General features: G+C 38.9%; 2 protein-coding genes across 2 annotated transcripts; both read right to left on the bottom strand.

The window, feature by feature from the left end:
- Positions 1–12364: 12364 nt before the first annotated feature.
- On the bottom strand, positions 12365–12983 carry LOC149181431 (uncharacterized). The gene is made up of 2 exons (XM_089416614.1): positions 12854–12983; positions 12365–12729 (listed from the first exon to the last, which is right to left on the bottom strand). The coding sequence occupies exons 1-2, from the start codon at positions 12969–12971 to the stop codon at positions 12365–12367; spliced, it is 483 nt and encodes a 160-aa protein (XP_089272740.1). The 5' UTR covers positions 12972–12983.
- A 10482-nt stretch (positions 12984–23465) lies between these two features.
- LOC149181430 (uncharacterized) lies at positions 23466–25220 on the bottom strand. Its single transcript, XM_089416613.1, has 2 exons — positions 24739–25220; positions 23466–24564 (listed from the first exon to the last, which is right to left on the bottom strand). The coding sequence occupies exon 2, from the start codon at positions 24165–24167 to the stop codon at positions 23469–23471; it is 699 nt and encodes a 232-aa protein (XP_089272739.1). The 5' UTR covers positions 24168–24564; positions 24739–25220; the 3' UTR covers positions 23466–23468.
- Between the last annotated feature and the right edge of the window lie 35728 nt (positions 25221–60948).

Here is a 60948-nt window from a genome sequence, read left to right as displayed (position 1 = left end):
AAATCAACACATGAAAAGTAAATTACACAAAAGAAAGCCTCACATAAAAATGATATATCTCCAATCTTCCATTGGGCTCCTAGTATGTGAAGTACAAATGATGTCCAAAGGGAGGGCCCCTCAATCCCCAAAAACCCAACAACATTTACAATAGAGAGAAAGCCTCTTTTTATAGAGTGAGTATCTTCTCTCATACAATTAAATATTATTATTTGCTATCTAACTTCATGACAATTCAAACAAATATTATGATAATGGAGTAATTAGATCTCTCATCAATCCATTGTTGACCAAATCAAACACATGGACATAAGCGTCTCCAAGCCATCTCGTCCCATCTAAAAATAGAGAGGCATGCACAAAATAATGCTCATGAAGGGAGTGTACCACCAAAATAGACATAAAACTAAGTTGAATGCCAATTGTCCACATGGAATGCACCCTCCAAGAATCAATGCATGCAAAATATAATTAAAAAAATCTCCACATAAGAGGATGTGCTTCAAGGTCCACCTAAGAGAACTTACTAAATGCAACCTCCAATATGCATGAGAGAGTAAACAATATAATACTCCTCGAAGAATTCCCCACAACAACCTCCTCCAAAAATAGCAAGAGGTCCACAAGATGTCTGCAACCAATCCACGTGTGAACCCAAGACAACCAACTCCATGGATGAATGTACAAGATGTATATATGGAGCACTCCACAAGAAATGAAGTAGTCAAAACCCCAAAATAGAAAATGCACTAACTCCAATAATACAAATCCAAGGAGCTAGGGCGAATTAAAGTTTTGACCATGCCAAAACTCCCTGAAATAATAAAATGTATATCTCCAAGAATAGCAAAAAGTGTCTCCACAAGTGCGCCCTGCAAGGATATGCTCAAAAATAGTAACAAGGCCAAGTAAGTGCACGCAAAAGCCATACATGGGGCCCTTCAAATATGCCACAAACCTCCCAATAAAATAATATGTGTCAAGTCAAAGAGGTAAGGGTCCTCTCCAATGAAGGTCAAAAGATGACAAGTGTAGATAAAATAACCATGCAATAATGATGAGTGAGCACCTAGGAGAGGTGCACCATAGAAAAGTGTGTCATGTAGCTCCACCACCCAACAAATAATAAAATACTCTCCAATAAAGTGCACCTTAGGAGAATGTGCCAAGGGTGGTTAGACCTCACCAATGAACCAATAAAACACTCCATATTCCATGTCATAAAGATGTCCAACCAACCCAAGAGAGTTTTCCCTAGAGAAGTGTACCAACCTCTCCAAGAAACTATAAAATAACACATGCCCTGAAATTGATGAAGGGGGCACTCCACACGAAAGTCGTTGTTGAGTATGTTGTCATTGATGTTAAAGCGCGTGCAGGATATCACCGTTGATGTCCTCGGTATGCCAGTATGCATGGATGAGATAATGCAATGATGAAACCCTAGCTCTAAGGTTTGGATCTCCTAGAAGATGATCATAACCTGCATTTGTTGATCATGTTCATCATGATTTTGGGCATGAGACCCCTCCAAATTGATTGCCCTCGTCTAGCTATTTCTGGTGGTATGTGAAGCATCTTGTGGGTCCTCCTAGATCGAGGGATATGTCCAGTCAAAGATTATGCATCCCATCTTGTGGTCAAAGGTCCCAAAGGGAGATGATGTGGCAATTTAATATTGACAAGTCTATGGCACTCCTCATTAAGAGAGGGAAGATATTTCTATGATAAAGTAAATTCAATTAATAAAAGTCTCAAAATTTATCATGGTCCAAAAATGAGAGAAGAAAAAATTTAATTAATAAAATTTCAAAATGAGAAGGGAAGTTTTTGGCTCCAAACAATTTCAAAATTCAAATTTTAAAATATTTTTTTTCCCTCCTAAAAATTATCAAGTTGGCTTCATATGGAATCCCTTTTGACCTTTATAAATTTAAGAGAATTTGTCCTCCAAAAAATATGAATTGGCATATCTACTCTGAAATCAATTCGACCTTCTGGGGCAAAGCCATATATGAGGATGATCTGAATATGGTCAATGTCTGATCCATTCTTCTTCATAGGAAGGTTTCACTTTTGGGAATCTAGTTGGGTTTATGGTTTGTGTTCATTGTTTATGGGATTCGTTGGGTTTGTTCTTCTCCAGATGGAGTTCGCATTGCATTGATTTGACTCCCCTCAAAGGATATATTTCAGGGTTTCGTTTTGCAGGCAGAAAGGGTTCTCTTCTAATCTTAAGTGTGAATTTGTTCATAACTCCTAAAGCACATGTGGCCTTGAGTTCTTAAACTCATCAACCAACAGTTTTGAGCAAGAGAATTCCTATTCTCTGTGGCCTATACTTCTAGAAACTCAAAATTTTTGAAGCAGCTCAGTAATACATTTGCGGCCTAGTAAAATCTTACAAATATTTTGGTGAGGACAAGCTTTTGGAAAGGTTTTTTGGGGATTCGTTGGGCTTCAAATTTTTATTGCAAGCTTTTTGGAGGATTATCTCAGTGTGACCTTCGTTGATCCACAGACATCCCTTTCACCTTAATTTGAAGCAATGAAGCAACATCCTAAGAGTCTCAGTGACTATGTTCTATCCTCTACGTACTAGATCTGAAAGGGTTTCATTGTTCTTCCAAATGTTTGTTGGTAGATTGATTTCGCTCAAAAATCTCTGAATATGTTTGTAACAATGTGATCATTTTTATACATGTGGTCTATAAGCATTCTTGATCTGTACTGCTCACAGTGAACTGTGACAATTTAAGTTGAAGACCAAAACAAAGCCACAAGCCTATGAACCGATCTCAGTCTACTCCAAGAGCAAACAATTAAAATTCTCCTCTTTGTGGCATAACATAGCTCCATATCCTTTGCTGAGGGTGATACGTATTCAACTTGAAGACTAATATAACACTTCAGAAAATTCATTTTGTGTCCTAGTAAATGTATAACTACAGTAAGACAGTGTTGCAAATAAAAGCCCTAAGTCTGTAATGAACACTTGAAGTGGGTGTGTATATGCATAAGTCCAAGTCTGTATCATGACATTGTAACATGAAAGGACAACATCTAAAGGAATCGTTTTGAAAGCCCAATTGTATGTCTCACAAGGTCTCTGTGATTTTAGCCTATGTTTAAGCCCTAAACAGAGGGTGATTTGAGTGCCATTGTAACTGTATCATGAAGTCGTCTTGAAGGGTGTTTTTGCATCATTGATCTGCTTCCTATCGTGTTGAAGAATCTAGGGCATTAAGAAATTATAATGATTCTTCTAATGCATGATAACAATTTGTGAAGCATTTATACAATTTATCTTAGCTTGATCATTCATTCATTATTAGTCTGTGTTTTCACTTCATCAAACTACTACCAAAAACAAAAGAGACAAGAACACAAACATTTGGCTTTCTGCCAGGGCCAAAACCTCTCCCTCTTGGAGAGGAAAACCCAAGCAAAATTCTTCTTATGGAGATTCCATTGATGAATACCAAGACCATGACCCTTGACACAATCTGCCTCTCCAAGACCAAGACATCAATCCTCTTCTTCATCGTTGCTGGAATCATCATCCTTGTTGCACCTCTGAGATCATCACTACTGCATCTCCAATAATTCCATTATCGTTGTAAGGTTATTGACAACATCATTGCTACACCATGATTGCTCCTTGAGATTGAGATGATCTTGAGATCATGACTTCTCTTCCTTATAGATTGGGATCATTGTGATATCATGATCTTTATCTTTGTCGATACTAATCCTCCTTAACATGATGATCATTGCTTCTTTCATTACTAGTTATTGTGACTGTGTCATATTGAGATCACTAGGATGCAGATCCGAATGTTGACATTGTATGTCTCTTCTCACAGATATGCCAAGACTCATTTCATCATGATATTATGCCGACAGAGTAGATCTGAGTCAGTGTTGTTCATTGTGTCTAGTCTGCTACAGGGATACCACCGAGATCTATATGCCAAGACTGCTCTTTGTCATACGAGATTAATCTATCTGAGATGTATTTCACTGTGATACCGAGACTGTCATTATAAAGATTAGGTCCATGCCGAGAATGTATCTAGCCCAGACCTTGTGCCAATATGTATCCTTATCAGAGACCTTCTCTGCCTCATCCATCTGAGGTCTGTGCCTTCAATTCATAGGTATGCCGAGGTGAGATCTCTGCTCCAAAACTTAGATCAATATTGCGTCCTCATTCATGCATCCGAGATCTGGTCATGACTGCACCTAATACCCAACCGAGGTGCAGTCAAGCCCTAATGCAGATCTACTCCTTCATGCGAGGTTTTAGAGAGAGGAATGCGAGATCTTCTTCTTGTTTGCGGATACCTTATGCGAGATATGTCCCTCCTTGAATACGTACACCTGCAACCTCATATCCACACGAAATTACAGAGAGAAATGCGAAGTTGTGATATGCCTTTTGGTGGATATCTTGACGGGGTATTTATAGTGGTTGATGCTCCTATTTGAGCCGACTTGTAGCATGAACCGATGTGTCTATTCCCTTGAGCTAACATGACTTCCATTTATCCATTTAATTCTATTTTTGAGCTAACTTGGTGATCTCTTCGTTGTTTTTGCTTGTAGACTTCAGTGTGCTTGCTTTTGGAGGATTGTTCTTGGTCTTGGAGGGTTGTTACACACTATTGAAGACTTGTATACATTTACACAAGCTCAAGAAGAGCTTCTCAATACATGACATGACTCTTTGACATATAAATAAAATCCTAAAGACATCAAGAAGAAGTCTTTGACCTAATTACACTTCTTGCTCATGAAACCCATGAAGCAGGATATACAAAAATCATTTACAAAGATCATGTCATTATGAAAACCGAACCTAGTTACACTTTCTTTAACATATCGCACAAAACTATATAGCATGCTCTTGTAGAAAACTTGAGAAGTAAAGCAATCACAGAAAAAGAGAACCTAATGAAGATCATGTCATTATGAAAACCGAACCTAGTTGCACTTTCTTTAACATATCGCACAAAACTATATAGCATGCTCTTGTAGAAAACTTGAGAAGTAAAGCAATCACAGAAAAAGAGAACCTAACGAAGATCATGTCATTATGAAAACCGAACCTAGTTACACTTTCTTTAACATATCGCACAAAACTATATAGCATGCTCTTGTAGAAAACTTGAGAAGTAAAGCAATCACAGAAAAAGAGAACCTAACGACCAATTCTCAATTGTTGAAGTCTGAAGTGCAGTAACCTCAAGAAGTACTAAAGACATTTTAACCACATCCAAGCTCATTCCATGTCTGTGTAAAAATTGTAATAAGGGCATTAATATCTTGTGAAATGCATATCTAAGATGGCTATAATCCTGACAGTCCTAAATTTTGAAGCAGCTGGGAGACTGAGAACCTGTGAGTATATAAGCTTTTGCAGAAGTCCTTATTACTGAAACTTGATTGCAAGATAAAGTCCAGTTGTAGTGCATCCTTGTGATATCAAAATTTGTTCCAACCTTGCAACATTGTTTCATTGTGTCTGAACCATCTCTTTTCAAAGTATTAGATTTATTAAGGAAGGTCTAATTTACAGCAAGGGCAGAAGCATCAATAGAAAAGACATCTTCAATCATGACCTTGATAGTTGAGTGCCTGGGATGTTGTTAGGTTTTAGCACGGTTATTAATTTAGAATTTGGATTGGCTAGCTCGCAGAGGAGTTCTGAGTGATGGTTCTACAGTGCAGTCACTATATGGCTATGGTTGTGAGAAAGAGCAGGCTGACTTACTCCTGGAACCAGTGATGATGACTTGATATGATTGACAATGAAAGCTAGGGTTTAATAGAGAGTTATCATAGAGAGAATTTTGTATATAGTTGTGCAAAAGTCAGATTGGTTATCAGATTGAGCAAGAATTAAGCAGAGATGAGCAGCAAAGTGCAAGTAAACAGTGGTAGCAGTGAAGTGCAGTAGCAACAGCAGGAGTGGACAGAGGTAGCAGTGAGGTGTAGTAGCAGTGGTAGCAAGAGTAGTGCTAGTGGACAAGTGGTGAAGTGCAGCAGCGATGGCAGCAGGACAGTAGCAGCAGTGGCAGCAAGTGTAGTAGTGACAGTGGCAGCAGTGAAGAGCAGCAGCAGTAGCAGCAGGAGTGGCAGTGGGCAGAGGTAGCAAAAGTTGAAGTGTGCAGCAGAGAAGTTGAGTTGTAGAAGGGAACTGACGACCCCTTCAGATTGGGTCTACAAATATCTTTAGGCCTTAGGGAGCATTTGCTTCCTTCCAGCCCCGTTGGCAAAACCCCTGGGGAGCTTTGTACTTCATTTCATTTTATCTGGTAAATTGTATGTAACCATACATAACGAAGCATTTGTTGAGAGATATCTTTTGTGTATTATTATTGATGTGATGAATGCTTGTTAAATGACTGATGCTTAATGTGAATTTCGGTTAATAAATGCTAAGGAACTAACCAATTGTGTAAACAGAAGGGAATATTGATTCACCACCCTCTCAGTATTTCCAACAGCCTCAACCAACTCCAACTAACTCCTTAGAGTGTGAAAAGGAAGCCAAAAAAATAAGGCACCCTCGCTATTAACCTTGATCTAGATAAAAAGATCAATTAAACCATTGAATAGTTATTGTGCACAAAGGTTAATGCTAAAATAAGACCACAGTCACCCTCCAAATAGTCACCCACAGATTAAATCACCATTAACATGTGTGCCAATGAGGGGCGCACTCTAATAAATTGTTGTATCATGTAAATAAAACATATTCTCCCTGAGAAACCCCACCATGATAACAACAAACATAATGGCCAACCTAAGGTATACCACCACCAAGGGATTATTACATCAAAATCATCATCCAACATTAGGAAAAGGTTGGATCGCCATCAAATGACATGTAGTACCCCATCAAATCACATATAGTACCTCTAAGAACAAATGTTCATTGATGTGATGAAAATAACAATGTGGAACATCATACAACATGAGGTGTAACACCCTCCCAGATTCAAATCACCCCAGAAACATGTCCATCTCTTGTGGATCATCTCATTGGCGTAACCAGGCAGTTTCATGCGGTTGGGGCCATGTGCAATTCCAGGGTGAATTTGGTGGAATAGATACCGCACAGTCACAGCTCCTTAGCCAATGGGTAGTTTCCATGAATTGAGAAGTATCTGCTTCCACATAATATTCCACATAGGGGTTGCATGTGTTGACCAGAAGTACATATCATAGAAAGGCATTATAAAAATTGTTGAAAGCTAAAGAAGGTCTATTCTGATGGGAAGACCACTGTATGCAAAATACAAGGGCAATGAATGATTCCCCGGTTCCTTCATTGTGTTGTTCTTTGGATATGTGTATACATGTAGGACCCAGTGCTAGAATACTTTATCAGATTATCCATTTGATCTGTTTAACTTTGCATATAAGGCTAGTACCTGTGTTTTATGAATAATGGAAGTTTATATAAAATATGCAAAATAACAGGTTACTATGTAGACCTATGGATAAAACATCCTGAAATTTTAGGGGAACTTAGACTCGTTGGCATCATCCAATTTTAGATCAAACTGGACTTATATGGCCCTCAAAGGGTTACACTATACAGGATTAACCTGATCTCAGTAGAACTTTTTCATGGATCCTATCAGACTATAAAAAATAAACAAATTGGACTATATATCAGAGGAAACATCTGGGAACGTCCTCTTGTTCCAAGGACGGTAACCAGGGCATACTGGATTCCTTAGGACTAAAGGGCATATCAATATGTCACTAGCGGGAATAGAACCCAGGTGGGACCCAACTGACATATCATATTAGACCTTGTAATATATACACATACCTCTCTATTTGTTTGCAGATTGTAAAGTTTTGTAGGTCCCCATCCCATGAAACAAGAATCTTGCAAGATGCATTATATCAAAGTGGCTCATAACAGGACCTGCTGGCAGTGCTAGAAGGAAAAATCTCAATTTCCCAATACAGAGAAACAAAAATAAGAAATAGCATATTACTAAGAAGGGCTCTCAATTGATTTCCTATTAAATCCTCTGAAATCCTTCAGTTCCCCTTTTTTCTGTCTGCTCCAAACACTGTAAATTCTGAATGATTGCAGATGAAGGAGTGAAACCCACTTTCTTCATACGCTCTACAACTGCTTGCAACTTCTCATACTGTCCAGATTTTGCATACTCTGTCAACAAAAGATCATAGGTAATGTAAGCAAGCTTGTACACTTCCTTTATTCGATTCAGAAATAATTGAAGCCTGTTGTAGGCCTTATGACAAAAATAGCAGCTTATAATAGCTTCCACAACTTTGGGGCATGAGAAAATCACCACATTTGTAACAGTCTTCCCACAGAAAATTCTACATCATCCAATTTGCCAGACAAGGCATAAGCTTTTACTATTTTATTGTGTATTTCTGATATAAGCTGTGAATTCTCCAATGTTTTCACCATACCCAAAACTTCTTCCGTATCTGCCACTCTCTGGAGCTTAGCATACACCTGAAACATATTGCGTACAATATTTTCATTCACGGTCCAGCCTTCCTCCATCATGAATTTAAAAGTTTCTTTCAATCTGTCTATAAGACCCTTCTTGCAAAACCCCTCCATTATAGCATCCAACGTGGCCATGCTCGGTGTCACACCACAGAATATCATTTCTTTGAAAGATAAATCCATCAGATCATACCTATCAGCTCTCATGAAACCCACAATCAGGTACTTGAAAGTATCCGCATTCGGTGAAAATCCAGCTCATTTACAAGCTTCATCCCATGTCTGCAAATTGTGGGGATCACCCAAGTGAGAATTCTCTCCATGACCTCAAACAGACTAAGAGCCCTAGCAATCTGATTGGAAAATCCATATGCATAAATGAGGGAGTTAAACACTGTGGCATTGGGTTTGATCTGTTGAGCTCCATTAAACTGAAAGCCTTAACAGCTAATTGGATATTGTTTACCCTTCCTGCTAAACAAATCTGTCTGGCCCACTCTCTTGGATCTCAGTTTGACTTTCAAAAGCTTCTCCATTTTCCACTCTAAAACTTGTCAAGGTCCTAACCATCAGTTAAATCAGTTCCAATATTTATCCGAAAAATTGTGACTGTGTCTGTGTGCTTAAATAAACATGCACAAATGGATTTGTATGTATGTTCTGTATTGAAAATATCAGCAGACATTTCAAAGGAAAGACAGAGTGGACATGGGGCAAACCCGTACCTGTTGAACTCTGTTGGATGAGGTGGAAGGTGATGATTTGAGAGCCCTGAGCAGCGGTTCCCAGAACAAAGTGTCACTCCTGAGCTATTAACCTTGATCTAGATATATAGATCAATTAAACCATTGAATAGTTATTGTGCACAAAGGTTAATGCTAAAATAAGACCACAGTCGCCCTCCAAATAGTCACCCACAGATTAAATCACCATGAACATGTGTGCAAATGAGGGGCGCACTCTAATAAATTGTTGTATCATGTAAATAAAATATATTCTCCCTAAGAAACCCCACCATGATAACAACAAACATAATGGCCAACTGTTAAAATTGGCAACTAGGGCCAAACTCCATGTGGGTCATCTTATTTATGGCAGCTGGATATTTTTCTTGGATTCCTCTCTCCGAGAGGTGTAGGATTGATCTAAAGATCATCCGATTCTGACATGTATTTATAGAGATATGAATTTATTTGTATTATTGACAATTTGTCAAGGTGGGCCAGCAACCAAATAACCCCCAGCTCAACCTCAACGTTGCATTATAAATAGAGACCTCAAGTCATTTGATACACTCATCACTCTTGATCTCTCCTCTCCACTCGTTTGGGTTTGTTCTCTCACAAGGAGGACACAGTGGAAAAGGTCATCCAAGAGTATGCCCTAGCCGCAGTCATGAAGAAAGCCATAGCCACAATTAATGGAGACATCTAGCCGCAGCCTAGAGAGACCTAATCTAAGGTCATCTATCCGCAGTCAAGAGACCCTAATTCGCTGTCAAAAAGGAGGCCCTAATTCCGCAGCAAGGAGAGGCCATATCTGCAGCAAGAGGAAAGGAAGAAGAAGCCCTTAACTGCAGCAAAAGGAAGCCCTAGCCGCAGCAAGGAGAAGGCTGGACAGCGAGGACATTTGAAGGCTATTTCAGGGGTCCGTTTAGAGGACAGAGTGACTGGTTGGAGGGCCAAGGCCCTGTTCTTGGAGGCCGGAGCAAGGAGGGTTTGCTGGAGCGTGCAGTAACTGCTTCAGGGTGACAAGTCCATGCATTGGGCTTGAAACTGCCCTAAAGGAGCAGTGTGGAGGGCAGCATCCTATTGAAGGACAACCGCAGCAAGAGGAAGCAATTCTGAGTTAGTTTGAGGGTTATTAGGGGCTGTGGTTGGGTGCCCTAACCAGTCCAGAATTGCAGCAGCCTAATTACCCTACAACAGTGAGCTAGTGCACACATTTTGGAGTGTATCTTGTATGCATTGAGACAGTTTGATGGGCAACTTGTAGGAGTCCTTATGACAGCTAGTTTTCTGTCAGCGTGGAAGGTTAAGGGCTGCCTATTGTGCCCTAACCGAAATTGCAGGAGCAGCAAGTAATCAGAGGAATGTTGCAGCTGTATTATGTTGAAGGCTTCAAGATTGATGATCTCCTAAAAGGGTACGCTTCAACATTCTTAGTGATTGGTTGCAGACTGTCATGAGAATTCAGAGCTGCATCTTTGAACAGTCATCATTAGCATAATGATGGACTTTCTACCGCTGTCATAAATATCAGTTTTGTATATTTGTACTATCTCCCTATCTGCTGAACTATTGAAGAATACAAGAAGAATTGATCAGGGGTTTCCCCACATTGGGGTTTGTCCCTGGCTGTTGCCACATCTTGTGTTCTCTTCTTGGCTTGTCTTCTATTGTTTGTGTTTTTGTTCTATCTGCATTTTACTATCATGCTAATGTGATTGCTAAACTGAATATTGATATTGAGCTAACTAAGAAATTGTAGTAAACTGCTCTTAAGCATAGAACTTACCAAAAATTAACATGGTATCAAAGGTGAGGTGAAGACAAAGCCCAAGCAAGAGTGAAAGAGCAATCACAGAAGACAGTTGGACAAGGTCAAAGGCTCAATGGGTTCCTCATCCCACTTCCTGGCTGAAAACAAGCTCCGTGAAAAGTCAGACTATCACGGATGGAAGATGTCTCTTGATCTGACATTGGAAGAACAAGAAGTGTTGGATTATGTGAAGGGTAAAATCCCTGAGCCTCCAATCAAATGCACCGGCTGCACAAAGAACAAGTACACCAAGGGTGAAGTCAAAGCGAAGAAGATTATCAGAAATTCCATTGACATGCGTCTGGTGGCCTTCATCTCTGATCTAAACACCTCCAAGGAGATCTATGATAAATTGGTAAGCATGTTCAAGGTTAGTGATGCAAATCAAATTTTGTTTTTCAAAAATAAGTTGAAGGATATTAAGAAAGGCAAGGACGAGGATATTTAATGCTACTTCTTAAGGATCACTGAGATAAAGAATATCTTCTATCAATTGGAGAAGTCATCCCTGACAGGGAACTTACTAACACTACCCTTGGAGGGCTCCCACCTGAGTGGTATATATTTGGAACCACTATTCTCAATAATGATCGAATTCCGAGATTTGAAGAATTAATGTCGAGATGCATTCAAGAAGAAACAAGAATGGTGGAGCAAAAAATGCCTTCTAATAGAGGCAACCCCATTGCTTTCTCCGCTCATGTCAAAAGGAGAAATAATGCAGGGTCTAAAGGTCATTTCAATCAATGTTTTAAAACTCTGACTCCGACTCGGTATCGACTCGGCCAGCTTGATTTCGACTCGGTCATTGTAAAAAATACATTAAATATTTATTTTTTTATAACAAAAAAAAAAACATAATTTTATAAATTTTCATTATGATCAAAGTAGGCTCATGAATATATCCATTATATCAAAATGGCACCCAGTGCACTGTCCAATACATACATGATGATGGTATAGAGATCAAAACAAAAACACATAACCAAGGAGGCTAAAAATGGCCTCTACAACAAAAGTAAACTGTGAAACATCACTAGTCACCATTGACCAATACTATTGGCTACTGCTAGAGGAGCCAACATCATCTGGCTCAACCTTTGAATCAAAGTCAAACAAGGAAGCCCATGGCTCCTCAGCATCATCTCCAACTGTAATTGTAGAAGTGGTAGCACTAGCAGGCTGTGCAGCTAGTGGCTACTGAGACAGACGAGATATGTGCTTCCGTCGTGGCTGAGCAGAGGAAGTGCTTGCAAATGGAGGACTTGGGGTTGGCCCTGAGGTTGGTACAAGTGGATCTGCATTCAACTAAACATTATGTTCGAGTGATACCACCGTCTGTAAATCCAAATCAAGTTCCTCATCAGAATCAAACTCTGCTAGATGACTCTCCACTACCCAATCTGATGTTGGATCAATCTCTTCCAACACAATGGGATCTGAATCAGGTCTTTTGTTCAGCAATTGGTTGCGTCTGAGCCGGAGGTTGTATTGTACATCGAATAGATAATTTAACCGTTTTTTATCCAAACAATTTCTCTTCTTCATGTGAATCCTCTCAAAGACAGACCAATTGCGCTCACACCCAGTGGCATTGCAAGTTTGACTCAAAATACGAATTGCAAACTTTTGCAATTGAGGACAATGGCTACCAAAAGCCTCCCACCATTGTGCTGCAAAAAACATAGTAGTGTAATGAGTTAGCTCAACAAAATTACAAATTATATCCAACTTTCAAATTATAAACGATTTAACAAAATAAGTATTAAGAATTTGAAAATTGAAATTTGTGTTTACCTGGCTCATCTGCTTCCCTTGCAATCTTTGCTAGGTTCTTCCCAAAGGTACCTGTGGCTTTGCTGAAGGTTGTGACCTGTCGATGTATCTCCAGTTGATCACACTCCAATGGGATCATGCGATCAATACAGTCAATCAATCCATCTCTAACCTCCCCACTCAAAGCTCCTACCGCCAGAGCTTTATAATGATACCGTGGGTTCAAAAAATACCCAACTGCATGTATAGGGCGATGGAGTTGATTGTTTCATCTTTCATCAATGATTGCCCAAATGGGCCCATACTTAGCCACTTTATCCGTGTATGTCCTCTTTATTTGCTCCTTTGCTTGATCCATAGCCTCATAAATGAAGCGCATAGCCAATCTTTCCCCATCCACCAACCACAACACTTTAACTATTGGCTCAGCAACCTTCACAAACTCTGTTGCCTTTCTCCAAAATATTCCTTCATTAACTTTCTTTTTCAATTATTTGCCTTCTTATTTGAGAGACCACTGGCTTTGATTCCATTCATCACTGGAAAATATCTTTTGCAAGTTTCTATGTTGTGAAAGCATAGATTGCAATGTCAAAAAATGAGTAGCAAATCTAGTGATGGCGGGCCTAATAATATCCTTGCCCCTTGTGTGTCTCCTCATAAGGCTCAAAATCCATGAATGATTGTAGATAAATTTTGTTATGCTTTTGACATGATCAACAATGTTTTTGACCCAATCTAATTTGCCAATATTCTGAAACATGAGGTCTATGCAATGTGCAGGACATGGGGTCCAAAATATGCTTTTGTGTTTTTCCTCTAACACTTTACCAGCAAGAACATAGTTAGAGCAATTATCTGTGATGATTTGAACAACATTAGCCAACCCCACCACATCAACAACCTCATCCAATAGCTGAAACAACAATTGTCCATCTTTCACCCTATCAGATGCATCAACTGATTTTAGAAACACGGTTCCCTATGAGCAAAAGATAAGAAAGCTTATGATGGTACGGTTCTTTTGATCAGTCCATCCATCTGACATGATGGTACATCATGTTCTTGCCCATGAGTCTTTGAAATCTTTCAAATACTCATTAATGGAGGAAATTTCTTTCTGCAAACGATACCCCCTTATCTCATGCATAGTAGAGCCTTTGAAGCCTTTTCCAACAGCAAATATGGCATCAAACATAGGCTCATAATATGGTGAACGGGAAGCATTGAAGGGGATATCAGCGTCATACCATCATCTACATATGTAATCACGAGCAATCTCCCTCAATTCTTTCTTCCAATGGTCATCTAAAGTGGGCTGCAAAGTTCTATTAGCTTCGGGACCATGTGCATCTGATGGAGAGGAGGGTGTGACGGTGAAATACCTTTTGATATTCATATCACCCTTCTTTTTCATTTTACCCTTACCCTTTTCTTGAATAAACTCCAAAGAGGGAGAAACATATCGGAAGGGTTGGATGCATCAGTACAAGGGATAGAAAAAAAACCCTCAAAATCAAAATGGGGGTTGGTAGCCATCATTTTTTGTACACTCCTCTTCCTCCCAATTTCAACCTCTATTTCTTTTTACCTAGCCTTTTCTTCTTTAAACTTCTCAAAGCTATTTAACAACTCCTTCCTAATCTCCCCAATTTCTGGTGATTCAAATGGAGTAATTTGGCCTCTAATCCCTGCTAAGTGTTGTTTCAACCTATTAATGCCCCCAGGACCATCCTTAATTTTTCTATGGTAAAATTTGCAATGCATTTGACTATCAACCATTTCAACATATGCCCAAGCAGCATCTTTCACTCTAGGTGCCATTTTTTGACTTGGAAATGAAAGGAAAAAATCTGAAAATGGAAACAAAAAAAATCGCATTGCTTCAATGTTCATTTCTTTCACAAAAAACACTATTTTCAATTTCCAGATTTGCACAAAAAAAATAAATAAGTAAAACCAGATTTTTAGAAGTGAAAAAAAATACCTTTAGGCACAAACTGCCTCCTCAATGTTGCTCCAACAAACCAACTCCTCAATGTTGCTCCAATGGCTACTGCTCGAATGGTTGCCCAAGAAGCTCCTCACTCCTGCTACAATGCTTGCCCAAGACTCTTCACTGCTGCTCTAAAAACAAACTCCACAACTCTTCACAAACTCCTCACTAGTTCTCACTCAAATGCAATGAGATTGCTGTGAGGAAATGAGAGGGGTTGGGTAGGTTTTATAAGGTTTGGGAGAGGGAAATGGATCCCAAAAAACCCAAAGGCATATTAGAATGGCCTTTGGGGTCCCCAAAAACCCAAGATGGGTAAAGAAAATCTGCTTTACAGCCGCTCTTACCAAGTCAGCCGAGCCGGTCGAGTTGTTATCGAGTCCGTCGAGCCAGTCGGGTTGTTACCGAGTCCGCCAAGTCGGTATCCAACTCAGCCGACTCAGTAACAACCCAGCCGGCCGAACCGAGTCGCCCGCCATGTCAACCCGGTCAGCCTTCAACTTGGATTGACTCAGCCATTTCGGAATTGATTCGATCAGGTCCTAAAACAATGATTTCAATGGAAAGCCCGGATCTAAGGGTGGAAGGAAGGGCAGATGTTTTGCTTGCAATAAGTTTGGCCCAGAGTTGCGGGGGAGTCCACCCCCCTTCGAACCCGCTCCCAATCCGCACTCCGGGCAGGAGCGGGTGGGGAGCACGCTCCCGAGGCAATGGATATGGAGGCACAGGGTCATCAGGTTTAAGGCGTAGAACCATATCAGATTTCCTTGATGAGGGGTGTAGGAATGATGTGGATTCAAAGGTTTACAGGTTTCTCTATGCATGTGGGATACCATTCAATGTTCTTCACTCACCTTATTGGCACGAAATGGTTTCTACCATAAATGATGCCCCTAAAGGATACAAGAGCCCTGGGTATGACAAGGCAAGAACCGTTGGACTTGATCATGAAAAAGCAAAAATATCACATTCTTTGAATAGAATGACAAGTTCTTGGACTGACCATGGGGTGTCCATTGTATCTGATGGATGGACAAATGTAAAAGGCAAGCCATTGATAAGTGTTCTTGTTGTGTCTGTTAGTGGTGCCATCTTTCTAACTGCACATGATTACTCAAACAAGTTCAGGACCGCCATCAACATTACAGAAGCATTACTTGAAACAATTGACCGTATTGGGCCATACAATGTCATCCAAGTCATCACTGATAATGCTCCTAATTGTAAGGCAGCGGGAGCAATTATTGAGGATAAATACCCCAACATATTTTGGTTTGGATGTTTGGTTCACACATTGAACCTTCTAATGCATGATGTTGTCAAGAACAAAAATGCACAATACAAATGGATTGGTGATTTGTACAAGAAAGGCAAACAAATGATAAAATTTATTACAAATCATAGCAATACCCATGGTCTTTTCCGCAGTCACTCGAGATTGGAGTTGTTGAAGATTGCAAAGACCAAATTTGGTAGCTATTACCTCACCTTCAGGCACCTTTTGAAGGTAAGAGAGTCATTGGCTAGCATGGTATCAAGTCCACATTAGCAGGTATTAAAGGAAAGGGCTACAAATGCAGCTGACAGGCGAGGTTTTGAACTGGTGGAGAAGGCCGCCCTTGATGGTCAATTTTGGACAAGTGTGAGGCAAGTATTGGATTTCACCAAGCCCATTTATCACATGATTCGGTTTGCAGATACAGACAAACCAGTGATTAGCGAGGTGTATGAGCAAATGGATACCATGTTGGGGCAAATAAAAGATATTGTTCATAACAGAGATCTCGACTTGTACAAACTGATTCATGATTGTGCGTGTGAACGGTGGAATAGACTTAATCTTCCACTACATTGCTTGGCGTATATCCTTACGCCAAAATACTACTCTACATCTTGGTTGGGCCAACCTGCACCAGGGGGTGGGATTAGGACCAAACCCCATTTAGATGCAGAGGTAACTAGTGGATAGTTGCAAGCATTAGAAAAGTTGATACCTAACAGGGAGGATGTGCAGCTGTGCGCCTTGAAATAGGCAAATACTTCAGTGGCACTGGTTTGTTTGGTACCTTCCATGCAATGGAAGACAGAGACAGATTTGATTCTCTCACATGGTGGGAAACATATGGTGGCCATGGACTTTTGCCAAAATTGGCAAAAAAAGTTCTATCACAGGTTGTGAATACTTCTTCTGCAGAGAGGTGTTGGAGCACCTACAACTTCATACACAATGTGAAAAGAAACAGACTCAATGAAAACTGAGCAGAAAGCTTGGCTTATGTGCACTACAACTTGAGGTTGTTGAGTCATTACTGTGATTGGGCTTATGAGGATCCCACATATAAAATTTGGGACAATCACCCAGAGGATGACAATTTGGAGGATGGTATAGTGCATCTTGAAGAACTGGAAGAGGAACTTATAAGGGATGAAGATGAAGCAGCTGCAGCTGCAGCAGCCATGCCACCTCCACCTCCACCATCCAATAGCAGTGCTCGAGGTCCAAGTCTTGTTCCTTTGTTGTCGCCACCTCCATCTACACCCTCACGTGGAGGGCATGTGCCTTCTAGTTCTGGTCGTCGGTCTGTGCGGGAAACTCCTAGAAGACCACCATGACCTGCTTATACTCCTGGAGACTCTTGTGGCAAGGGCCACATGTAGATTTACAGTTTACTTGTCTTTTCTAGTTTCTATTAGTTTTCATAACTGTTGAGTCTTGAGTCCTTGACTCTTGACTCTTTCATATCATAATGATATTTTTTGTAAACAATATATGACTGTGACAATAAAAATTTGAAGTTTGAAGTTGGCAATTATAACTCATTGGTAATGATTGTGAATTATAAATATGATGCTTCGTGAAAGACTAAAGTTGTTTCATTTCATTTTATTATTCATGTTTCATTTTATAACATTTAATTTCATGTTAACAGTTAGAAGTTAGGACTTAGAAATATCTAAGATATTACTTCTTGTAATGGTTAAACTTAGCTTACAAGTACAACTTTGGTGATCAATGATGATAAATGTTATATATTGAATTTTCAATTTTGAAAGCTTGAAGTTGAAACTTTAAGATTGAATTTGATGAATCATGATTCACGAAACTCAATATGTTGCAGTTGTAATATGTATTTTACTAACTTGTGGACATGGTTGATGAAGATTATAATTTCTAGATGATTGATGTGATATGGTTCAATGATCACTCTATGTTTTTTATATCTAATTCATTATTCTACATGTTTTTGTTGACATATATGTATCAAAAATTAAAAAACATAAAAAATATATATATTTTTAAAAAATCGCTCCCGTATTCGCTCCCAAACCGGGAGCTTCTGAAAATGGTCACTCCCGCTCCCGTTTTCGCTCCCGCTCCCGCTCCCAAGTAACATTGGTTTGGCCACTATGCGAGGGAGTGTCCAAATAGAAGGGACACATCACATGATGATGATCACAATCATTCCAGGGGCAACTTCAACAACAACGATCGAAGGAATGACAGCCTACAGGTACAATGGCAAAGGAAAAAGGAATGCGGGACATCAAGGAAATGGTCGACCCTCCAAGTATGAAGAATCAAATGTTGTTTCTGATAAGCAAAAGGAGTATTATCTTATATCGGCCCTCTCTACTACCTCTCCTCCGGACACTTTGGGAAATTGGCTTATTGATAGTGGTGCTTCAAGGAACTTCACCGGATTCAAGGAAGCTCTCTCTAATTTGATAGAGTAGGAGACAAACTTGAAGATTATTCTTGGGGACGATGCCACCTATCCCGTAAAGGGTGTAGGGAATGTTACTCTTCAATTGGATAAGGGTAACTCGATTCATTTATAAGAAGTTCTTTATATACGTGATCTCAAGAAGAACCTAGTGTCCATTTCGACAATGGAAAACAAAGGTTACAAGGTTGCATTCATCGACGGAAAGATACGTGTTTGGAAAAGGAATTTTAAAGATGCTTCTACTCTTGGGTTCAAGGTTGGCACTTTGTATCAAGATGCAGGAAGTCCAATGGGGACCATGTCCTGCGATACATCTCTTCAATCTGAACTAAGGCACCGGAGGTTTGCCCATCTTCATTGTAAGGCCCTACCCAATGTGAGACATATGGTGACAGGGATGCCCGAGTTCAAAGAAGAGCATGAAGGTATCTGTCCAGGATGTACCGAGGGCAATCTTTCAAGTAATAGCAAGACCATAGATGTGGAACAACCCGAGGGGCATGAAGTTCATGATCAGGAATATAAGCAGGATGAGGAAAGCTCTCTATAGTTTGAAGCAAGCACCCCGGGCTTCGTATGAGAGGATCGATAGCTATCTAATGAAGTTGGGATTCACTAGGAGTGAAGCCGATCCAAACCTTTTCTTTAAGGTTGTGGATGATAGACCTCTCATACTGGTACCTTATGAGAATGACCTCTCTCTGACAGGTGCAGACCCTCTCATTTACAAACATAAGAGGGAGTTGGATTCCAAATTTGGAATGGTGAACTGCAAGCCTGTGACTACCCCAATGAAGCTTAACTTTAAGAAGTTATGCGGTAGTGTTATCGGACTTGAATTGGGCAATGCTTCTGAGTATCGTCAACTCATTGGAGCACTGATGTTCTTGGTGAACTCCTATCCGGATATATGTTTTGCAGTTAACACGTTGAGCCAATATATGGTTGAGCCTCATCACACACATTGGATTGGTGCCAAGAATCTTCTGAGATATTTTAAGGGCACAATCACTCATGGACTGAGATACACTACCAGAGATGTGAGGTTGCATGGTTATTCTGATTCTGATTGGGCAGGCAGTGTGATGGATCGCAAGAACAATTCTAGGTGTTGTTTCTCTTTGGATTCTGCTTCGATATCCTGGAAGAGCAGGAAACAGAAGTCGGTTGTTTTGAGCACTACTAAGGTCGGATACATAGCTGCGAGTATAACCTCATGTGAAGCTGTCTGGTTGTGGAAGCTCTTCAGTGAGTTGTTTGGACATGTGTTGGATACCACCGTGATCCTCTGCGACAACCAGAGTGGGATCCGATTGTCGGAGAATCCCGTGTTTTATGATCGCTCCGAGTATATAGACATCAGGTACCACTTTATACAGGATATGGTACAACGAGGAGCAATAAGGGTCCATCACATTGGGACTGATGAGCAGGTCACCGACCTTCTGACAAAACCCCTGGGAAAGGTCAAATTCTTGACTTTTCGAGAACGACTAGAAGTTGTGGAGAGAACCTCTCCTAAGGATCTTGTATGATATGGATATTGAGCTCTGGGAGCTCCGAGGAGCATGGGTTACTTCTTGGAGCGATGAGCAACCATAGGGTGAGTGGTTCAGCCTTCCCCTAGTGGTTTGCTATGTAGGCAAGATGAGTGGTTCATCCTTCTCCTACTGAGACACAATCATAGGGTGAGTGGTCCAGCCTTCCCCTGGTGATTTGTTGTGTACAAGGTGAGTGGTTCAGCCTTCCCTTGGGATAACCCATGGCGACATGTAGGCAGGATGAGTGGTTCATCCTTCTCCTGCTGAAACATCCTACCCATGCGGTCTAGGACTCATGGGAAGTACCTCTCATCTGGCCAATGAGCAGGGAAATGAGGATAGGAACCATAGTACTACCGATGGATGCATCGTGTACTACTATACTCCGTATGCTAGGATGACCTATATTGATCTGGAATCAATTGGAACTGACTTTGGATCAGTAACAGTGGTATGAGACACACTCTTTATTTGGAACTGATTTCAGATCAATAAGAGTGGTATGAGACACTCTCTTTATATGGGACTGACTTCGGGTCAATAGAGAATTGTATGATACATTCTTGATCACTTCTTCTTCTTCATAGTTCAGCAGAGCAGTGCAAGGCACTGCATTGATGGCAGAGATAGTACAGACTGGAAGATGGATTAGCAAGATTGAGTTCTCCCTAGTTGAGAGGGAGTGTTAAAATTGGCAACTAGGGCCAAACATCATGTGGGTCATCTTATTTATGACAGCTGATATTTTTCTTGGATTCCTCTCTCCGAGAGGTGTAAGATTGATCCAAAGATCATCCAATTCCGACATGTATTTATGGAGATATGAATTTATTTGTATTATTGACACTTTGTCAAGGTCGGCCAGCAACGAAATAACCCCCAGCTCAACCTCAACGTTGCATTATAAATAGTCATTTGATACACTCATCACTCTTGATCTCTCCTCTCCACTCGTTTGGGTTTATCCTCTCACAAGGAGGACGAAGTGGAAAGGGTTATCCAAGAGTATGCCCTAGCCGCAGTCATGAAGAAAGCCTTAGCCACAGTTAATGGAGACATCTAGCCGCAGTCATGAAGAAAGCCTTAGCCACAGTTAATGGAGACATCTAGCCGCAGCCTAGAGAGACCTAATCTAAGGTCATCTATCCACAGTCAAGAGGCCCTAATTCTGCAGCAAGGAGAGGCCATATCCACGGCAAGAGGAAAGGAAGAAGAAGCCAAAAGGAAGCCCTAGCCACAGCAAGGAGAAGACTGGACAGCAAGGAAATTTGAGGGCTATTTCAGGGGTCCGTTTAGAGGACAGAGTGACTGGTTGGAGGGCCGAGGCCCTGTTCTTGGAGGTCGAGGCAAGGAGGGTTTGTTGGAGGGTGCAGCAACTGTTTTAGGGTGACAAGTCCATGCATTGGGCTTGAAACTGCCCTAAAGGAGCAGCGTGGAGGGCAGCATCCTATTGAAGGACAACCGCAGCAAGAGGAAGCAATTCTGGGTTAGTTTGAGGGTTGTTAGGGACTGTGGTTGGGTGCCCTAACCAGTCCAGAATTGCAGCAGCCTAATTACCCTAGAACAGTGAGCTAGTGCACACATTTTGAAGTGTATCTTGTATGTGTTGAGACAGTTTGATGGGCAACTTGTAGGAGTCCTTAGGACAGCTAGTTTGCTGACAGCATGGAAGGTTAAGGGCTGCCTATTGTGCCCTAACCGAAATTGCAGGAGCAGCAAGTAATCAGAGGAATGTTGCAGCTGTATTATGTTGAAGGCTTCTAGATTGATGATCTCCTAAAAGGGTATGCTTCAACATTCTTAGTGATTGGTTGCAGACTGTCATGAGAATTCAGGGCTGCATCTTTGAACAGTCATCATTAGCATAATGATGGACTTTCTACTGCTGTCATAAATATCAGTTTTGTATATTTGTACTATCTCTCTATCTGCTGAACTATTGAAGAATATAAGAAGGATCAAGGGTTTCCCAACATTGGGGTTTGTGCCTGGTTGGTGCCACATCTTGTGTTCTCTTCTTGGCTTGTCTTCTATTGTTTATGTTTATGTTCTATCTGTATTTTACTATCATGCTAATGTGATTGCTAAACTGAACATTGATATTGGGTTAACTAAGAAATTGAAGTAAACTGCTCTTAAGCATAAAAACATTACCAAAAATTAACACCAATCTAAGGTATACCACCACCAAGGGATTACTACATCTAAATCATCATCCAACCTTAGGAAAAGGTTAGATCGCCATCAAATGACATGTAGTACCCCATCAAATCACATATAGTACCTCTAAGAACAAATGTCCATCGATGTGATGAAAATAACAATGTGGAACATCATACAACATGAGGTGTAACACCCTCCTAGATTCAAATCAACCCAGAAACATGTCCATCTCTTGTGGATCATCTCATTGGCGTAACCAGGCAGTTTCATGCGGTTGGGGCCATGTGCAATTCCAGGGTGAATTTGGTGGAATAGATACCGCACAGTCACAGCTTCTTAGCCAATGGGTAGTTTCCATGAATTGAGAAGTATCTGCTTCCACATAATATTCCACATAGGGTTTGCATGTGTTGACCAGAAGTACATATCATAGAAAGGCATTATAAAAATTGTTGAAAGCTAAAGAAGATATATTCTGATGGGAAGACCACTGTATGCAAAATACAAGAAGGGCAATGAATGAATAACACAATTCCCCGGTTCCTTCATTGTGTTGTTCTTTCGATATGTGCATACATGTAGGACCCTGTGCCAGAATACTCTATCCATTTGATCTGTTTAACTTTGCATATAAGGCTAGTGCCTGTGTTTTATGAATGATGGAAGTTTATATAAAATATGCAAAATAACAGGTTACTATATAGACCTATGGATAAAACATCCTGAAATTTTAGGAGAACTTAGACTCGTTGGCATCATCCAATTTTAGATCAAACTGGACTTATATGGCCCTCAAAGGGTTACACTATACAGGATTAACCTAATCTCAGTAGAACTTTTTCATGTATCCTATCAGACTATAAAAAAATTAAAAAAAAAATAAAAAAATGGACTATATATCAGAGGAAACCTCTGGGAACTTCCTCTTGTTCCAAGGACAGTACCCAGGGCATACTGGATTCCTTAATTCCTTAGGACTAAAGGGCATATCAATATGTCACTAGCGGGAATAGACCTTATAATATATACACGTACCTCTCTATTTGTTTGCAGATTGTAAAGTTTTGTAGGTTCCCATCCCATGAAACAAGAATCTTGCAAGATGCATTATATCAAAGTGGCTCATAACAGGACATGCTGGCAATGCTAGAAGGAAAAATTTCAATTTCCCAATACAGAGAAACAAAAATGAAAGAAATAGCATATTACTAAGAAGAGCTCTCAATTGATTTCCTATTAAATCCTCTGAAATCCTGTTCCCCTTTTTCTGTTTGCTCCAAATACTGTAAATTCCGAATGATTGCAAATGAAGGAGTGAAACCCACTTCCTTCATACGCTCTACAACTGCTTGCAACTTCTCATACTGTCCAGCTTTTGCATACTCCTTCAGCAAAAGATCATAGGTAGTGTAAGCAAGCTTGTACACTTCCTTTATTCGATTCAGAAATAATTCAAGCCTGTTGTAGGCCTTATGACGAAAATAGCAGCTTATAATAGCTTCCACAACTTTGGGGCATGAGAAAATCACCCCATTTTGTAACATTCTTCCCACAGAAAATTCTACATCATCCAATTCGCCAGACAAAGCATAAGCTTTTACTATTTTATTGTGTATTTCTGATATAAGCTGTGAATTCTCAAATGTTTTCACCATACCCAAAACTTCTTCCATGTCTGCCACTCTCTGGAGCTTAGCATACACCTGAAACATATTGCGTACAATATTTTCATTCACGGTCCAGCCTTCTTCCATCATGAATTTAAAAGTTTCTTTCATTCTGTCTATAAGACCCTTCTTGCAAAACCCTTCCATTGTAGCCTCCAACGTGGCCATGCTCGGTGTCACACCACAGGATATCATTTCTTTGAAAGATAAATCCATCAGATCATACCTATCAGCTTTCATGAAACCCACAATCAGGTACTTGAAAGTATCCGCATTCGGCGAAAATCCAGCTCGTATACAAGCTTCGTGATGTCTGCAAATTGTGGGGATCACCCAAGTGAGAGTAAATGGATATAACTGTATTGTATGTCACCAAGGTGGGTCGGCAGTCCTCTGTTCTCTCCATGACCTCAAACAGACTAAGAGCCCTAGCAATCTGATTGGAAAATCCATATGCATAAATGAGGGAGTTAAGTACTGTGGCATTGGGTTTGATCTGTTGCAGCTCCATTAAACTGAAAGCCTTAACAGCTAATTGGATATTGTTTACCCTTCCTGCTAAACAAATCTGTCTGGCCCACTCTCTTGGATCTCGGTTTGATTCTTTCAAAAGCTTCTCCATTTTCCACTCTAAAACCTGTCAAGGTCCTAACCATCAGTTAAACCAGTTCCAACATTTATCCGAAAAATTGTGACTGTGTCTGTGTGCTTACATAAACATGCACACATGGATTTGTATGTATGTTCTGTAGTGAAAATATCAGCAGACATTTCCAAGGAAAGACAGAGTGGAAATGGGGCAAATCCGTACCTGTTGAACTCTGTTGGATGAGGTGGAAGCTGATGATTTGAGAGCCTTGAGCAGCGGTTCCCAGAACAAAGTGTCACTCCTGAGCATGAGATTTCCTTGCTGATCCAACACCGATTTGATATCTCTGTCGTCACTATCCACGAGTTTGGCGAAGAGGGTATTGACGAGCGAGCTTCCATTGGCGTTCAGAGGGCGAGGAGGAACATGGAGCGTCGATCGCCAAATATGAAGGAACCCATCTGGTGCTGAGAAGATAGTAATAGGTTTCAGAAAAAGGTGGGAAGCCCCTATGAGTGTACTTGCCATGGATTAAAGGGAACGTTGTCTCTCAGGTATCCATCTGGTGCTGAGAAGATAGAAATAGGTTTCAGAAAAAGGTTGGAAGCACCTATGAGTGTTCTTGAGAAAATAGAAATAGGTTTCAGAAAAAGGTGGGAAGCACCTAAAGGGAATGTTGTCTCTCGTGACGGGTGCTTTTTCCCCATCTTATTATTGTACCTTAGGGGTTTAAATGTGATGTAGTGTGTCCCACCTTCATGGATGGAAACTTCCACTTGTTTTGTTTTTTATTTATCATAGGTGAATATCTGGTGAATACTCGTTTTAGTAGGGGAGAGCCTTCTATTGTTATGCAGGGACCAATACTAGTTGTAGTATTGGTCTCACAGATCTATCAAAAAATCATCATAAATCATCTAAAAGATGCACATACATAGTTTATATTAAGTTATATAAGTTATATAATTATGTTCAAAATGGGCTCATATATTGATTGGGCAAACAAGTGTCAAACACCAAACCTCAACATCACAAGTTGACAAGACATAATGTCTCAAGTGCCTCTACTTTGAATTACCAAATAAGTCAAAATGCAGTACAAAACACTCCATTGAATTCTATTGAGGAGTACACCTATCCCATCAAATAGTCAGTGATTGATTTCCACTAGAGCAACACACCCCATTGCTCAGTAGTGTCTGCACAAGAATAGGTGAAATGTGTGTCAGCTATATGTACATGTGTGTTTAACCATTCAACCTATTGAAGACAATAAATGACAACATTCAATTCAGGAATTAGTTCAGAGGATGCAATAAATGACACCAACCCTTTCAATTCAAGTATTAAACACACCAACATTTTGAATTCAGGAATTAAACACAAGAAAGCACAAGGATCATCCATGAAAGATTATTAGCAATTTGATCATGTACAAATCAATCCAGACCACACATTTGAATTTGGGAGATGGCAATTCATGCCAATCTTCCCTACCAATTAAATTATATATCAAAAAACTATAAAACATCAACTCTTACTGGTTTTCATTTCAAACATTCATTGTACTCATCAGTTGTTGGAGACATACAATCAGAGTGTTCAGACACTGTTACATTCATTCTATTCATCAGTTGTTGGAGACATACAAACAGAGTGTGTGCACAATGTTACATTCATTTTATTCATCAACTGCTGGAGACATACAAACATTCATCAGTTGTTGGAGAAATACAAATAGAGTGTGTGCACAGTGTTACATTCATTCTATCCATCCGTTGTTGGAGACATACAGGGTTGTTTTTGTTGAATAATGTTATCATTTTTGTTGAATAATGTTATTTTTGTTGATAAACAAGGGTAAATTAAAGCCATTATAGCCAATATCACTTGTTAAACAGATCACAAGATATGATTAGAGAAGCATTTCTATATGAATAACATACCCACTGATTTAGAAACCAAATTCAATGTCATTGTAACCTCAAATCTGACCCCTATAATTCAATATCAAACTACTATAATAGCAAAGAATATCATTTCACAGTCATGTAGTGAAAGGATGATGAAGCAAAGAAGGAAACATATGATCCTTGGGATGGGTAATAAATATTATAGAAAAGAAGGAAACGTCTGATCCTTGAGATGGGTAATAAATAGTACAGAAAAGAATGAAACATAAGATCCTAAAGATGGTGCTTCTAGGGAGTGCAAGAATGTGTTTATTCTTACAAGGAAATGAGGGACCTGGTTTCTGACATCATGATGGTTCTGAAATTAGGGAGATTTACTAAAGAAGGAAACATATAAATTTATAATCCTGAAGATGATGCATCCCAGAGTGCAAGATCATGTTTATTCTTTGAAGGAAATGAAGCAACTTGGAGGAGATTTGTGACCTCCTGAAGGGAATGGCCTAGGAACTTTATGAATTCAAAGAGAAAATTTTGATGTGAGGTAGATTCACTGTCTGGTTAGAGAAGCATTTCTAAATGAATAACAGACCCACTGATTTAGAAATTCTCTTTTAATTATTAGAATATCAAATTAAGATGAGATAACTACAAGATTGCAGGAGCAGAACTACAAGGAATTAGACAATTGAGATGCAACAGATAATCATTTATTTCGTTATGAGGAATATTATGAGCAAGGTGTTTAAGATCCTATAGACTGGCCCATAGACATTAAAATGCTATTTAATCATGATGATAATGTAGAGGTAGCAGATGACTTTATTTCCCTTGATTCCACTGGTTTGCTCATGATGGGGGAGGAAGAAGAAGTGTAGGAGGAGGAAGTGTACTTAAATGATGACCATCCCTTTAACCTGTCCCCTACCCAGCTTAGAATGGTGTCTGATAATATCATGGCAGATGTGAGAAATAAATATGAGCTACGACAAAGATTGAATGCACCAAATTTGAGAAGGGAGAAGGCAGCAAGGGGGCCTGGAAATGCAAGAAGGGATGCACCTAAGGAGGTAGAACAAACTTATAGAGGAGAGGCAACACTAAAGGCCTATGATTTGAAAAGACTAGCTATTCCAATTAGAGAAGAACTGAAACTGGATAAGTTGGATAATTTGGACCAGAAACTGACAGATCACAGTTCTATTCAATTGATTTATGGACTATGTTGAGCTTTTGCATATAAGGGGGCAACATTGAAGGCATATAGTGCACCATTAGGTGTGGAAAACCCAAATTGTAATAGTTGTGAGAACATGTTATATTATCTCCATTAAGGTCTGTCAAGGTCCTACATAAACTTGTCTTTACAATGTCTGGAAATCATATACCATGTGAATTAAATGTAACAAGTAGTATGGGTTATGAGTTGAGAAAGAAAGTGTTGATTATGAAGAGATATATATAGACAAATATATAAGGTTAAAGGTGTTTATGTTGAAAGTTGTGACCTACACTAATTTTATCATTGTATCATCAGAGGGGAGTTACCAGTGATCCCTATGAGATTGTGAAAGCCAGTCATGGTTTAAAGCTGAAAAGAAAAGTCAAATATAACAGACACCAATTTGTTACTTCCTCTTTATATAAACTCTAGGAGCTTTTTAGTTTATAGGGTATGTATTTGTAAGGAAATATCTTATCCTGAATAGAAAGGAGATACCTTCTTGTATTTATGTTAGTATTTAGAGGAACTATAATTAGATAGTATGATTTTTATAAGATAAGTGAAAGAAGGAATTAGATGTCAAGATATATTTTATATAGTTTAGTTATAATAATTAGGATAGAGTAGGACTTAGCCTTTGACTTAGGCTTTGACTTGCAAGAACAAAAAGAACTAGAACTAAACCCTTAGACTTTTAGAATTTGAAAGGGAATAACTACATAAAGAGACTACAACTAAGAACCCTTACTCTATATAGCTCTTCTTGATAACTCATATTTTTACCAACTAGGAATAAAATGAATGCCAAGAACAAAATGAATGCCAATAACAATGATTTGAGGACACGGAAAGCTAGTTGTGTTGAAGAAATTATGTTATGTCAAAGTTGTTACAAAAAGAAAAAAGGAATAGCTCTTCTTGATAACTCATATTTTCACCAACTAGGAATAAAATTAATGCCAATAACAATGATTTGAAGACTCGGAAAGGTAGTTGGCTTGAAGAAACTATGTTATGTCAAAGTTGTTACAAAAAGAAAAAGGAATAGCTCTTCCTGATAACTCATATTTTTACCAACTAGGAATAAAATGAATGCCAAGAACAATGATTTGAGGACATAGAAAGCTAGTTATGTTGAAGAAACTGTGTTATGTCAAAGTTGTTACAAAAATAAAAAGGAATAGCTCTTCCTGATAACTCATATTTTTACCAACTAGGAATAAAATGAATGCCAACAACAATGATTTGAGGACACAAAAAGCTAGTTGGGTTGAAGAAACTGTGTTATGTCAAAGTTGTTACAAAAAGAAAAAGGAATAGCTCTTCCTCATAACTCATATTTTTACCAACTAGGAATAAAATGAATGCCAAGAACAATGATTTGAGGACACAGAAAGCTAGTTGGGTTGAAGAAATTGTGTTATGTCAAAGCTGTTACAAAAATAAAAAGGAAGAGCTATTCCTAATAACTCATATTTTTACCAACTGTGAATAAAATGAATGCCAAGAACAATGATTTGAGGACATAGAAAAATAGTTGGATTGAAGAAACTGTGTTATGTCAAAGTTGTTACAAAAATAAAAAGGAATAGCTCTTCCTGATAACTTATTAAAATCTTCTAAGAATCAATAAAGAAGTTCAAATGCAAGAAAGGGTCAATGCCACTGTAACCTCAAATTTGACCCTTGAAATTCAATACCAGACCACTATAATAGAAATGCTTCAGACCTGATATTTTTCGACAATCTGCAATAGGTCAGTGTTGAGGAGAAGTAAGCTTACAAGTGATTGAAAAAATACACTCCAATTATCAATAACATGCAACAGACCTTAGAAGATCCTCATAGCCTAGACAAATCAATCAAATAAAGCCCACAACCATGCAAGAGAAATCTAGAAAGAATTTTTATGTGTGAATCCTCATTGTTTCTTTCTAGATTTCTTGTTTCTTTCTATGAATTTAAATATTCCAAGCCTATTGTAGTATGAAATTTTATGTGCGAAAACCCTTCCAATTATGAGTTTCAGATCCGAGATGTATTATGTTACAATATATAGATAAAGCATTGATTGTTGTTGCTCATTGATTGCAAAGGCCAATGAATTACCTTGTTTTCTAATACAGTTTTTTAAAATCAGAATTTCATGGTAACTCTGCAAGTTGTTGCAGCCATGCCAAGAGTTTCTATTGCAGATCGTACAAGGAACAGGAGGAGGCGAGGGGTGAGGGTGGGCCAACTACAATCTAGTTCATTAAATGAGGATGGGGGGTGATGTGAATGCTCCCAATGTGCCCAGTAATGTCGTTGAAAAGGACACTATGGTGGCAGATCATGCTATCCCACCATCAATCATAGAGCCACCTTCAACCACAGTGCAAGGTGCAAGTTCAACAAAGAAAAATAGTGCCATCAGAGGTTGGACAAAGCAAGACATGCTAGCTACAATTGATGGCATCGAGTTTATCTGTGCCTCTACAAAAAAACATGGTATTGCTGCCTCTAACATACATTATTGGATCTTTGGATTGACTAATACAAAGTGTAGAGGGTTTGTTACAGTTATGAGTGAAGAGGAGGAGTACAAGGTGGTTGAGTGGTGTAAGGAGATGGTCTAGTTGGGACATGGGTTAGAGCTTATACAACTTAAATCCACAGTAGCTCAAATCTGTCAAGGGAGTCCAAACCCCTTCAAAAATGGGTTTCCTGGTAAATCATGGTGGAGTGGATTTTAAAAAAGGCATCCAGACCTTGTGTTACATACAACTGAGGGCCTTGACAAAGACGGGGCTTTAAATCTACACCCTACAATTGTGTCCAAGTTCTTTAACACTCTTTATGCTACATATGAGCAACACTCATATGCCCCAAACCATATATGGTACTGTGATGAAACATGATTACAGGTAGGAAGGAATTGTAGTATGTGGGTCATTTCCAAGAGAGGGAGTAGAAATGTGCCTAAGATTTTGCCTAAGAGCAGGGAGTGGATCATTATTCTTTGTTGTGTTAACGTAGTTGGTTCTTCAATCCCGAGATTTTATCTATTCAAAGGTAAAACACAACTAAAAAACTATATGCATAAATGTGAACCAGGTGCATGCGTGGATGCACATCCCCATGCATGGATGACAAAGGAACTATTCCTGAATTGGCTTTGACACTTTTTTGCATCTGTACCAGGTGGTGTCTCGCCTGAAAACAGACACCTACTGATTTTAGATGGCCATGGAAGCCACATGGTTGTGAAGATATTTGAGGAGGCCAACAATTTGGGCATTGACCTGTTAACATTGCCAACTCATACCACTCACAGATTGCAACCCCTTGATGTCAGCATGTTTGGGCATTTCAAGAACTGTTTCAAGGTTGAACGAGCTTCGTGGATGGTAAAGAATCTAGGGGTGGAAGTAAAGAGGTTTGAGCTAGCTAAGCTTGCAAGTAAAGCATTTAAAAGGGCTCTCACACCTTCTAATATCAAGGTTGGATTTAGGAGGACTGGTATATGGCCACTTAATGTTGATGCTCTTATGCATGATACTGGTTGTAGCCAAGCATTTTATGTGGAAGGTCAAGAAGCAGAGAACTTACAAGACCATGTTGATGGTCAAGAAGATGTTGTTGTTGTTGAAGGTATAATGTCCCTTTCTGAAGGGCACTTCTATGGTAATGATGATGAACATGTGAGTGAGACGCAGTTCAATCATGAACCAACTGTCAATGTCATGGAGGTTGTCACTCCCAATGAACCACCGACCAATTCTTCATGTGATATTCCATATGAGGTAGTTGATCAACTTAACAAAAATGCAAACTTTATTTCAAATGATAATGCAACAGGATTAAACAATGAGCAATTGAGCATGCCAACCCAAGTAAGCCCACCATCATGGTTTGCAGAGGCCATGATGAATATCAACATGCCTAATGTGTCTACCACCAATGGGTCAATGGAAGAGATCTTATTCAACATGAAGTACCTGAAGAAGACAACAATGGGGGCCAATCAATTGTCCCTGAGGTTGAAAGCCAAGTGTTAGGTCCTGAGGAGCATGGGACATCAAAGCAGAGAATACTTGGTGCATTCCTAAAGCTACCAATAGAGAGAGTGAAGACCTCATCAAGGCACTCAACATCATATTGTCTTCGTTTGGGGAGGAGTTCACAGTTGCTCACATATGAAGATTATATGAATTTATTGTTTGAGTCTGAATGTAAAAAAAATGAAATTTAGGAATCTAAAAAGAGAGAAAAGGAGTTGGCCAAGGAAAATAGAGCTACAAGGACTGCAGTAGTAGAAGCTCGAGCAAAGGAAAGGTTGGAAATACAAAAAGCAAGGGAAGATAAGGAACATCATAAACAATTGGCAAGGCAAGAGAGGGAGGCAAGAAAGGTTCAACAGTTGTTGGAAAAAGGAGTAGGGGTGACAAGTAGGGAAAACTATGGTCCAGGCCAATTTGAGGAAAATAGGATGTTGTCCAACATGATGGACCACATTGCAGAGCACACACCATCATACCAAGACCTAATTAAAATCCAAGTCCCCCTCTATCAGACAGGGGTTATGCCCACCTCTTATACCCCTACTAGTGCAGGTTTAAATCCTAAATGTGTTTATATGACACTTGCACTCAATGGCATAAGTGGACACTTGGGCTACTCAGTCCCTCCATGGCTACAAGGAGGAAATTAGAGTCAAGCATATGGAAACATTCAGACACATCCTAATCAACTAATCTTTAGTAGTCCACCATACTTGGGTCAAGTAGTCAACTCAACAATTTTGGGCAATGCAGGAAATGGAGGCCATCAAACATAGGGGTGGCATGACATAATTTTTGTAACCACATCACAATGTAAATTTTGTAAGGATACAATATGTTGATTAGTTTAATAGTAGAAGCTACACTTCTACACAATTAAGGATTATCTAGTTCATTAGATTGAGGAATGCAAATGATAAAAAAGACCATTCTCTTCTACACAATTACATCCAATTTTACTTGATTTGAGAATGTTTGTTAATGGTCATTGTGATGATCAAGGAACAAAGGTAGATGAACAAAATTCAAGAATTTGAACTTTGTTGGGATAATATGATCTGTAGATAATTGAACTTTGTTTGGATAATTTGATCAAAGTTAGATAAACTAAATTCAAGAATATGAACTTTGTTGAATTTGAATTTGAATTCTAATATGAAAATATTTTTATTTCAATGTCAGGTTTTTATGTTTTTTTCAATCATCAAAATATGCTCTTTTATTTAGAGAAAATCACTAACCCTAAAGCAATGAATCACTAAGAAACGAGCTGACAACATTTTACTACTAACAATTTAAATGTATTATATTGCTGACAACTGCTAACAATTTATAATGCTAATAATATTATATTGCTAACGACATTTATACTGTTAACAACATTATATTGCTAACAACATTTATGTTGCTAACAACATTATACTGAATCAGGCAGTTCCATACAATAACATACAATCCCTAAAGCTAATTCAGATTATGGTGGAATTTTTTATGACAAAGTATATTCCTGACAAAATGCACATATTTTTGCCAGCTTTAAGTTTGGGATTTCTCATTACCCTGTTTTGTTTGAAAAAATCCAACCCTATGTGCCTCAGAAGAAAAGTTAATAGCATTATGAAAGACAATCTTCTTAATGGGCATTACAAGTATAAAAATGGCATGAATCAACAATATGTTCATACTAGATTTGCTAACAGAGGAAATTGCTAACAGTGTTAGGTATGAGTGCAAAACAAGATCAAATTTTTCAGTGCAAATTTGATCTTGCTAACAACATTATACTAACTGCTAACTACTAACAATTTATACTGCTAACAACATTATACTGAATCACATGGTTCCATACAACATACAATCCCTAAAGCTAATTCAGAATATGGTGGAATTCTTTATGACAAATTATATTCCAGACATAATGCATATGTTTTTGCTAGCTTTAAGTTTGGGATTTCTCATTATCATGTTTTGTTTGAAAAAAATTCAGCCCTTTGTGCCTCAGAATTAAAGTTAATAGTATTATGAAAGACAATCTTCTTAATGGGCATTACAAGTATAAAAATGTCATGAATCAACAGATACGTTCATACTAGATTTGTTAGCAAAGGAAATTGCTAACCTTGTTACGTATGAGTGCAAAACAAGATCAAATTTTTCAGTGCAAATTTGATCTTGCTAACAACATTATACTAATTGCTAACTGCTAATAATTTATACTGCTAACAACATTATACTGAATCACACAGTTCCATACAACAACATACAATCCCTAAAGCTAATTCAAAATATGGTGGAATTCTTTATGAAAAGTATATTCCTAATAAAATGTTCATATTTTTTCCAGCTTTAAGTTTGGGATTCTCATTATCATGTTTTATTTGAAAAAATTCAGCCCTTTGTGCCTCAGAATTAATGGGCATTACAGGTATAATGGGCATTATAAATTGAATTCAAGAATCATGAATAAGCATATATATTCATACTACATTTGCTAGCAAAGGAAATTGCTCACCCTGTTAGGTATGAGTGCAAAACAAGATCAATTTTTTTCAGTGCAAATGATGCTTAGCTTAAAAAATTTTGCAACTAAATTTAATTACAAGATTATGTGGAACCGAAATCTGGGCACGTTCTTTTCGCGACTCTTAAATTTGTATAAACCATGCATTGATATAATCTTCAGACTCAAACAAGTAAAGTGGATTGATAGAAGTAAAAATGGTAATGCCCCATATCATAGTATTTAGTACTTAGGGGAGGGACGCCATTAGGCAATGGGTCCGACACAGACCTCACCGATGCCACGTAAACCAACTAAGGTGTCTTAAGACAGTTTCTTCAAACCAACGACAGTTTCTTCTACATAACCACATGAAATCAAACGTAAACCACCAAACCCCAAAATTTACAGAATATTTGTGCTTCAAACCAGGACAACAACCACACGATAGATCAAAATGGCATGAACAAATTCTCATTACAACATATAGAGCCACATGGCAGAACAAAATGGCATGAACAAATTCTCATTGATAATAAAGAGCCACACGACAGTGCATTCTTCATGCTTCAAACCCCCAAACCCCACAATTTACAAAGTCTTCATGCTTCAAACCCCACAATTTACACAACCCACCAAAAACCCACAATTTAGACAAGTTGAAAGTGTTCAAAAACACAGGCAGATAAGCACAAAGGAACAATAATCCAACCAGTTAAATGTGTTAAAAAACACAGGTAGATATAGGCTGGTAGGACAGTGTCCTACCTTCCAGGTCTCCTTTTGACGACTTGCTCCATGCCAGCGTGCCACAGGAACCCCAACTCCAACTGCAAACCACACAGTGACTTGCAAGTCAGGCCTGCATGGGGTTAGACAGTGAAAAACCTCCAAAAACCTGTATAAAACAAGAAAAAATCATTGGTATAGCTAAGAAAATTACCACATTACCTAATAAAACCCTTCGGAGCACAAAACTGCCATAACCAACACTAAGGCGAGCTAAATCCACCATAGGGAAGAATACATATGAATAACCAGGTGAATACACCATACGAGGAAGAGAAATGGGCCCAATATTGCAAACTAAACTCGAGACAACAACCTCACAGCCTCTCGAAGCAACAACAAAAAGACACCAAACCCGCTGTCTGTAGGGCCAAGGATGGGCATGACTGCGATCGGAACATCAATTGTGTTGTGCAAGTACTCATGACCATAAACGCTCAAGTATCCAATGAAACAATGGTTGGACAATTGAATGAGGAGGGGACTTAGCTTGCACTAAACCAGTTGAACCAGTCACCACACACGGAGGACATGTGTTAGTTGTTGGAGGATAGGTGTCGTTTGACACCTCACCTGGTTTACGTGGCATCAGATGGGTATGTGCTCAACTCGTTCGCCTAATGGCGTCCCTCCCCTATGTTTTGATATATTTCTTTTGATGGTACATTTTTTTTTAAATACTTATTTGAGATTTTATGGGGTATTGTAGAGGTGATGTCATCTTCATGATTTGAGCTCTATATGGGCAGCGAAGAGGCGTCACTGGTCATATATATATGGTTGTTTGTCTTTAATCATTTTTCCTTGCAGGTACACAACACTGATATAGAGGGTCAGGTGGCAATTGCTAGGGCAAGGCATCGATCATTTACGGGTTGCATTGGTCTTGTTTCTCTAGTTTTAGTAGTTTGCGAGCATCATCTGAGGTCATGTTAGAAGGTTGTGTCTCAGGGAGAATGTGCCAAGGCAATGAATATAGAGGAAACCAAACTAATTATCCTACTTGTTCTTGGCTTAATAGGTCTGGAGTCACTCCTTCGCAGTCGCATTATCCAAAGTCTAGATCAAAATTAATGGAAGTACATGGGGCTAGTATAGTGTAGTAGGTGGCAATTGTGAGGGTAGGGCATCGATTAATTCAACATTTACGTGATTTGCTTGCAATCAGTTCAACATTTATTTTAGTGATTTATGGTTTCCGGGGAATTGATATGTATACAGGTTGCATTTTTGTGAGATTTCATATCTATGTTTTGTGCATATGTGAAGTTAGACATATTAGAGTTTTATTGTGAGTTGAGTAACATTCATACTGCCATTGGTTGCCGTCCTCGTGCCTACAAGTTGTCATATCTGTGTGGTGGCAGATATAGTAGGTTTGATTCTTTTTAACAATGTTTTTTTTCCCCAATTTGATGTTTGCATTTTAGTTCTATGTGCTTCGTGTCTACACATTTGGGCTAAAATTGATGTTAACTTCAAATGAGAGCAACAATAAGATTATCTTGTTGATATTGCAACCACAATTTTTTGGAAAGCTAGCTTCCATCCTTAACATTTTAGCAACCAAATTTCCGAACTTTGCATGAATTGGTTGCTTAGGCTCAAGTCATATACAATAGTGATACACACATTTGTTAACATATTTTTAAGCAATATTTTAATCAATCAAAAATGTCACAAAATCATACTTGTAAAAGGAGGGTCACCACAAAGATTTTTTGTTCTCTTTCAACAATAGATGTGTTTGCCACTAGTTTGACCAACTTATGGACTACTTAGTCTTTTGTAAATGTTAAAGAGAATAAAATCCACATTTGTTGAAACATTTTGAATTGCCCCAACTATTTCATGGGCGAGGATGATTGACAACTTAGGCTCATCAAGATCCCCTTCTACCTACTAAGTTCAAAATTTGCACAACATCATCATTTTTATAGTACATGCTATCAATGTCATAATAGAAGAAACAATAAGTCAACATAATTCAACAAAATCACAATTTGGAATTTAAAATGTTTCCTGTTAATTATGAGATAATGCACATTGCATACTGCGTATTACTCTAGTTTTGTTTAATTTGTAGATTTGACTTGTTGACTATGGATTTAATCCTCTATTTTCCACCAATTTCCCAATTGATGGACTACTTACTCTTTTTTAAATGTCAAAGAGAATAGAATCCATATTCGTTGCAACCTTATGAATTGCCCCAACTATTTCATAACGAGGAATGGTTGACAACTTAGGCTCTTTAAAATCCCCATCTACTTACTAAGTTCTAAATTCGTACAACATCATCATTTTTATAATGCACGCCATCAATAACATAACAAAGGAAACAATGAGCCGACATAATTCAACAAAGTTTGGAATTTAAAACACCACCCATTAATTATGACACAATGCATATTGCATACTATGTATTAATCCAATTCTCTTTGTAGAAATTATGGTGTAGATTCGCAATTGCTCATGAAGTTTTGATCAAAATCAAAAGAAACAAACCTACTCTACTGCTATGCATAAATTAATTCACAATCTAGAACACAAATTTCAGACATGTAATAAGAAATAACACACCTACACAAAATATTTTTCCTCAGGGGAAAGCAATCTGCCAAAAACCCCAATGCTTGCTTGCATTAATTTGATGAATAAAGATGTATTGTAATTGTTTTTCTCAATTGAGCACACCCTGCAAGTGAATAACCTATCTCTCTTCTCATTGAGAAGATTTGAACCAAACTTTGTTAATTTCTACTTCTACTTGAGCCCCTATTTCCTTGTGCAATTCCTTGAGAAATTAGGCCCCTACTGTTTAGGAAATTATCCAAAATGGATTGTGCAATTCCTCGGGTTGATCATCAGGTTGAATGCAACACCTGTACACTCTAGAATAGTCTACAATTGATGTTACAATGCCTTGGAATCTCCACCTAAATTGGGTAACTCGAATTCTATGCATGCATTAGCTATTTTGGGTTGATTAATTAGTTCACTAGATTATCATTGAGTTTGACTAAAGTCCCATTGCACAACTGACCCTCCAGTAGTTCCTCCAACAGTTGGAACTAGTTTAACAAAAAACAACTTGAGATAACTGACTTTGATTGCTACAAATTAGCAATCAAACATGCTTAACTAAACTCTAACTCTTCAACTTGAATTTACTGAGTAAACTAGGTGACACAAGCCATGCCACACAAGTGAGCGACATCCAAGATGTCTGCTGATGTGGAAATTTGAATTTTCTCAATTTAATCAAGGCAAAATCAAATTGAGAATTTCTTGTTGCATGTTTTAACACTCCCTCTCAGTGAGAAAGGGACTATCAACCACCCTTATGTTGCAGTTGTGGAACTCGAACTTCCCTCTTGACAAGGCCTTTGTCAAAATGTCAGCATCTTGTTCCTATGTTGAAATGTATTGCAAAAACATTATCCGCATCTGCACACAGAGCCATAAATGGTGATACCAGATATCTATATGCTTTGGATCGCTCGTGAAAAACATGATTATCGGAGAGCTTGATGCAACTCTGATTATCACAACAGATCACAGTTGGATCCATCATCTGACCAAACAATCCAACAAGTATCTTTCTCATCCAAATCGCCTCACATGTTGCTTGAATTGCAACCATGTATTCTGCTTCCGCCAAGTTGAGCGCCACAGATCTTTGATTCCTATTGTACTAGGAAACCATTGCGGAACCAACACTGAAAATTCCACCTGATGTACTCTTTCAATCTGATGGACTTCCTACCCAATCTACATTTGTGAAGCCACACAACTTCACTCCCTCTATCAGTATGTACCATAGTCCAAACTGAGTAGTGCCTCCGAGGTACCATAAAACATGCTTAGTTGCCTTCCAAAATAATTTGTTTGGCCTAACCATAGCTTGACTCAACTGGTTGACTTCATAGCACATATTTGGTCGTGTGTTCACAAGATACATCAGTGAACCCACTAGCTACCGATAAATGGTAGCATCCACTTGCTCACCTAAAGGGGAATCCTCCTTCCTCCAGTTGGTCACTAGAGGTGTCTCCATGGGTTTGCAACTATCCATGCAGAATATCTGAAGTATCTCCTTTTCATACTTGCCTTGAGAGACAAACAGTTCCCCATCACCTTGCCATACTTCCAACCCGAGGAAGTAGTGAATAAGACCCATGTCTTTCATTTCAAACTTTCTTGCAAGGTCCTCCTTGCAAGATCTGATCAGCTTCTCATCACCAGTTAAAATCAAATCATCAACATATAAGACAATGATGAGCAATTTACCTTCTAATAATATATGATAGAGGTTTGCATCCACCTCACTATTGGTGAAGCCCAAACTAGTGAGATAGTTATTGATCATGGCGTACCAAGCACGAGGTGCTTGTTTGAGACAGTGCAACACTCACTTGAGTCTGCACACATGAGACTCTTGTTCAAAAGTCTCAAATCCTTATGGTTGCTCAATGTATGCCTCCTCCTCAATAACTCCATTAAGGAATGTTGTTTTTACATCCAACTGGTGGATCTTCCACCCCATCTGTGAAATGAGAGAAAGAATTGATCTAATGAATGAGTACCTTACTACAAGAAAAAAGGTCTCCTCATAGTCAATCCCCTCAACTTGAGAGTACCCCTTGGCCACAAATTTGACTTTATGCTTCTCTATGCTTCCATCGGCTGCATGCTTCACCTTGAAGATCCATCTCGAACTCACAACTAATTTATTTATTGGTCTTGGGACCACTTCCCAAACACTTCTCTTTACAATGGATTCATATTCTTCCACCATTGCATCAGCCCATATAGGTTTCTCTACTTCTTCCTCGAAAGTGGATGGCTCAGTCTCTACAAGTTCAGTCATTAGAGCCATGTAGCCAGTGTATTGATCAGGTGACCTTCTTTTCTTGCGCTGATTTGAAGGAGCACCCACATTCTCCCTCGCATCCTGCACAAGTCTCTCAGCTTCCCTGGTTCTTTTCCTGCCTTCTCTGGATGGTTTTGCTTGAGTGGTTGTCTCCACTTCCTTCTCCTCATTTTGTGGTTTCTCCACAACTTCCTGAGGTTCCTCCTTTGGAGCTAAAATCTCTTCTTCTTGTGGGATCTAAAGCTCCCTCTCAAGAGAGCACTGCGTGGCTTTCTCCTCGTCAAATTTTACAGCCCTTCGCACAATTATCATTTGAGGGATGGCAAGTACACACGGTAGTTGTGGGGAGTTTCTATCTAACCCACAAATACCCCCAATTCTATTGTCGACTCTAGCTTCTTCCTTCATTATTGTGAGACATGGCAGTAAACAGAGGCTCCAAAAATCATGAAGTGCGACACATCCAACTTCCTCCTCGAGAAAGCCTCCTCCAGTGTAATCATGCCAAGAATTCGATGAGGACTCTAGTTCTGCATATAGACTATTGTGTTGCATGCCTCGGCCACAAATGCAGAGATAGGCCTTGGTCATGTGGCATCACCCTCACTGCTCCCACAATGCTACAATTTTTTCTCTTAGCCACCCCATTCTATTGTGGGTTATGGGGTGCTGTCAACTCTCGTCAAATACCTTCTTTTGCACATAAATTTTTTAAATTCATTCGACACGTACTCACCTCCATTATTTCTCCTTAGAGCCTTCATTTTCTTGTTGGTTTATTTCTCAACCAGTGCCTTGAATTCTACAAACTTAGAGAATGTCTCATCTTTCTTTCGCATGAAGAAGATCCAACACTTTCGTGGGAAGTCATCAATAAAAATGACAAAATATTTATGTCTGATAGTGGAGGCTATCGAGAAAGGTCCACAAATATCAGAGTGGATCCTTTCAAGGATTGCATGTGTTTTGTTGTCTCAAACATGGAATGTGGATTTTGTGTACTTCCCCAAGGTACATCCTTTACATACATCTTGTTGCTTAAGTGTTCCTTTGGGGAGGCATGTGGTTATCTGTTGCATAATATTGAGGGTGCCATGATGCAAATGGCCAAGTCTTTTGTGCCAAAGTTCACCGACATCACGACTATGCACCTTCTCTGCCTTAATTCTTAATGCAACACAATCCTCCACATCTAGCTTATATAGGTTCTTCACCCGAACCTCGATCTGCTTCACATGTCTCGTGGCTATGTGTCTCAGGAATGTTTTTCCTTTGTTGAAGATCACATCATAACCACGGTCTTCCAAAACTGCAATAGAGACAAGATTTTTCTTTAGGACCAGAATGAACATGACATCCTTGAGCTTGAGGGGGGAGCCTGACTCCCTCTAAAAGGTGACTGTACCAATCCTAGTCGCATTATACCTTTCGTCATCCCCCATATTGATGTGCATCTACAAGTCTTTTTCCTTCATGTCACTAAGAAAATATCTACATCCTGTCATGTGGAACGATGCACCCGAGTCTAAGTACCACAGGCTCCCCATCAGTGTTATGCATGTAATGAGGGTAGAGTCAATCTTGAACTGTGAAGCCAAGGCTTCGCCTACTGCTCCTCTTGAGATCTTCCTGCTTAACTTTTTGTGTGGACACTTCATGGCATAGTGCCTGAATTCATGACAATGGAAGCATTTAATTTTGGACAAATCTTTCTTCTTGCCCCCTTGACTGGATTCTGGTTTGGATTGAGATTTCTTCCATTTTCCCTTCTTTGCCTTTCCATCCAATGCAGTTTTTTCTTCATCCTCACCCTTGGATGAAGTCCAATCTCTGGTATTCCACCTTATTTCATCTTGTACCAAATCAGACCATAAGCACTCCCAATTCAATTTTTCCCTCCCATTCACTGAATCTTGATAGTTATACCAGCTCTTGGCAAGGACCAGAAGGGTTAGGCTTACCAAGTCTTCTTCAAGGACATTAACACCGACCCCGCCAAGTTCATCACGACATTATGTGAACTTGCTCAGATACTGCGGAATAATGTCATTCTTCTCCATATTGATACTTCTAAGTTTATCCTTGAGCACCAACTTCCTGTTGTTAGGGTCCTATGATTCATAGTTTCAATTGATGATAGGTTATTTCCTTTGTGTTGATGAAATTGTAAATAATATTGTATTCTTCAAATGATTTAAAATATATATATAATGATGAAAAGACGACATAACAAAAATATTTATGAGAAAAAAGAAAAAATAGAATAAAAATGAAAAAACCCCATGAAAAAAATGTATGTAGGTGAGCAAGTTGAAATGCCACCAAAAAATTAAAAAATGCATTGAAGTTACTTTAGAAGTTTTTCAAATAAAAGTGTGCATCTTGTTTAAATGCCACATAGTAAAAATTTTATAGTTTGATCATACTGTTTAATTATGATTAAGCTAAATAAAAATGTTGTATATGTTAGATAATAAATCAACCATCAACCCTTCAACCATTTGAAATAAATAGGTAGATTAGAGGAATATTAACCAAAGTGTCTAAACTTGGTTAATTACATATATATGCATTAGACTAAGTGTAGAAGAAACCTTAGGAAAATAATATGGGCTTGCAAGACAAAATGTGCCTCTAGGGTAAATTAAGTATGTTCTAGTATAAGTTAATCCTCCTTGTAATGAGTTAATCATGTCATTTAAACACGATTAATAAATTGTAATAATATGCATTGGTGCTAATGTTTAGTTTTTATAACAAAGTCAAAAGCGACAAAGACTTCTTTTGTCGGTTTGCATTATTGGTTGCGCACAAATCAGTGATTGAGATCTTCCCTGCCTGGATCAACGATGGGGAATCAAGTTTGGACCCCCCTGCCCATTCTATCTTTATCAGCAGGGCATTTGAAAATTATTATTCATGTTCACGGGCCCAACGATACGTGCCGGGCACTCGTCACTTGGCACCCCACCCCCGCTCCAAATTTCTTACCACCTTCCCCCCATCCAAAATCTGCCCATCTCCCCATCAACGTTTATTTGCACCCATCACATCATCCTTCTGCCACGTCCCTACTTCCCCATCACTCTATTCCACCACGTGTCCTCCCCACTCCCATATGTTGTTATTTTCCCTCTGCCTCTTTTATTTACCGTTTACACCCCTCCATTTTGCATTGGAATCTATCAGTTACACCATGCCCATTACCTCTCAAACGTTCACCACTTGGAAACCGATCTGCTCCATAACGGACTAGGGATAACGTGAAATTACCAATTTTCTTATAAAAACCCCCAAATTGTCCAGTGTGGTTCCTTTTTACTCCCCATCCGTTTCAGATAAACAAGTATAGGATTTTAAACTGCCATCTCATCTACTTGATTGCCCAGTCACCCTGCAAATTCCAGTCAGCTATTTTTGACCACGTACTTGTCATAGCGAGCAGATTACTCAGCAAACATTCAAATATTCCCAGGTAAAAGACCAAACTTATCACCTCTATTCCTCATTATTCTAAACAATGGTACCTAAAGGAAAGTTAAAGCAAACTAGTGAAATTCTGATGATCCCTCCTGAAATTGACTTAGACCATATACCATTGGCAAACCAACGCTACAAAATTGTAGAGACTAGTTTTGAGTTCGAATTATTCTAACTACACAACTGGCTCAAGCAAACCTTTTTGGACCAGAGTGATGAAATCAACCATTGGGAATCCCTCTTACAACAATTTATGTTTTCCAAATTCATCCTTTCCCAGACCTTGTCATATGGTGTCAATCCATATATATTCCTAGCCAGAGAGCCATTTTGGCCTAGAATGGTGACATTTGGCTGATCATAACCCCAAAGTCCATTAACCAAATGCTGCAAGTCCCACAGAATGACTCTTTGAGCCCATTTGTGTAGATTCCCTCATGGAACTCTACCAGAAGTTGACCTTCTCTCAGAGAGCTAGAATATTTGAGATTTTCCTGCCAGAAGATGTTCAACTCCCAAAGAAGAATCCACCATACACAAGCTCTATGTTTCCTGAAAAACTAAACAAATTGTGTCATTAGTGTCTTGTGTACTAGGATACCACTCAAATCAATGGGTAGGTGAACCTATTTTAGGTTTTCTGTCCATCTTTTCCACAAAAGAAAAACCTTCTGTAATATTTAATTTTAGTCAATTCCTTGTAGATAACATCCATGAAAAATTCATCAAGATCATAACAAAAGGAATGTTTAAACATTTATCAGTGTTAGTGTACATGTTTTTGTTTCATCGGGCAGAGAAATTCCCAACAACCATGCAGAAATTGGATGATCAAGGTAATGCACAATCAGTTATACACTAGACCTCTTTAGTAAGGAAGAATTCAAGTGATTTCACCTTCAATGACTTTATTGACCAATTTATGCATACAATGGTGTGTCTTCTAAACAACAATGTAGAACCTAGAATAGGTTATGAGATTCAAATAACCTTACACCTCAGTGATCAAGCCAAAATAGGAGACTGGTACTTGTACCAAAACTACACAGAAATCAGAGTGTATGGTTGTGAGTTGCCACCATACAGATTGCCAAAATACGTTCCTATGAGAATTTTCTCATTAGAGTATATAAGGAAAATGATCATTATGGATGATTTGCATTTTGTCTAAGCCAAGAAGAAGGCCAATTCAAGATAAAAATACAGGTGGGACCATTTATATGCAACAACAGGGCAACATGCACTGAGGCAGATACACTTCTCAAGCAGATGAACTTTCAGTTAAGTTTCACTTGGTCCTATGACCCCTTCGACATAATTTCCAGTCTAAGAGTGGAGCAGAAGACCACTCCTTATTCTCATACTCCCAGGCCTGAAATTGAGAAGTTTATGAACAAAGATCAATGGGAAGAGAACACCTTGCAGGAAGATGAGGAGCAGATTTTATCTACAGCCACCTCACATACACTAATCCCTCAAGAGAAGCATGATAAAAGGCCCAGAGAAGAAGATTCTTCTCTAGTGACAAAAATTGGAGCCAAGCAGTTCTTAATTTATACAAAGAAGCCTAAAACTAATCCAAAACCAATTTTCATGTAAGATAGTGAAGGACAGACTACTATAGTCATGACAATAAACATATTTCAACAACACTAGAAGACATTTTTTCATGTACAAGACAAGAAGACATTTTTGTAGGATCTCCATCTTCCTCAGCCTCACAAGATCCTTCAGATTCAACACAGACAATAGACTTGGCTCAAGGCCAAACATAGCCCAATATTTTTGCCAAGTACAAAGCAATAAAGTAGAAGAATGAGATGCTAAAGGCCAACACATACACTCACTTTTGGAAGAAAAATTGCTTCTTCCCAACATAAGCTTCTGTCAGACTTTGATACTGAACAAGGAAGAATGCAAATGGCTTTTCTACGTGCGCATGTTCCATTCCCAAAATCACCAGCAGACTACAAGAAGGGAATCTTCTCCTTTGACACAAATCAAATCCATCTGATTGATCAGATGGATATGCACAAACAACCTGGGGAGATGGTATACTCCACTTTGACTAATACTACCATGACAACTTCAAAGCTGTAGGCTTCCATCATCAACATACAATCTTAGTTAAATTTGGAGAAGATCTCATCTTTAGCAAAAGATGCTATAATTAAGTCATTAGAGGACTTAGTCATTAAGCTAGGTTATGACCCTAGTGATGTAAAGATAGTAGAGGATATTGTAAGGAAAAATAAAGTAGATATAGTAGCTCTGAGGAAGCAGCTCAAGCTGTCATCTAGAGGATCCTCAAACCAAGGAAATGGGAGAACTCGTAAAGCAAAAGGAAGACATGTTCAAGATAATAATTGAACAAAATGTCCAGATCAGAGAAATGGAGGTGGAACTAGAAAAATTTCTCAAAGAGAAGGAGAAGTCCTCACAGTTGGCTATAGTTCTACTAATTGCAGTACCAATTACAGTTGTAGGAGCAGCAGAGGCTTCAACATCAACAACAACACCAACACCAACTATAGATTCTGCCACCAAATTGGTTAAAGCCATGCAGGAGATGTCCATTTAGGGAAAGGAAATTAAGAAGTTGAAAGAGCAGTTGAAGAATTTACAGGAACATAAGTTGAAGAATGATAACGCTTAAATAACATAATTACATAAATCTCCCAGAATTGCTCAAAAAATAGATTTTTTAGAGAGAGTCAGTAATGGCTCAAAATCTAGCACATGCAAAAGAAAACATATGGACATATATCAATGAAGATATAACCGAGATTTGGCCATCAATCCAAATCATTTTCGAGCAGGAGGAGTTGATACAAAAATCAAAACCATTGATAGAAGAAGTGAGGGAAAGATTGGGCCAAAGACCATGTGAAGCCACAACATTGATAAAAGTCCTAAATTCTAAGACCGAAGAAGAATTAGAGGAGCTACATTTTGAATACAGGACTGAAACCATCTTAGAAATCAAGAAGGTTTTGCAGAAGAGAAACCTGATGGTTCAATTAGAGAACAAATGCCAAACTTTGGAAACTATTGTCCTGATATTTCATACCAGGTTTAATCTATTGAATCAGAGAGGTCTACCAGGGTTAGTAGTAATGAATAACAGGTTAATCAGCTTGACTGACTGCAATAAAAAACTTTACACTATTGACAAAGATAAATCCAAGTTTGCAAGGGTAAAAGGAAGTATGACAGGCAAAGCTTTCTTAGAGGCTCTAGATTTTGATCTAATCAAACATGAGATTAAACATATTTTCATTAACAAACCTACCTTTGAGAAATATACCGAAGTTGATGAAACATATAAAAAGCTAATAAAACTTTCTACCCCCAGTGAAGATGGATGAGATCACTTGTGTGAATTACTTGAGTGAAACATTTTTCATCTCAGACAACAAGGCAACACCTTTTTGGGACCAGTCATCAACAACCATCCTCGAAAATAATGCCAGCAACTCTAGCAGTTCCAAATTCCTAAATTTTTGTACTATTTATGTAATTTGTTTTAGATATTTTAGGATTCTATCTTGATCTTTTGACATCAAGATATTTTGTAAATTATTTTTCTATAAGTACTTCATAATTCAAAGTAGTAGAGGTTGATGTTTATGTAAAGAAAGGACCATTGATGTAAAGTTGTTCCACAGAGTTCCAGTGGACACATTTCAGTAATACAAAAGCTTTTTCAGGATTCCTGTGTCAGATTTTTGGTGAAGTGATATTCTCTTTTGTTATTGTGTTTTTCTCTGTTTTTCATATGTGTTTCTTTTCTCTATTGTTTTAAAGAAAATTAAGTTCAAGATTTGTTTCAAAAGCACCCTATTCTGGCTTAAAACAATATCAATGTTTTCTACTAAAGTTAAGCAATAGAATTCTTAATTTCTCTCTGCTTAATGGACACTTAATCATTTCTTCTTTTTCCATCTCATCAAACATATACGATCCAATAAATCTGCCTACCTTGCCATGTTAGATCTGTCTGTAAATGTTGAAATAAATTCATTCGAAGCATATTGAATCCATTATCCAATGGTGTATTGTTGCAATATCAACCAAACAAACAAACCAAATCTAAAACAAACCATTGAACTTCCTAAAACCCTACCACGTAAACAAAGCTAAATATGACAAAGAGATCCCTCTTTGAGTCTAGAAGGGCTAGATTCTAGACTTAAAAGTGGTTTTGTGGTTACCTTTGCAATTTCTTTCACAACCTTAAGAAATTACAGAGAGCTAACACCTGTGGTCACTATTATTCTCGAACAATTATGTTAGTGCTTTCCACATTATGAACGAAGTCTCTTTTCCATGGAGATTTGAGACAATGTGATCTCGTATTCCATCCAAGGTTATTCTCCTTGCCTTGGTTAAATCTTTCTTCCACTGAGCAAGGTCATGGGCATCAGAATCTGGTGGTTTTGTAACATCTGTCTTGATGTATTCTAGCAATCCATGTTGCAGGTGAGATCACCCTAGGGTCTTGGGTTGGAAACCCCAACAGAGCGAATTGAAAACAACAGCAAGAAATGCTCAAGCAATCAACCTAAATGCTTATTCTACTGAACTGTGCAAGAGTGTCCTTACCCGGAGGTCCTACGTTTGAGTAGATCCCACAGGGTGCAAACCCTTAGCTTCTCCTGATGTCTTTGAAACCTAAAAATTATTCAAATGAAACATATACATCAGTAGAAACATAAAGCATGTTAATGATATTAACTTTAGATCATATAAATGAATGAACAATTACGCATCAATATCAGATTCATAAACGAATTACAACATAAATCAATGCATAAACATGTTTAATATCAGGAACTGAACAACATTTCTTTATTGAAGTAAGCTACAAGTAAGGTGGAGAAATACGACCTGAGTCCTTCTCCGGCTCCAAGCAGAACCGTCCTCTAGATCCGTCCTTTCTCGGCCTCAATAATCTTCCTCCATCACAAATACAAGGATATCTCAAGAAAGATGAAGGATATCTCCAACAAGGAAACAAGGGTTTCCTGAAACTTTGGGGAGTGCAAGAGGCACAGGGATTTCATCAGACTCGATCAGGGATAATCTCACTATAGTATCAATATCTCATATCTTCTCCCTTAAGGCCTTCCCATGGAGGTTTATTTATACTTCTCCAAATTAGTTTTTTCAGTTGGGAAACAGTTGGGCCACGGGCAATAGGAGGTGAGTAACAGGTAAAACCCGTGAACTCCGCCCGAAATTAAGGATTTTTTTTTAAGTGTTTTAACATATGTACGCGGGTTGGGTATATTCTTACCCACATGTACATGCTTTTATCATAGGGCAAAGTAGCGTATAGGGAATAAAACATTGTTTTTTAGATTTTGGACCAAGTCTGGAAGGAAGGGTTGCCCTAGGCCATAATCAGAGCATCAGATCTACCAAGAGTGGTAAATGGTGCTATAATAGATGCCCCCTAATATATGAGGTCATAAGGGGTACATGATGGCCGAAATGTATTAAGTGTATAGAAGGAATCATGCTGAGACCGAGGAGGAGTTCACCAAAATTCAACCTGCCAAGCTAGCAAAAGAGATCATAAAGAAAATGTTGTCTGAGGCGGGCATACCCATGCTCAGAAATAGTAAAGCATGTCCGCATGTCAAGTACAAAAGCGGATCTAATATGCATACAAGTATAATGGAACTGAAAATACATAATGGATCATCTGGTCATAATCAAGAAAGTACATGTCTGAATATCACACATAAAGAGCTAATCAATGATGCTGAAATATGAAGCTGATCACTGAAATCAAGAAATTGATCCAAATAGTAACAAGTCAGCATGGTGGAATAAATGGTACTACACCGGAACTCGGGTGCCAACAAATAGGATGTCACTATAAGGAACTCCAACATATAAGGTGGATGGTGTCAACTAGCAGAAACAGGAGCAACTAACAAGTGAACTAAGACATGCTGATGCAAACCCGAGGTCTTCACCGACCGCCGTGGTACATTTCTACACAATGGGAATAAATGATTTGAAGTTGACCATGTGAGAAATCGTTTGATTGCTGATCACTGATGTATACCGTTAACAAACACGAGGCTACTCACTGATAATGATGATGAAAGTCAAGGTACCCAGGACAATCTGACAAGTGTGAATAAATGAGATGTAGTCAAACACTTGGAAGAATCTATCAATCAAGAGATAATGATGTTTTCCCACTGTCGATAGTGAAGGAATCTGCCACTGATGATTGCAAACCCTAAGGTACTGCCAAATAGACTCTAGATCTCTTTCCCAGAGCAATGATCTGAAGTTGATGGGAAAAGAGCTGCTAGAAGGAAGGCATTAAGGCATCCTTCATCAATCTAGCATGAGTGTAACCTGTAGGCCAATAATGTGGAAGGAATCAGACAAACAAAGATGTAGTAACCCAACCGAAGCACGTTTCCGGTGTACAAAAGATGTAATTAGCACACGATAGAAACCCTCTGAACCAACCAATAATGAAAGCTGACACAGAGGCGAGGAATCCACCAATAGGGTCAAATGGAAACCAAGGTACTGCATGAATCCCAATGTGTGATAATGAAAGATGATTTCAAACACAAGGGAAACCACTCAGTTAAAGACCCATGATACTGATCGATGTTGAGCACAAGGTAACCTATCAATAATGAAAATAGGGCCATGGTGCGGCTCTAGATCTGCCCTCATAGAAATTTGTCGTAGTCGATAAGAGAAAGACCTGCCAACAAGAAGTCAATGAAGACCTTCTCAAACTGGCATGAAAAAAGGACCAATATAGCTTATGTGATAATGAACATGACACTGACAATTAGGGATGGCTGGCTGAAAAATAGGTCAAGAGACACCGTAGAGAGGTAGACTCAGGTTTACTTCCCTTGAACAAAAGCACGACTCAACTGTGACTACATGGCAACATATGATAAATTTGTATAAGTTGGTCATTTAGGAGGCATAAGCAAACTCTCCATATTATTGGAAGAGATAACCAATTGGAGGAGTACTGACTCAATGACAAGGTTAAGGCTCTCTTAAGTCAAACTAAAGCCCATCCCATTAGAGGAAAGACTTACTTTTGAGTGCTTTGTTCAAGGGCGACACAACTGACTCTAGCTGCCATCAAATATGGAAATAATGTCCCGTTCCCGCTCTTTTTTGGGATATATATATATATATATATATATATATATATATATATATATATATATATATATATATATATATATATATATATATATATATATATATATATATATATATTGTCTTTTTCTTTTATATGAAGCCTGAAAAAGAATAAAGAATGCTATAGTACAATGGAAAGAACGAGTGTCGAAAAAGCAGATGCTCTAGTTCCTGGGAGGGGAACATTCCTATGCATAATGCAACATGGCGAAAACTGGTCAATGACACTTAAAGGAATGCTCTTTCCACGGGTAAAAGGGTGCGTTAAGTTGCAGAGGCTAAGTGATTGCAAGGTTCAAAAGACATGGTCGAAAAGTGGCTTAAACACGAGTCCAAGTGAAGTCAACTCAAGGCAAAAAGGTGCAAATAGTCAATATGCAATGTAGCAGTACAACTCAACACAAAGGAACCTCTAGGGTATAAGGCCAGAAAATAGCACAGAAAAAGGAGAATGAGTCTTCAACGCACAAGTCATGGTAGGACTAAAGAGGACTCTCGAACCTACTCAATGTAGCAGCATGGGCAACAAATGTCAGCGAGGATCTAACTAAGATGCCCATGTAAAGGTTGGATCTACCATCGCGTCATGATTTTAAAGTCGAAGAGTGAAAATGGTTTATGATTCAAGATACGATGGGGTGGACCCTATGGTAAAAATATCACAATATGGAGGCTAGGATGCAAATGCAGCGGAGAGTGGTATTTCCTAACCTATATTCCAGTAAGAAAATGATACATGCCATGACGGGTCTGCGGTCATGGGACCGAAGAGATTTCCCCAAGAAGTCTCCAACATTTCCTGTAAAAATAACCCATTCCCGACACTTCAAGCCAAAATTTCAAAAAGTCCATAAGATTAAAATCAACTTTTGAAAAAATAATTTTAATTTTTCAACCTATATAAGGACTTCTGGACTCACATTTTTGTCATTTGTTTTTTGAGCAAGGAGTTGTGGAAAAAAACTCAAACAAACTTCCTCCATCAAATTCAATTGTTCAAATCGCTCCAAAACTTCCAGGTAACCCTTTAATCATTTTTGATACTTTTTAGATGTTTTTTCATAATTTTAACTGTAGGAAAATATGTTAAAAATTTCAACTCTGTGTACACGCAGGTTGAATACAGGTAACTCGTGTATATGAGGGCCCTACACGCGAGTGTGTAAAAAGAGAACCCGCATGTGTGTGAGTAAAAAATTTTAAACATGAATTTAATGATTTGAAACATCTTTTTGGGCAGGATGACAATTACCTGGCGTGAAAGGGAGCATAGTGCCTCTAATAACCAAGTGATGGAAGATCAAAATGCCTTAGATGGTTTGAGAGGTTGTGGTTTGTTAAAATTCTTTAAAATGCCAAACATGAAGGCGAATACTCGATTGATTGAGTTGTTGATTCATTACTGGAGTGCAGAGGATGATGCAGTCATGATTGATTAGATGCCCCTAAGGATTGAGATAGAAGATATTTACTCCATTACCAATCTTTCTCGAAGGGGAGAGATAGTGCATTCCACTGGCATGACGAGAGGTAGTCTCAATGTAGAAGACTACATCCACATATACTGTCATGGTCATCTTGAAAAGGTTGGAATTCAGATTCCAATCAAGCACGTAGAGAGTTTATCCTTGAAAATCATACTATTTACCATCGCTAGGGTAAACGGTTCTGCTGCTTTACATCAGGCTTCACATGTATCTATGAACCTAGCAGTTTAATGTATCACTACCGTATTTGATTGGTGCACACCTTTGTTGACCAACATGAAGAACCAACTCACCTCCATACATAATGGTCAGACAAATAATTTCGAATATGGCACTATCTTATGCTCATTCTTCTTTGAGAAAGTACCTAGGCTTCATCCCAAGGTATTATCGACCATTAGTAGCCCGAGGGATCCGTGGATGGGTAGATGGGTTGACTTGATGAAACGCCTAAGGGGTGGTGAGGTCCCCAAGACGACTTTTGATGACGAGTTTTTCCTTTGGTGGGATCAATAGGTCATTGCAGTTGATGACTACCCCTATGCCAGAATGGATTTCCGGGGAGATCCAGATCTAGTATTGCCACCAAATGCAACATGGGGTGCCATAGGTATAAATGAATTTTTGAATTTTTAAGATTTGCTTTTTTGGATTTTCAATATAAATGAATTAAAAATCTTTTTGATGAGATAAGACACTTACAAAATATATTGACCATGTTTCAAATGTGGGACCAGTGAGACCTGACGGATTTCCTCGACATAGGCGTCATGGAAGAGATGCCGAAGGGGCAACAAATGAGACCGAGAGAGTTCTCCATGCAGTTCAGAGGAACTTGGTGAGACTGACTCACTAAGTACCCATGATAGCCACAGAGGACTTACCAGAGGAGATGCAGCATCGCGTGGTAGGAGTACCATGGGACTGGGTGCGGCTATTTCGCCGTGTGGCCAATGCCGTTGTTTATTTTCTAGCTGCTCATCTTGAGCCAGATAGATAGATGATCAGATCTTTTTATGATTATACATGATGATGGGCATAAGCCCAAGCTTTGTAGGGCATTTTGTCCTGAATTTTTGTATATTATTTTGGACACAAACACTATATCTATATACATACTATTTTATGATGATCATATATACAGATGATATTTTGATTATTTTTTATGTTTTTAAATTTGATGAATGATTTATATGCCAATCCAATGCTTGATTAGCAATAGAATCTACTAAGGAATTTTCTGATCGTGGAATGTGAACAAATGTGATATAACGAAATGATCATTGCAACAATTGCACTCTAAAAAATTAGCGATACAAATAGGGATCTCGATCCCCATAAATGTTATTTAGCTAAGATACCACCAATTGTGAATCTAAATAAACCATTAACGAATCAATATCAAGAGATATTGCTTCGGATAGAAAATTAATAACAACAGTATATTCGATAATATTATCTGAAGCAGGACCAATACATACTCCTCTCAAAACCATCAACTCGCCTGATGGATAATAAATCACCCACACTGGGAAGCAAGGTTCTGGGTATGCCTACTCACACCATTGACAAACACTAAATATATTGAATTGTCCATCAATACCTGCCAAAGCAGATCAAAAACACTGACATCACTAAAACCGATAGATAGATATGTACAAACATACAGTATATACAAACAAGTAATTGCTCAGATGAAGCCTAAGCAAAATACTTCTTAAGGTAGAGCCCATTTTTGGACTCTGCCAACTCGTTTCCTTCAAAGTCAATCAATTCATATGCTCCCTTTTTTAAAACTCGCTTGACAATAAAGGGACCGTACCACATAGACTTAAACTTGCCTACCCCCAAGGCGTCTTTGTCTTGATCGTAGACCAGGACAAGGTCACCTTCAAAAAAAATTCTAGGACAGACAACTTTATCGTATTGAGTTTTTACCCTCTTTTTATGGGCTTCATTTATTGTGGTGGCATCTCGACGCTGCTCATCAAGATGCTCCAAATGAACGAGGTGCTCTTCGAGACTAGAAGTCTTTGGAAGAAGTTCAACAGCTAGTTTAAGAGAAGGAATTTCACATTCAACAGGAAAGATAGATTCCAACCCGTAAACTAGTTGAAAAGGAGTAAAGCCAGTGTCATTCTTAACTGACATCTGGTATGCCCAAAGTGTCGGATACAACATGATGTGCCAATTGGACCTAGCTTTGTTAATTGTCCTTTGCAAGAAACCCAACTTGAGAGCCAATTCAGACATCAGTTGATTTTGGAAATGAATGCCATAGTCAGTGACAATCTCTTTAAGGATACCAAACCGGGAAATAACTTGATTGAAGAGAAACAAGGTCGTTGTTTCATTGTCATTCTTAAAAGTAGGCACGACCTCAGCCCACTTTGTAAAGTAGTCTATGACCACAATGATATACTTGTAATTTCCTGCCGAAGGCAGATTACAAGTAGTAAAATCAATGGCCCAATTTGTGAAAGGACCGACGGTGATAATAGGGAAAAGCAGAGCTGGATCTGCATGCATTTTCCGAATATAGACCTGACAAGGGTGACATCTTTTGACCACCTCAATACAATCTTTGAAGATTGAAGGCCAAAAGTAGCCTACTCACAAATTTTTTTTGGCTGTTGCAAGCCCAGATAGATGACCACCACAAGCTCCACTGTGGAAATCATTAAGAACTGAATCACCTTCTTCCAAGGTTAAACAATGCATAATGATTGAATCAATCCCGCGACGATACAATGTGTCACCTATAATAACATAATTCTTAGTGAGGTGACGCAACTTTCTACACTCGTCCTTGGAAAAAGCGGGCGGAAACTTCGAAGTCTAGAGATATATAATGATATCCCCATACCAAGGATCTTGTGAGGAAATAAGAAATAAATGTTCATCAGGAAAAATTTCCTCGTGTATAATTTCTTCCTCACAAGGAAACTCTGATATCAACTCTACAAATACTAAAGATTTCTTAGATTTAGCCGACATGAATTCGAGATCAAATTCTTGAAAAATGACAATCCATCTATTATATTTGCCCCCAATCACTCGCCTACTGAGAACAAACTAAAATGGATTGACGGCTGCTAAGACGAACGTTTTTCGAAGCAGAATATAATGCTGAAGCTGCTGGAAAACATGGACGGCTGCCAAAGCTAATTTCTTGATGGGAGAATAACGCAGTTCAGGACCTACCAAGCCTCAACTTAGATAGTAGATTACATGCTCACATAAGGCATCATCCTAAACCAGAACCATACCTATGGTTGATTCTGCTGCAGGGAGATGCAAGACGAAATCTCTGCCATAATCAGGTGGACTCAACAATGGGGCAAAGGTTAATGCTTTTTTCAAAGCATCAAAAGATCGTTGCGTGAAATCATCCCATACAAACGGGACCCCTTTCTTAAGAAAATGCATAAATCCTTTTGTGATCTCGGCGTAATTGGCTATAAATCTCCTCAAGAAATTTGCTTTTCCTTGGAGACTTTGAAGTTGACGTATGGAAAACGGGGGAGGCAACTGAAGTATTGCCTCAACCTTGAAGGGATCTACATGAACCCCCTCCGTTGACATGATGAATCCTAACAATCGATCAGATGTGACTGCGAAAATGCACTTATTCAGATTTAACCGGATTTTATAAAAACGACACAGATCAAAGATCAATCGAAGATGCTTAGGATGATCAATTCTCTTTTGAGAACGAGCAGCTAAATCATCCAGATATGCTTCGATAACGTGCTTGATGTCGTGAAAAGAATAAGACACGGCCCGTTGAAAAGTGGCTCCAACGTTTTTGAGGCCAAAAGGCATCTTTTTGTATGCAAACGCACCCTAGGGAAAAATAAAGGCTGCCTTGTGTTGATCTTCTGGACGGATAGTAATTTGATTATAACCAGAGAATCCGTCCATGAACAAAAAAATTGCATTACCCACACATTCATCAATAATTTGATCAATAAAGGGTGTGGGGTAATTGTCTTTCAGACAAGCCTTATTTAGGTCCCTAAAGTCAATGCATACTCAAATCGTTCCTTGCTTTTTGTCTACGGGGACTGGATTAGAGACCCACTCAGTTAAAGGAATGAGGTATATGAAACCTGCCTTTAGCAGCTTCTCGACTTCAGATTTGATAGTTGCTGCTTTTCTAGGATTGACTGGTCGAAGTTTTTAATGATTAGGTTTAGCATTTTCATATGTCTTGATCTCATGCCGGACTATAGATGGATCTATTCCAGGCATTTCCTCATAAGACCAAGCAAACACATCACAAAAATCTTTGAAGAGATTGGTATAAGTTTGAATTTCTTCAGGGGAACAGTTAGCTCCAATGAAGACATTTTTAGTTATGTTAGGATTCCTAGAGATGTTCACCGGTACAGTTTAACATACATGTTACTTTCAGCAGAAAACTGTGATGGGGCCAAAGGATTTAAAACTATATGAACATCACTAGTAGAAGGACTGGACAAACTCGACTCGAGTTCTTGCAAATGAGGGAGGAAATACGAACTATGATTTAGGTCATCCCATGGTCTATCAACACGCATCATTGCTTCTAGAATTGCTTCCTCAGATGGTAAGACAATATTTAAGCAATCCCGAGCTGAAGTTGAATCGAGGGTCCAAGCTAGAGCCACATCTCCATCTAACTCTTACGGTGAGAAAGGAGTAGGATGGGAGTCTACAAAGTTAACAATATTTTGATAAGCAATTTCTGCTACGGACATAGGACATGCCATTCCACTTACTTGCCCTCCATCTAATGTGGTGGTAGATGAGGGTAAAGGCCAAGGGTATGAAAAATAATGAGTTCTAAAGAACTCTCTTCGAGAAGGTCCCTTGGAGGATGAAATATAATTGATTCTAGCTGTAGGAGAAGGAAGATCAAAAGAACCCATTAAGGAAGAGTACATTCTAACTCCTAAATTCTCTATAGGTTTCATGGGATTGTCCACTAATGGAACAGTAGACTCTGAATATGCGTGGGAGTCACCCAGAGAATAATCTATCTGATCAACCTTTACGATCCTCCCTTCATGAGGAAAACAAAGGATGCGAAATAATGATGATACTATGGAATCCATCTCATAAATCCAATTCCTTCCTAAAAGGAGGTTGTAATCCAGATTCGTATCGACTATTTCTACCTCAATATTTACCCCCTTTCCCCCAACATAGACGGGAAAGGCTGGAATAATCCCGTGCAGCCTATGAGAATGCCCATCAAATGTCGTTAATAGAGTAGGTGAAGGAACAACTTGAGGCAATCCAATGGCCTTCCAACATGACGTGGACATCACACATGTGGAAGCTCCCTCATCTATAATAGTTCGAAAGATGTTGGTATTTCGATATGTGGAATTTATCTGGAAAGCCATATGATGCGGGAGTCTCTTGTTGATGTCTGAATTATAAAAAGCAAGCACAAGAGAATTTTTTGGTTCTACTGCTTCGATTGCCGAGAGTAATGCACTCCTCTGAGCAGGGCACGAGTGGAGTACCTCTAACGCTGACATAGCACAAGGACTTTGAGTCAGATCTTCTACAATGGAGTAGTTTTGGGTTGCCCTAGCATTAGGGTTAATGGTCGAGTGCTTTGTGGAGCCTTTCGGCATCCAAGGTATAGACTCAATAGAGGGCCTCAGAAGCATCAGAAGTAGACTTAGTCTTAGATGATTCTGATTCACCATAATCACGCGATCTCATAGAGACGTTGATATGTGAACTCATCATGTAGACATTTGATGAATGATACCATTCCTGATTTTCCCCTACGAGGGTACTAGTATTAGAGTTCGTGCCAACAAGTAATTGTTGCCCTTGGGGAAAATGGTTAGTGAAGATAACCTGAGAGCTAGAGGACCCCTGCTGTACTAATAAGCGCTGAGTGTCTTAGATCTTCGGGCAGATATGAGTCAAATTATCTCCATTGCATAACTTGCATGGAAATTTTACTTTTTTCTTGGACTCTTTCCTACCCCCTCCGGCATCATTGTCGGGTTTGTTTGCATTGCCCTTCCCATCCTGGCTCTTTTTCCTACCTCGTCCTTTCTTCTTCCCATTAGATTGTTGGTTTCCTTTAGGGTTAGAAGTTTGGACGACATTTATAGACGTTGGTTAGGTAGGTGCAGATACAAATGACGATGCCTGCATAGAAGAAGCAGTTTGTAAAGACAACTATTGCAATTGATTCAGCAGGTTAGCCGTGTTGGCATCAATCGATCTGATTATCCTGTTGGCATGGGGAATTGGCTTCGGTTTGGCTATATCCACCTTGGATCTAGGAGCAGCAAGTAGAATTTTTTGAAGAATCCCAGACTGAGAATATATAAGTTCCAACTGCTGGGCTCTGAAAATACCTTGCTCTTCGGTGAAAACACCGGAGAGAGACATGTTCTTAGAGATCTCAGGGTATAACGATTTAAGAAACCATTCAAGAAGGAATTCTTGTGTTATATCGACTTTAATGAGCTTCTTCCTTCTCCTCCATTCCTGGATATGATCTGAAATGTGAGTTGCCTGATCCTATTGGAAATTAGCTAGAAGCTCAATTCCAACATCATATCAGACATGCTAAATCGAGCAATCACCTTGGAAGAAGTGGAAGAAGCAGTGAAAGATATGCCAAATGGAAGGGCGCCAGGACTGGATGGTTTCACCATTGACTTTTACAAAGCCTCTTGGGAAACAATCAAAACAGAGGTATGGGAAGTGGTGGAGGATTCCCGACGCTCCTCTTCCATCCTAAAATCCCTCAAATCTACGTTCATAGCCCTTATTCCAAAAGAGGAGGAAGCAGGCACTCCGTCGAAGTTTCGACCAATTGCATTATGCAATGTTTTGTACAAGATCATATCTAAAGTCATAGTAACAAACTAAAACCAATTCTTCCAGGTATAATTTCGGAAGAACAGTCTGGTTATGTAGAAGGGAGATAGATTATGGAAAACATATTACTAGCTCAAGAGATGATTCATACTCTCCAAACTTAGAAAAAAGATGGCATGCTAATGCAGTTGGACCTATCGAAGGCTTATGATAAAGTCAGCTGGAACTATTTGGAGTCTATTTTGGATGCCTTTGGCTTTGCAAAGCAGTGGATAATATGGATCCTAGCCTTGATTAAGTCTACCAGATTCTCCATTCTTGTTAATGGATCTCCCACAGCCCAGTTTACACCCTCTCGAGGCATATGACAAGGGGATCCCCTGTCCCCCTTTCTGTTTGTAATTCTAATGGAAGGTCGTAGCCGACTTATCAGAAGAGCTAAAGAGGATGGCATAATTCAGGGACTCCAACCCCTGCCCACAAGCCTTGCAGCAACACATCAGCAGTTTATGGATGACACAATGCTACATGGCAAGCCCTCTGTCAAAGAAGCTCTTGGTTTCAAAAGCATTCTTAATCGCTTCAGCCTAGCCTCAGGTATGGAACTTAATCTAGCTAAATCTTCCATTTTATTTTTTAATACGCACCTAGCTGTCCAGAAAAATCTATCTATTGTTCTTGGTTTCAAGAGATGTAATCTCCCTTCAAGATACCTAGGCATTCCGTTGACTGATAAACCCTGGCAAAAAATTCATTGGGAAAAAATGATCGCCAATCTAGAGAAACGTTGTCACCATTGGACCCATACCACACTCAACTTTGTAGGTCGCCTTGTCCTCACCAAATCTGTCCTCCAGGCTATTCCTCATTTCATGCTTTCTATCCTCCCGACACCTAAAGGTGTGCTTCAGAAAATACGTCTCATCCAGAAAGCTTTTCTTTGGTCGGGTAACTTAGTGAAATAGAAATGGTCTTTAATGACATGGGATAAAATCTGCCAACCCAAACACATGGGTGGGTTAAATCTTCAGGACCCCTACACCGTCAACCGAGCATGTGGAGCCAAGTTATGGTGGAGATGGGTAAAGGAACCGAACATACCTTGGGCCAAACATTGGAAAGCAAAGTATGCTAATCACTATAGCCTACAAAATTTGATCAGGATGCAAGAACTCCTAGATGGTTCTCCAATCTGGAACCTCACAAGAACTAATCAGAGCATAATTCAAGAACAGAGCTTTTAGGAAGTACGAGATGGACAGACTGCCCTGTTCTGGGAAGATGCTTGGCAGCAATTACCTAAGCTCGAAAGTCCCGATCTCCTAACCATTCAGAGAAGAAACCAGGAGCTAGGGAGGACAACAGTGAATCATTATTGGAAACCTAACAATAATAATCAAGTATGGAAGCAGTGGATCTTCAACGACACAGAGCAACCGGAAGAGGAAGACAACATTATAAGAGCACTGCAAACAGAGCTAGCCAAAAGGAAAATAAGGAATGCTCATGATGCAGATCAACTGCGTTGGGGCAAGCTTGAGGGGGGTAATTTCTCCCTCAAAGAAGCAAGAGTCTATATCAAAGGAAATGAACAAAAGGAAAAAATCAATTGGTATAGTAAATTTTGGGATGCTGAACTTTGGCTGAAGATTAAAACTTTCCTTTGGCTCTTGATGCACCGAAGAACTCTTACCTGGGAGAACCTTCGGAAAAAAGGGTTCATAGGCCCCTCACACTGCCCCCTATGTGAAATTGAGGAGGAATCCATGAATCACCTCCTCAATACTTGTAAATGGACATAAAGCCTATGGAAATGGATGGAAGCAATATTTAAGAGAACGGACAGGGATAGAAACTCAATATAGGAAAGCATAGGGAATTGGCACAGTAATTTTTCCAAAACCTAAACAGACAATACATTATGGAAATTAATCCCAGGGTTTATAGTGTGGACGGTATGGAAAGAACGAAACATAAGAGTGTTTCAAAATGAAGCTAAAAGTATAGAGTTTATTAAAGCCACCATTCTGCAAAACATGAGGGAAATGGCTCTTACCAGAGGGAAATCAA

Source organism: Pinus tabuliformis, chromosome 3_2 (genome assembly GCF_031772625.1).
Source record: "Pinus tabuliformis cultivar Carrire ecotype Pingquan chromosome 3_2, CPIR1, whole genome shotgun sequence".
NCBI classification, from domain to species: domain Eukaryota; kingdom Viridiplantae; phylum Streptophyta; class Pinopsida; order Pinales; family Pinaceae; genus Pinus; species Pinus tabuliformis.
This window is presented reverse-complemented; position numbering and strand designations above follow the sequence as displayed.

What these genes read in the sequence shown, in the direction of transcription:
- LOC149181431 (XM_089416614.1), bottom strand. Translation starts at nt 12,971, where the DNA reads ATGATCCCATTGGAGTGTGATCAACTGGAGATACATCGACAGGTCACA. An exon ending in AAGGGAAGCAGATGAGCCAG is followed by an intron (nt 12,730 to 12,853) that starts GTAAACACAAAT and finishes TGTTTTTTGCAG; the next exon opens with CACAATGGTGGGAGGCTTTT.
- LOC149181430 (XM_089416613.1), bottom strand. Translation starts at nt 24,167, where the DNA reads ATGAAAGCTGATAGGTATGATCTGATGGATTTATCTTTCAAAGAAATG.